Source organism: Lutra lutra, chromosome 5, assembly GCF_902655055.1.
Source record: "Lutra lutra chromosome 5, mLutLut1.2, whole genome shotgun sequence".
NCBI classification, from domain to species: domain Eukaryota; kingdom Metazoa; phylum Chordata; class Mammalia; order Carnivora; family Mustelidae; genus Lutra; species Lutra lutra.
In genome coordinates this window covers 293,693-362,035 of record NC_062282.1, presented here as the reverse complement: position 1 = coordinate 362,035, position 68,343 = coordinate 293,693, and the positions used below count along the sequence as shown (strand labels likewise).

Here is a 68,343-nt window from a genome sequence, read left to right as displayed (position 1 = left end):
ACTTGGGTATTAATTTCTCCCTCCAGGCTTCTTTGGTTAGGGTTGGCATTCTTTGACTTTCCATACTTTAATTTTTAGCGTATTGTTTTTATATTTAAAATGGGTTTCCTGGGGCCCCAGCGTGGCTCAGTCGCTGAAGCGTCTGCCTTTGGCTCAGGTCATGATCTCAAGGTCCTGGGATCGAGCCCCGCATCGGGCTCTCTGCTCAGCAGTGAGCCTGCTTCCTCCTCTCTCTGCCTGCCTCTCTGCCTACTTGTGATCTCTCTCTCTCTCTCTCTGTCAAATAAAAAAAGAAAAGAAAAGAAAAGAAAAGTGTACTTGTGCGTGTGTGCCCGTGTGCGCGTGTGCACACATGTGCGTCCGTGTGCACATGTATGTGTGCGTGTGTCCACATGTGCATGCACGCGTGTGTGCGTCTGTGTGTGTGTGCGTGTGTGTGCAACCCCACATCACACATTCAGGGTGCAGGAGCCCCAAGTTGTCTCCCAAACACAGTGCACGGACCACCTCTAGACAAAGTGACAGGTCCCCAGAGCTGCTCAAAGCGACATCAGTGATTCAGGGCTGCTGGCCGGGTCCGGGGAGCCAGATCTGAGCTCACTAGAACTGTTAGAGGAAGTCCTAACTGTAACACCGTGTTCTCGTAGAAACTGTGCCCCAAGACAAGATTTTCCTGTAGCAGAACTAATGTTGGTGTAAATGGATATTTACTCTTTGGGGAGGTAGAAAACGCTTCCTCGTGCACTTGCTGCTAAGGCCTCTGGGAGAAGGCGCAGAAACAGGGGAGGCCATCGTGCACAGCGGTTCCAGTGAGATAAGGCCTGTTTGGGCAGAGAGCTGGGCTCATGTGACTGCGCTGGCAGACCCGGCCCAGACCCGCACGGCACAGCCCCGAAGGTATCCCCGTCTCAGCACAGTGCCCGAGGGGCCAGGGCCCAGCTCTCCCAGAGCAGGTATGCGGGAGCTAGGGGCCTCCTCCGCCAGGTGGCCGAGCCCCAGGTGAGCCAAGAAAGGAGGGTTTCTCCTGAGCCAGCAGCGGTGTGCAGCGGGTGGGCCTGAGGGCAGAGGCAGGCCTGTGGGGAAGCACCCACCTGACTGCCCCCTGAGCCCAGCTGCCCTGGGCCAGGCTGCCTGTGGGCGGAGAGCTGCGGGGACGCTGCCGGACCCACCTCGTAGCCCAGGGACAGCACTGCCGGCCTCCCCCGACCCAGGCATCCTGGGACAACTGCCCGCCTCCACGGGTTCCCAAGAAGGTCCGGGATCAGCATCGGCCCAGGGCTGCCCTTGCCTGCCTCGCAGCCCTTCTCCCAGTCAGGCCCCTTCCATAAGCTGCTGACCACCGGTGTTTCTGGGTTCAGACCCCTGTGGGCTGTACCTGGCCTTGGGGCTACGCCTGCTGCTTCGAGGTCGGTCTGACACTCAGGACCACCCGGCTGGACGCCCAGCAGGCAGACTTGCTGCCCTTGCTGAGAAGCCAGGTTGGAGCAACCTTGGCCCTGAACGCCCAACTGCACCGGAGGAAGAGCCTGACCCCTTTCCAGACGAACAGCCATGCGAGCGGCTGGACCGGGCAGTCTGGCCAGCACCCCGTGGCCCCCCACGGCCACAAAGGGTGCTGATGAGAAAGAGGGGCTTCTGCTCCTGCTGTTCTCCACACGGAAGTCCCCTCTCTGGGGGCTCTAACGTCCGACCCGTGACACATGCAAAACTCCGTTTGAAGGTAGAGCTTCCCCCCCCCCCAGCTTGGCAGGTCCTGGGGGCCTGCGATAGGGGAGGCACACGGAGTGGAGGGCCGTGGCACTGACCCCAGTCCATCTCAAGGCTGCTTAGTCTTCTTCCGGGGCCTGAGTCGGCAGGAGGGAGAGCCCTCGTCTGCTGAAGTCCTCCTGGCCCTGGAGGCTCCGCCCTCATTCTCCCTCTGCCTGGGGATCTCAGGCCCTCCAGGGCCCCTCGGCCCCCAGGATGGGCTGGTGAGTGTTCAGCCTGAGCGGGCAGGAGGCAGCCGTGGGTGAGAGCTGCGTTCCTGACCCCTGGGAGCCTCCAAGGCCAGGCTGAGCTATGGAGACGCCTCTCTTGCCTTGGCGATGAGGAAGCAGGAAGCCTGCGCAGCAGGTCTGAGTGGCAGGAGTAATCAGATGTCACAAAGTCCAAGCCTGTAACTCGGTGAACTTTATTGGCAGGAGGAGCCATCCCTGTCCCGCTCACCCCTATTCTAAAAGCAGTTTTGGCACCAAGTAAGTGGTGTCTCAGCCCAGAGTAAGGCAGTTTGGGGCCCGATACATCCCAGCTCAGCCTCCGGTGAGGACAGTGGGGGACGGCCAGGCCCCGATGAGCAGGGGCTGCTGGTGCCGGGGCCACGGCCTGGGAAGGCCAGCCCATCGCTGGGGAGCCCCATGGCCTCCCAGAGGCCTAGCGTTGGCATTTTGAGGTCACACAATGACAGGGCTCAACTGGGAGGTGCAATTTCCTCCTGATAAGCTCTGGCAGCTGCTCCGGGTCTTGGCCAGGACAAAGTCACTTTCCTCCACCTCCTTCCGGGTACCTTCCCGAAGCTGCCAAAGGCCGCGGTGGCCGGGCCTGCTGGGAACCAGAGGAATGAGCAGCAGGCATGAGCGGCAGGGCGGCGGAGACGTCCTGACCTTGCCTTCCTCCGGGTCCAGGCCTGACCCTGCTGGACGCGGGTCCTCGCTGCCTCGAGAGGCATGGGGAGGCAGCAGCCCCCGAGGGCCCCCTGTCCCCGTGGTGCCTTCAGCTCTTCAGGCCCGAGACACGGTGAAGGGTGGACAGGCATGCACTCGACGAAGCTGGCAGGCCAGCGCCAGGCGGGGAAGAGGGAACGCAAGCGGCAGGCCCGAGCGCCTTGGAAGGGCTTCGCCAGCACGTCCGGAACAGGGTCTGCTGTGGACAACGGGATCTTTTTTTCTTTTAAAATCTGTAGTTATTTATTTGACAGAGAGTGAGCGAGTGCAGGCGCATGAGCAGGGGGGCAGCAGAGGCAGGGGAGGAGCAGGCTCCCCGCTGGGCAGGGAACCCAATGTGGGGCTCAAACCCAGGGCCCCGGGGGTCAGGATCTGAGCCGAAGGCAGACGCTTCACGGACTGAGCCCCCAGGCGCCCCAGACAGCAGGATCTTGAGAAGCTGCCCGTGCAGCTCATCGCACACACGTCCAGAAGCCCGGTTGCTGGGAGCCCCTCCCCACTCCGGAAGGCAAGGAGGACGCCCTTGGGTAGAGCTGTCTCAGCAGAAACCCAACCTCTGCCCCATCTGGTCACTGTGCACAGAGCTGGGTCTGCGGCCCACGATAGCCACCCACACACAGTGTGGCCAGTGGTCACACGCCAGGGGCAGGGGGACTGTCTTGGCCACGGGCTGTCACCAGTAGGCCCGGGGAGCCACTCCACCCTGAGGTGACCCACAGCCTGCAGTGCAGGTCCTCCGGGCTCTGTCCACTCACGTGTCCAGCCACACGTGGGTACAGCAGCACCCGGTGAGCAGGGGTTTCTTTTTTTTTTTTAGATTTTATTTATTTATTTATTTGACAGACAGAGATCACAAGCAGGCAGAGAGGGAGGGAAGCAGGCTCCCCGCTGAGCAGAGAGCCTGATGTGGGACTCGATCCCAGGACCCCGGGATCATGACCTGAGCGGAAGGCAGAGGCTTAACCCACTGAGCCACCCAGGCGCCCCAGGCAGGGGTTTCTAACAATGAGGTCTGAGTGGGTCCGTCCCAGCCCCAGTCAGCTTCCCCGCTCGTCCTCAGCAGATCGCCCGCTCACACTCGGACTTGTGCTCCTGCTGTGGCTGTGACTGACTCTAAGGCTGGCCACCCCATGGGAGGCTGCTCTCCCAAGACCCGCCCGTCCTGTGTGTTTCTCGCTAACGGGTTTGGAGACTTCGGACCAGCAGAGATGCTCAGGGAAGCGTGCGGGCGCTCTCTGCTCAGGAGCAGGGCCAAGAGAAGGGGGCCAGGAGGCAAGTGCAGTGAACAGTAGCACGGCTGTCCGCATGCGGCTCGGCCGCCCAGCTGCAGCCCCCAAGGGACGCCCCTGCCCCCCGCAGGTCAGGCCTGCTGGGTTAAGCCAGGCTGGACAGGCCCCGTGAGCACCGGGGCGGGTGCCCTTGGGTGGTCACAGCTAGCCCGAGTCTTCCTGAGGAGCACCACACACCAGCCCTTCATCAGGGGTGCCACAGAAGCAGGCCCACGTGCCGCCACAGCTCCCGTCCCAGGGAAAAGGGCCACGGTGCCCGGCCACTGTTTGTTTACTTCCCAGGGGGTGGGTGTGCCAGGCTCTGCCTTCTGGAACCCCAGTATCTGATCACGGCCGAGCTGGCGCCACCTGCCCCTTCCGCCCCCCTCACACACTTAGGGAGCACAGAGAACGAAGCCGGATAGGGACGCAGAAGTCCCGGAGGCCCGGGCCCAGCTCTGCCCTCCGTGCTTGCCCTCCATACCAGCCCTTTGCCTTCCTGCGAGCCCGGCTGGCAGAAGGCGATGTGATCAGAAAGTGATGTTGGGTCCTGGGGTCTGCAGCAGCAGCCCTGATGGTGAGACGGTCCTGCTCCTTGCTGAGGTCCTGCCACTGCTGATTTTTCTGTGTTCGAATGTCACAACACCTGGTTTCATTAATTGTTCTCGACCCACATCCTTTCCTTTGCTGGTTAGGATGGGGTAAGTCACAGGGGACCAAGGTCTGCTCCCCAGGTTTTGTGCCTCTCTCTCTCTGGGCGCGCACCGGGCCCTCGCCACCATCGGAGGGCAGGCTGAGTGTGGTCAGCGGCCCGGGTGGGCCGTGGACTGGAGCAGGGCCCTGCAAGTGGTGATTATGGGCCCCTGGAGCACGGGATGGGGGCTCTGGGTCGCAGAAGAGCAGCCCCAAGAAGGTTTCTGAGCTCCATGTGCGGCCCAGATGGCCTCGAGGAGCCCTGGGGTCTCTCTGCTCGCGGAAGTGCCCCCCTGGCTTCTTTGCCCATCCCCCCGCCCCCCCCAGGGGCCCCGCCTCCACCCTGCATCCAGCATGCCGCTGAGAGTGAACCTGCAGAAACCACAAAGACATCCACACCCCCGGGCTATCTGAGCAGCTCCCTGTGTGTCTCCCTAATAAACAGGTGGCAGTGCAACCCTAAGTGTTACAGGGACAACTCCAGGCACTAGGGTATCAGCACCGAGCCGCAGACCCTGTCCTGCGGAGCCCCAAGTGAGCGGGGAGACAGGGGTATACGGAGGGGAGAACAGGTGCCAGGCCCATGAGGTGGGGGGGTTGGGGGGCACTGTCTCCATGGGTGGAGGCCGTCGAGACGGGCTTGGAGGAAGGGTGGCCCCCACGGAAGCCGGAGCGGGGTCCGAGGTGGCAGTGTGGGGCTGGGTCTCCAGGGGTCAGCAACAGGTGGCTGGGGCCCACCCCCCTTTTAAAAGGACCAGTCAGCCTCCCAAGAGCCCCGAGAGCCTGGATGGGGACAGAGAGGTGGCCCGGAAGCAGGGGCAACTGAGTATCATGTCCCTGCCTGTCCTCCTCCGACGGCCACGCTCTCAGAACACCCATGGCCTAGTTCTGCTCCTCTGGGAACTGACTAAACCCTATTATCCCAGCCAGACACACTTTTTCTTGTCTTTTCCTATTTTTCCAAGGCTGAATTTTTCTAGAGCAGTTTTAGGTTCACCCAAACATGTCGAGGAAGGGGTAAGGATTTCCCATCTACCTCCGGTGCCACTAAATGCACAGCCATCTCCACTATCAGCAGTGACGCCCTTGCCATCCCTGATGAGCCCGCGTCACGGTCACCGCCCAGCATCTGTGGTCACATCAGGCTCACTCCTGCCTGTGGGCACTCTGTGGGTCTGGACAAACATGTGGTGACAAGCATCTGCCATTAGCGTCCTCCCGCCTCCCTGAAGGCCCTCCTGCTCTCCCTGCTCACCTGCCTGGTGGCCTGGTGGCCACTGGTCTTCCGGCCATCTCCATAGTTTTGCCTTTTCGAGAATGTCATAGCGTTGAGCGCTCCGTAGGCAGCCCGGTCAGATGGGCTTTGGTCGGTAACACGTGTCGAAGTCCCCCATGCCCTCACGGTGTGCTAGCTCACTTCCTTTTAGTACTGGGCAGCGCCGAATCACCCACAAGGACCCTGGTGGCATCGAATCACCTGCAAGGACCCCGGTTCTCTTGAACTCGCACCTACTGAAGGGCATCTTTGTTGCCTCCACGTTTGGGCAACTCCAGACAGAGCCGCCGCAAGGCTCCGTAGGCCGTGTTCGTGTGGACTCCGCTGGGGAGTGCAAGCGACACGTGCCGCGTCTTCTCACGCCGTCCCTCTGCACATCTTCTTGGTGAAGCGTCTGTTAAGGGCTTTGGTCCATTTTTTGATAGCGTCGCTCATGTCCTTACTGTTGAGTCCTCAGAGTTCTTCACGGACTGTGATCATTCTCCGTCAGACGTGTCTTCGGCAGGTGTCTTCTCCCAGCCCGCGCCGGTCTCCTCGTTCTCTCGTCTCTGTCTTCCAGGGACCAGGCGGTCTGACGGCCCGCGAGTGTGCCTTGGGGGGTCTGCAGACACCTGGCCTTAAGCCTGAGACCACCAGGTCTCTAACTTCCTCACCGAAAGCCCGTTACTCTCTTCAGGGAAGGCAATCCAGGTGTCAGGCCCCCCAGCCACAGCCAAGCTCAGGGGATCATGGCTGGAGCCCACACCGCCGGCCCCACAGCAACGGAGGACCTGCGGCAGGAAGGAGGGCCGCTGAGGCAGGAGGGCAGGCTGCTGGGGGGAGCTGGTGCTCCCAGGAGTGGACCCAAGAGGCCCGTCGGTGATGAGACTCAGCGACATTTCGAGGACAGCATCTGCTTAGTTGTTGTGGGAAGCCAGGGCCGGATGGGCACCGACCTAGCCTGCGCTGCGCCTGGTGGGACCTGTGTTTGGGGACCTGGCCTGGGACATCCAGCCTGGCACGGAGGGATGGGCTCCCGGGAGGGACGTGCGTGCACTAGCAACCCTCCTTCTCCTGGAATCTTGGAGTCGGTGGGCAGACCGCCCCTCCCATACCCCGAGTGATAACAGGGCTGGTGTCCCAGACACGTGCTCGAAGCCCCCCGCAGTCCCTTCCACTGGGAACCCCGAACAAAACGCAGCTGCAGCTGCAGGGACTCCGCCAATGCAGTGAGACAGAACAATGCATCATGACCTCGGGCAGATTACCCCAGTGGCCCTGACCCTGCGCCTCACAGGCTTGGCCTCAGGGGAGACACCAGGTCCTTGGCGCAGACCCCGCCCCCAAACCACATCACCCTTGGTCCCACCCCCAAGACCTGGTCTTCCTTAGCCTCCTCCCCAAGGCCCTCACAGGCCCCACCCACTCTGGCCCTCACAGGCCCCACCCTTACAGGCCCTGCCCTCCTCCCCCCTCCCCCACCATGGGCTTTAATGGGGAGGAGTTGGAGGGGAGTGGGGAGCGGAGAACTGGAGAGGCCGGCTGGACAGAAGGATGAAGGACAAAGCGCCCAGAGGCAGTGAGACATCCTGCTGGGGTCAAATGCTGCAGTTTAAGGCGTCTGTGCACCCCCGCCCTCCCGCCCTGAAAGCCACCCTGGACGTCCTGCTTGAGATAGGGGTGCCTCAGATGCTGGAGCAAGGCCTCTGTCCCGTGTCAGACTAGGGGTGACCTCAGTCAGGGACACCCTCCAACCACACCCTCCCCCAGCCCCCACCTTTCCTCCCCACTTCCTCTCCTCCCTTCCCCCAAGTCCCAAACCCCCACTTGCCCCCTACAGCCCCCTCACTGCCCCCCCAACCCCCTATCCCTCCCCTCTGTGGCCCTGTGGCCCCCGCAGGCCTCCTCACCTGACCTCCTCCCACAGCCCCACAGGCCCCAGCACACAGGATTTCTGCTGACACAGGAGGCAGGCCAGGTTCTGGGTCACTGCTGGGTGCCTTTGCCCCGCTGTCCTTCCTCACAACGTCCCTCACTCCTCAGCTCCTCCCAGGCTCCCAGCACAGCCTCCTGAGCCCTCTGCTCCCCAGTGGGCAAGCTCCCCAAGCTCGGCGTGCCCCTGGCCTCAGCACAGCTTGGGAACAGAGCGCTCCTCTGACCAGACCCTCCCCACGAGGCTGGCGCCCCTGCAGAGGACGAGGGTCAACTCTTTCCAGGAGGAGATGCTCTCAGGACGCCTCGGCCCACTGCTCACCACCCTGTCTGGTTGCCGCTGCTGTTAGGGTCATTGGTATTGCCTTGGGTGACCGTGCGATGGCTTCAGAACCCTGGGGAGGGGCGGGGGAGGGGGGTAGCTGGGAGGGAAGGAGGGAGGAGAGGAGGGACTCAGAGGGAGGACCCAGAGCCCAGACGTGGGCTGGGGGGGAGATGGACCTTTGGGGCAGCCAACAAAACAGCCCAGAGAGGCCCCCACATTGCTCCTGCTGCTTTCAGAAGGGAGACCCAAGAATTGTCTGGAATGGGGGACAGGGGCTCAGACAGGCAGGGAAGGGGAGGCTCAGGGTTTTAGCCGCCCTGGGGCCCGAGTCTGGCGTGGCCTGCGGCTGCCTTTGCACAAAGGCTATGAGAGGTGGTCCAAGGCACCCTCTGCCTGAAACAGCCGCATAAACATTAATTAGCAGAGGTTAATATATAATTCTGAACCGCATGGGGATCTCACCAGCGCCAGAGCTATTGTTTGATAAGGGTTTAATGAGAAGAAGGAGGGAAACACCGATAAGAGCGGGCTCTCATTGTGAGCGGCATCAAGGTCAGGGTGGGAGGAGTCGGCGGCCCTCAGGGAGCCCCCCCAGTGCTGCCCCCGCCCTGGGGCTCCACTCATGGCGGCACTCAGCCTTGTCCCCGTCTCTGGGGCACTGTCTCGGCACAGGGCGCTACTGACTGTTTCTGGGGTGATTTTATTCTTCCTATTTTGTATTTACATCCCCTGTCAAGGGCTGCAGCCTTGACAATGGGCCTGTCTGCATAGGTCCACCACCACCCCCGCCACCGCAGCCCCCGGAGCCCAGGCCTTCCCATCTCTGTGCTTCTCCCTCTTGGCTGACAGACAGCCATCCTGGGAGGCAAGGTCAGGGAGTGAGTGGGGGGGCACAGAAGATTCCTTTCCTGCAAACAGGTGAACGTGGCCCAAGCACCTGGGGTTTGAGGTGAGGATAGGCTGTGCCACAGACAGGGCTCACCTCCCGGCCTGTCCCAAGTTCGGGGGATGTGGCACACCACCCGTTTATGGGCCTGGCTGTCCGCGGGGAGCAGGGGAGCTGACTCAGTGCTGACACCTGCTCTTCCCCAGAATAATCCTCCAGGGTGGGGTAGGGCATGGCGGGTGGGGCCCCAGCCTTCCAAGTAAGTGGGAGAGGAACAATTCAGGGGCCCCTCTCCCCAGCCCCACCCTCCACCTCTGGTCGCTCCATCCACACAGGGACTGTGCCAAAGCCAGGAGTGCTCTCCTGTGTCAAGGCCACGGCTCTCCCCTCACCCTTGCGGGAGGCGGGCAGAGCTCCCCCGAGCCTCTGGGCCCAGCTGCCCTCAGATGAGCTGATACAGGAAGGAACAGTGGAAGGTGATCCGAGAGCGTGTCTGTCGCCGCAGGTGACCCCCAGCCTAGGGCCCTGCTCCAAGACCTGCAGAGCTCCTCGTGCCTAGTTTTGGGGCACACAGATGTACCGGCTTTGTTTCCGACATCCGGTCGCAGTCGCGAGGACGGCTCTCCAGGAAGACGTGTTTAGTGAGCTGGGTACCCCCCTGCCTGCCTTTGTCTCCTGGGCGGTGGCAGGTGGACAGTGCCAACTCCGGAGGCATGTTTGGGGCCTAGCATGGGGGCGGTGTGGGGGCGATGGGAGCTGGGTGTGAGGAAAACCCCAGAGCAAGGCCCCAGGAGAAGACCTGTGAGTGTGTGAAGTTTCTAGCCAAGCAGGGCTGTCACACGCATCAGATCTCACCCTGAGCATCACGGTGTCAAGAAAGCAGCTCTGGGGGCGCCTGGGTGGCTCAGTGGGTTAAGCCTGGGCCTTCGGCTCAGGTCATGGTCCCAGGGTCCTGCGATCAAGCCCCGCATTGGGCTCTCTGCTCAGCGGGGAGCCTGCTCCCCCCCGTCGCCCGCCTGCCTCTCTGCCTACCTATGATCTCTGTCTGTCAAATAAATAAACAAAATCTTTAAAAAAAAAAAAAAAGCAGCTCTGGATGTGTCAGACATTTCATAATCAGCGGCCAGCCCCCTGCTGCAAGTCAGGAAGCTCTCTCGCCCGAGGAGCCCACCCCTGCCCATGCACCTGTAGGCGGGGCAAGGGGGCGTTAGCTGGGGGCGCTCTGTGCTGTGGGGGTCCTGGGCATCCGGGGGTAACTCGGTCCATAGACAGGGAGATGGGGAAGGCTGAACGTCGTCCTGGCTCTCACTGTCTGTCTTTGGAAACCTGCCGTGTGATGGGAAGTAAGTTCCTGGGTTGCTGGGCCTCCCCACTGCTGCTGCCCCAAGCCAGCCCTCTTAGGCCTTTGCTTCTCCCAGCAGAGGCCCCTGGAGCTGTAGCGCTGTCCAGTGGGGCCTGCAGGCACGGTGTGCCGGGAAGAGGTGGCAGTTGTGGTTGGGGGCTTGCTGTCTGCTAGCAGAACACCCAGTAGCAAGGGCCGTCTGGGCACACTGGCCAGCCGGTGTACTGCATTCTGGCTAAGCTCTGCTCTCACCTCACACCCGGGCAGGGGCTTTGCTGGGACCGTCACAAGCGGCCTTCTGTCTGGACAGACAGCCACCTGCACCTGCGTTCATGGCTTCTGACACTGGACAGTCACAGAGCCAGAAGGCTGAGTGCTGTTGTCATCACTCTGTCTGACGGATGAGGCCCAGAGAGGTTCAGTAAGTCCCCAAAGGACACACAGCCGGCCTGTGGCAGGGGCAGGACTCCCCCAGGCCCTCTCTCCACACAAGCTGCCCCAGAGGGAGAACGTCCGTGTGCAGGGCCATGGCAGGGCGGGGCCCTGCTTCTGCAAGTGTGTGATTTGTAGGGAATAGTGGAAGCCTTCAGCTTCCTCGCTTTAAAATGGGATTAGGAGGTGTAGCCGGTGGAGGCCAGGCCAAGCTGCGCCTGGGTTCCCATGGGTATCGGGTGAAGGCAGGGTGGGGCGTGGCAGAGGTGGGCAGGGGTGGGCAGCAGCCAGACCTATTGTTATTTTTCTGTGTATTTAATACCGATCTCCAAACAGGGAAGTGGGGGCAGAACAATGGGCATATTCACTCCCGGACGGAGCCGGCCAAGTGCTCGGTCCGCAGCCTGACGGCCCCCCACGCGGCCGCCAGATGCTCAGCCCGTGTCTCTGTCGGCCATGGGGTCCCGCGCGCCCCAGAGCAGAGCGTGGTGTTTCTTGGCGGGTCTGTGCGAATGCCACAGGCGGTAAGGGCCACCTTGGTCCCAAACAGAAAACTTGGCAGACGCTCAAGAACCCCGGCCGACGGTTCACGCCGAGGAGCTGAGCCGGCCGCGAGCAGAGCACCGCACGTTCGAGATGGCGTCGGAGTCCAGAATTACTGAAACCCAGTCCCTGGGCGGCTGCATGCCCGGAGGTGACAAGCGAGCCTCCTCTCCTCTCATCTGTCGGAGCTCGGGGGTCTGCGGGCGGGCCTCTGCCTGGCTGAGGCTGTGGGGTCCCGGGGGCCCAGCTCTTACGCAGGGCTGCCCCGTGCACATATCCAAGGAAAACAGCCTTGTTTTCACAAGCACACAGCAAATGCAGGAGAGATTGAGTTTTGAAAATATTGTTCCTGAAACCCGCACTCGCGGCTGGGGTGTGCTGGTGGCTTGGCTGGGCTGACATCTTGGGTTTGGGACAGCAGCACCCACCCTGGGGTTTGGCTGAAGCCTGTCAGGGAAGCACATGAGAACCGTGAGGAAAAACCCAACTTTATCTGTTCCCTCCCACCCCAGATCTCCAGGGCCAGCTGCAGGGGCCTTCCTGCCGGTGCTGGCCTGCCTGGGGGGCTGCTGGGGGCAGGGGCGTGGCTCCTGTGCCCCTCACTCCCTCCACACCCTCTCCCGGGCCAGCACTCAGCTGCTGCTGGGTCCCCGGTTCTTCCACAGGATCACATTCCATAAACCCAGCAACTATTTCTGGAAAGAAGTCCCAGGTTGTACTCGACACGGCTGTGTCTCCTTTACGGTACAGGTGACCCCAGCCCAGCCAGGGTGGCCCAGGACAGCCCGTGGCCACAGGCGCCCTTGCTGCACACCCCCGGCTGGGTGCTCGAGGCCGGGCTGTGGGTTCTGCCCCACGAGGTCTTGGGAGTGGTGACATGGGCCCCAGGGGCAGATCCAGGATGGAGCAGGTCATCTCTGGCAGGGGAGGCAGTGGAGGCCACAAGGGACACAGCTGGACTCCAAAGAGGCCCTTAGGCTCCAGTCTGAGCCTCTGGAACCTGTGGGGATGAGGAACCCCCAAATCCAATGCCCCAAATGGTCCTCGGGGTAAGGGACTCGGCATGCCTCCCTCTCACCTCCTCAAGCTGGGCATGTGAGAGTCCCAACCCAGCTGGTGCTGGCTCCTAGAACCCGGGGACACCGAGGTTCCCCATGCACAGGGCAGGGCAAGAGAGAGCAGTGAGGGCCAGCAGTCACCTGCTATCTCTCTGTGCCTCTGTTTCCTCACCTGTGAAAAGGTAAGTACACCCCTGGTTTCAGCATCCCCCAGCCCTGTTTTCACCCACATTTTACTGAAGTTGAGAAACTGAGAAACTGAGGCAGAGAAAACCCCCATGCCCAGCTGCGCTCCACGAGCCCCCAGGAAAGCCTGTGTCGCAGCCAGCCAGTGAAGCGAGCACCCAGCAAGTCTCCGGGCCAGGGCCGCGGCCGCTGTGTTCCAGAGCTGTGCCGATGGCCCTGCAGAGGGTGGAGACTCACACTCACTCCTCTGGGACAAGCTGGGGACAAGCCCAGGGCTGCTGCCCTGTGGTGTGGGGCCGGCAAGGCCTGCACACAGCTCATCCCGGGGGGAGGCGTCTGTGGGGAGACCCTGATAAGGACCCCATGACAGATTGTGTGCTGAAGTCGTCTGTGAGGTGTCCCAAGGGACAGGCAGGGGCAAAGCATCGGTGCCCGCAGAGCCTGGCGGGGGGCCCCAGCTATGGCCATCTCTGCACCCTTGCCACCTGGAGGCTCTGGTTGGGGACAGTCCTATGGGACATGCACTCGGAGCTGCCATCCCCAGCTTCCACGTCCTCTGGAGTCCAACACGGATCCCGAGAGCGTAGGGTCCCCATCAGGGCCAAGGCTGGGGAGTCTGGGGGCCTGGAAATGACCATGTGGACCAATGCCCTCCCTCTGGCTCTGTCCTGACCGCTGACCCTTCCCCAAGGAGGTCAGAGGGCCAGTGCATGCTCCCTGACCTCTCCTGGCCTTTGGTCAAATGCCTGGGTCTTTAGGGACCAGACAGCCTCTCTCGGGTCCCCTCCTTCCAGCAGGCTGGGCTTCTCCACGGGGCTTATTTCTGTTCTGGGGTGTTTCTCGCAAGAGTCTAACAAGCAGGTATGCTCGGGCAAGTCTGGACCAACACGGGATGGCCCCCTGGGTGGGGGTGCCTCCATGTCAGCGGGACTGGGTGACAGGGTCCAGGCCCCAAAGGGAGTTCCCCCGACCATCCCCAGGACAGAGAGAGAAGCTTATCCCTGCAGTGTTCAGACCTTCCCTCCCATGGCTGGCTCAGGCCTGCCCAGGGCCAGGAGGCTCGAAAGGCTCCCAGGGCCCGGGAGGTCCCAGTGAGTCGTGGGGTGCGGGGGACAGACTAGGTGGGACAGAGGCACTCCCAGGGCTGGGGGCCCCTCCTGCCTGGGCATCAGCGAGTCCCCCAGGCAGGGTCAGCCCCCTCCTGGGGGCCGGGTTGAGCCCTGTCCCAGAGACATGGCAGTGGGCACAGGCTCACACACTTGCCACTGAGCCCAGGGGAGCTGAGCAGGACAGCGAGTCCCTTTCCCCTGGCAGCCCCAGCAGGAGCACCGGGAGCACAGACTGGCGGGGTGGGAGCGAGCTCCTCCTCCTCTGTCCTCCCGAGGGAGGCAAAAGCCAGCTCTCCGGGGGCAGGAGGGGGCCAGTGCGTGTGCTGGGACCTTGACGCTGTGCCCCAGGACACGGAGTCCCCCCAGAAGCGGTTCCGCGCCAGCCAGGTCTTGCATGAGCAGCATTCCCATCTGAAAGGCTAATTTGTGTAAATGCTCTCGTAGGAATGCGCCTTCCCCACCACACATTCCTCTCTGTGAAAACTTTCCACTGTCAGGTGAATGCTGCTGGGCCCCGGACGAAGAAGGCTCCTGGTTGTTCTCTGGGGGAGCCCCGCTCCCACACTTCTGCTGACTTTGGGTTGAGATAACACCTGAGGTCGTTGGAGCCCTTGGTGGGGCGGTCAGGGACAGAGCTGGCCTGACCACAGGGCCGGGGTCACACAGCCAGAGGGCTCTCGGCCAGCGCTCTGCGGCCTGGCAAAGCAGCAGTTGTGCGGGGGGCAGCTGCGGGCTCACAGTCAGCACTTCTGGGCTTAGACGATGGTCAGCGAGCCTCGGTACCCGCTCGAGTCCCCGTGGGGTCCTGACTTGGGTTTACTGCAAACCCCCACGGACAGGGCCCCACGGCAGGAGGAACAGAACACTGGTGCCATGCTTCCCACGTGAGGGTCCCACTGGGGCTGGTGACAGGCCTCCAGGGGCGGCAGCGACACACCAGCCACCCTACCCACGTACTTGCTGAGGACAGCTCTCTGGGCTGTGCTCCTGGTGGACCAGACCCGCCTCTGCCATCCCTGTTCTGGGACGTCCACTCAGGAGGCACAACGTGTGGAAATGAGACATGAGTGGGGCCACGGGACGCAATGACGCCCCAGCCCCAGCTTGCGCCGTAGGCAGAGGCAGCCCGGGCTCCAGTCCCGCTGCCCAAGGCCCGCCTCCCCGCAGGTGCCCAGCCCTCCCGGCTTTCCCAGCACCTTCTCCAGCAGCAGGAGGGGGCAGGCTCACGGCCCCTACCCCCCGCAAGGACAAGTCTCCAGGCTCCCTGGGTCTCCCCGGCACCCTCTGGGGTGTTTGAACCCAGGGCTCACTCTGAGACCTCCAGTTCTTTCTAAATCCGGACCTTGCCAACCAGACTTGAAGCTTGGGTGCAAGTCAGAGGACAAGCGCATGAAAACGGCCCGTTTTCCGCGTGCGCTCACAGGAGTCCTGCAGATGGCCCCAGCAACAGAACCGCCCTTCTTTGCAGAAATCTCCCTGGATTCCTCTTAGAAGAAGCGCTATCAGGAGTGAGCGCGTTAACAAAACTCTGTCCAGCCCCGTGAATGGGGCTCGTTTGGGAGCCCCCAAAGCCCTGGGCCCGGCTGCACACGGCAGCCTCTGCAGGAACACAATGTGCATTGTGCTTTCCCTGGGCGGCCAGCATGGGGCTCGGGGCCCGCGAGCCTCCTAAACCCTCGGCACACACCGTATCGGCCCCAGACAAAGCCCAGGGGCCCCACGCAGCCCCGTCCGGCTATTGTCTCCAGCCTCTCAGGCTGTGTGTTTGCTCTGGGCCTGGCCTGATGCTATCGATCGCCAGGTGAGGTGGGGCTCTGGGCTGGGCAGGGAGGGCAGTGGCCGTCGGGCCCCCGGGGACCTGGCCCAGCTCCAGCAGCCTCAGGGGAGCCCTGTGGACTCCTCCTGCTGACACATTGGCCGTGTGCTGCCCTGTCCCGAGGAGTGGGGAGCAGGTTGGCCTACCTGCCCCTGGTTAGCCCGTCTCAGGGACAGGGACCCACAGCGGTGCATAGCACGGGGTGCAGATGGGCCCAGCTACGTAGGGGAAACTGAGGCTTGTCTGCAAAATAAGACCTCGCCCGAGGCAGCTGGGAGTCTGGGCCAGGGGAGGGCCGGAGCATGCGCATCCCACATCAGCCTTCTGAGCAGAGATGGCTGGTCCCGTGTGGCAAGCAGAGTGTGGGAGCATCTGAGCTGGGGTGGGGGCACACCCGCCTGGCTAAGCCGCTCCTTCCTTCTTCAGCAATGTCCCCAGAGCCCGGGTGCAGAGGTCTCAGAGGGCGGCCCCCTAGGTGACAGGGCCCAGGTCCTGCTTTCCACGGCGAAGGGAGAGAATTCACAGGCGCAATTGGCCCCAAGAATAAGATCTGCGGTCTCTAGGCCGCTCTGAGCACAGGCCAGCCTTCAGAGCCCGGGTTCCCTCCCAGCCTGCACCGTCCACAGCCCTGGGTGCGTTTTCCATACCCTAGCAGAGGGCCTCCATGTACAGAGAGGGTGGGCTGCTCCCTCAGCCAGCCGCCTGCTCCCGGGTCTGCTCCCAGGTCTGCTCCCAGCTGCTCTCCCCGGGCAGGCTCCCAGGTCACCAGCAGCTCTCCACCCTGGGCTCTAGCTGGAAGGACGGCTGCATTGCCTTTAGGGGTGAGGTCTCCCTCCCAGAGGGTGGGCTTGTGGAGGAAGGGGAGCCATGAGCAAGTATCCTAGAAGACGGGCAAACCCGCACATGAGGCAGATCCAAAGGCTCTGAGTCCTGCGGGGACAGAGCCCCAGGGGGCCACAGGGCCTCGGGGGGAGCCCAAGGAGTAGAGTGGCGAGATCACTCGAGTGTGAGAACCTCCAGGGAGCGTCGGCTGAATTCTGGATGAACAATGACTTGGAGCGAAGCAATGCCGGGAGGTGGGCAGGCCCAGAGCGCGGGAAGGAGGGCGAGAGACATAGGGTGACGGTGCTCCCCTCGTCTGCGTCTGCAGGTGCACGGCTCGTCTCTGACACTTGCGGACGGGGGTCCCTCCGCACGTGCAGACTGAGCAGGTGGAGGGCAAGCCCCTTCAGTCCCAGGAAGTCGTGAAGTGAGTCCAAAAGGAACATGAAGTAACGACCAGCACACAAACCGGCACCTTACCCGGAAAGACGGATCGATTGAGGGTGAGAAGGGGAGAGGCCGCACCTTGTCCGTGTGAACCACAGGAAAACCGGGGTGGCCGGGTGAACGTGAGAGCGGATGCTGGGCAAGAGTCTTCGGGCAGAAGGGCCTTCCACGTGACAATGAGCCCGTCCACCCTGAAGACAGACCAACCCTGTTTAAGTCACAGAGAGCGAAAGCTGGCAAGCCTAGAATGACCAAGCCACCAGCTGAGATGACAACGTTACCGCGTCCCTTTACTACTGAAATGAGCACAGACATAGAAGATCTGAGAACAAGACGAACCAGTGTGACCGAATGACAAACGTGGGACCCCAGTTCTGACAAAGCCAGAACACACCTTCTCACCCAGAGCACGTGGGGTATTTTCCACAAAAGCCCAGATGCTAAATCACGAAGCAGGTTTTAACAGATCTAGGAGGAATGACGTCATCCGTGTGGAATTCCATGATCTCGGCGACAGGGGACAGGAGCGACACACAAGTGTCTGGAAATGAAGCAGCTCCCGAGTGACTCACGTCAAAGAAGAAATCACAGCAGAAATCAGAGAGTATTTGGACATGAAGAAGGAAAACCAGTAGAGGCACCGCTGTAGTTGTAGAAGGGACTTTACAGCTTCTTGGGAAAATCATGAAATTTAAAAAAAGAAACACTGAAAATCAATGACCAGAGCTTCCAGTTCAAGAAGCCAGAAAAAGAACATCAACATACGAACAAGGAAGGAAAGAAAGAATAAAGAAATGTGTGAATCAGAGACAGAAAGTCAACAAAACCAGAGTCTGGTTTTGTGAAAAAACGAAGGCAACTGGTAGACCTCCAGAAACACGGATCGCTAGTGAGACAAAACAAGAGTGAGCCGACCTGAGAACAGAAAGAGAAACACGGGGGCGCCTGGGTGGCTGAGTTAAGCGTCTGCCTTCGGCCCGGGTCCTGAGGTCGAGTCCCGCCTGCTTCTCCCTCTCCTCTACACTCGTGCTCTCTCTCACTATCTCGCTCTCAAATAAATAAATAATAAAATCTTAAGAGAGAGAGAGAGAGACATCACAGCACAGTCTTACAGACATGAGAAGGGCATAGTGAGCTTTACATTGATAAACATGAAATTTTAGGTGAAATGGGCCAATCCCTTGAAAATAAAATTTACCAAAACGGATACAAAAAGAAACAGAAAGTTGGAATGGTCATGTATCTACTAGAAAAGTTAAATTCATAATTTAGTATTTCCAGTGTTCACTGGAGAATTCTTCTGTGACTTGCATATCTTTTGTTAGATTTTTTTTCCCTATGTTTTCGGTTTTTGATGCTACATGAACAGTGTGTCTAAATGCACTTTCGTGTCCGGACGAGTCTGTGGCAGTGCGGAGAACTAGAACGGATCACAGAAGGCTGGTTTTGAAGCCAGCGGCCCTGCTCACCCAACGCTCCCTAGTTCCAACCATCTGTCGGCAGGTCCCCTCGAAGGCCACAATCCCACATGCCCAGAAGGGAGGCTCTGCCGCCCCTCCCCCGTGCAGGCCCCTGTCCTTACCTGCGTCCCCATTGACGTCTATAGACGCCACGGAGTGGCTGCGGGACACACACGTCCTTCCAGTCCGCGCTCTCCGACTTGCTGGCTTTGCCTTGAGCGGATTCTTGATCTCACCAGAGGCCTCCTGCCTCTGCGGGCACATCACCGAGGGCTCTGCAGTCTGGTCACCGAGGGGCCACAGGCGTGGCTTTTCCAATATTTACTCCACCTTTCTCCCCGGATATCCCCAGCTTGCTGGGCCCCCGTTACCCTCCCTATGTAGTTCTGGGTTCAACTGTGAAGCCTCGTGTTTGGGGTGTTCCTGAACAGGGTGGGTTTCTCGGTGCAGCTGGAGGCACTTGGGAGAAGGGCTCTGGGAGGTCTGAGCCTGTGACCCATTGGATGGTTTTTTGCAGGAGCTTGGGGTCAGTGGTCTGCCCTGGGCCTCCGCTGCAGATGGCATGGGGTTCCAGGGCTGTTTGTGGGGACGCGCTAAGTCACAACTGATGGACAGTGTGAGGATATTGGGGAGGTGTGGTCCACAGTAGGGCTCCCTCTTCCAGAAAGAAGCAGAAGCCTGAGATCCTGCAGAGGAAGAGGCAGGGCCTGGAGATGGGGCTCCCACGAAGGGGGTCACCTGTGTCCAAGACCACCAGGATGTGCCTGGGTCTGTGTGAGGTCAGTGGACAGAGGGCTGGGTGGGAGGCCAGGGAATGGTCAGGTGTGGTTGCGGGGAGGGATCCTGCAGGAGCACAGTAGTCCCAGGAACCACAGTCACGGAAGATCCCTGGTGTCCCTAAGAGCCAGGGAGGACAGGTCTAGACCTCCGACCCGGCCAAGCAGAGTGGTGTGGTGCAGGTTGTGGAGCAGGGGTGCCGGGCTCAGAGGGGGTCCCTGGCAGGGTGTTAGCATCCCAGGGGAGACAGGAATCTGGGAATCCGCCATTGTGGTGGCTGTGACCGGCTCCCAGAGGGGCTCTGTCTGTGCAAACAGCACCGGGCACGCAGTATGTGCTCAGCAAACACAGGGAGAAGGGTCCGTGCAGAATTACTGGCTTGGAGGGTAATAGCACAGGTTTCCTTCCCTCTTCACAAAGAGCTGGTGTGACTCCTTGGGTATAAGGGTAAGTTCGTGGGGCGACGGCGTGTGGGCAGATTTAAAGCCACAGGAAACACTTAGCAGACTTCCTGTGCTGCTACCTAAAGCCCAAACAGGCTCAAAACTTTTGTCTGTTTGAGCAGAAGAGGTTTTCCTAAACCACAGGGGTAGAATTCATAACCAGAAGTCACTGTGACAGAGGAGAGGTGACATTTTTCTGATTTAATACTTTTGAAGTTCAGTTGCTCACAGAAGCTTAGGAGAGCAGGGGGTCGGGACTGGTTACTTGCATTATTTTACCTGTTTTCAGTATGTCCCATGGTCACGGCCCCTTTCTGGGTGCTAGGCACTGAATTGTGTCCCCCCCCCCCCGATTCATAAGTCAGTCTTAACCCAGGCTGGGACAGTATCTGGGAAGGATCTCTCGGAGGTGATTAAGGTTCGTGAGGTCGTAAGGGTGAGGCCCTATAAGAAGAGGCTGAGGGAGCTCTCCCTCCATCTCCCCACGTCCCTGCTCAGAGGACAGACCCCCGAGAACACAGCGGCCCCCCACAAGCCACCAGAACTGGATTCCGTCAGAACCCTGCTCCTGGACTTCCAGCCCCAACTGTGAGGAGACAGGCTTCTGCGGTGTAAGCCCCCACTGGTGGCACCGGCTCTGGCGGCCCAGGCAGACTGAGACACTGCTCCTACCGGAAAACCTGCAGGTGACCCAGCCCCCTGGGGAGGGGTGGAGAGGGGAGGGGCAGGCAGCACCTGATGGCAGGGCTGGGGAAGGTATTATCAGACCGTCCTACACCCGCGGGGTCCTGAGGACAGGTCCCCAGACACCCGGCACCACGCACGCTCCCAGGCCCCCAGGTACACATGGCTGCGCGGTGGCGTGAGCGGCGCCCAGCACACCTCTGAGAGGTGTCGAGCAGAGTTCTGCCAGATGTGGCTGTGGATGTGGATGGCAGGCCTGGGACAGGGCTGCGGCAGCCCCATCTGAAGCCAGGACTCAGTCAGGGAGGCGTGGGGCTGCCCACCCAGCCTGCGGCCCCTGCCCACGTGGGGGCGCTTTGGAGAAGGAGGTCAGCCAGGTGTGGGTGTTGGGGGATGCAGTGCCCCACACCCCTGAGCCGACTTCTGCGGGTAAGCGCGGCCCCGGCAGAGGCACCGTCGGGCCCCAAGCTTCTCAGGAGCCCAGGTGCGCTCATCCATCACACGCCCACGAACCCTGCCAGGTAGCCCCACAAGCTGGCACCATTTCAGAGCCTCGCTCCTGACTCTGCAGTGGGCATCCCTGGGACCTTCCTGCGGCCTCTGCTGCACACCGCCTGGGGCCGATCGTCAGGCCCAGCCTCTAGACCCAACTCCTGCGCGCGGCAATGCTCAGCTCTCCCGCCCCTTGAACGACTTCCTGGGCCTCGGAAGCAGCCCCTGCAGGGAGAAAGGGCACGAGCTCTTGAGCCAAGCTCTTGGTGAAGGTCCAAGAGGGCAGAGTGACCGGAGGGTCTTCGGGCGTCATGGCACACGCCGCTCCGGTGGGAACCGGGCCTTCCCATGCAATGCAAGGCCACCGTCACACAAGAGGACACTCTTCCTAAAGGCGTCACTCAACAACAGTGAGGGAAGAATGGAGACATGTGTCTGGGCTGGGGGAGCCCAGTCTTGTCCAGCTGACAGCACGTCCAGGACAGGAGGCTGAGAACAGTGCTGGGAGAGAAACGGAGACACAGCGGAGTGGGAAGCCAGTCCCCAGCCCTTCATGGTCCACACAAAGCCACCCCAGCAGCCAGTCCCAACCCCTACTGTCGGACGCTGCTTTCGGCTCACGCCAGCCCTCCTATTGAGCCTTCCTCCCTCAACCAAGGATCCCGGGACCCCGCAGAGCCCCTTCCACCAAGGACACCCAGAGAGGACTGAAGCCCTCTAGAACACCCTCCTGAAAGGTCACCCGGACATTCAGTGCCAGCCACCCAGCCAGCTCACCCTGCTGGGCAGGATCTCAACGGACTCCCGACTCCATTACCGAGGAGCACCTCCACCACCAAGAAACTGGGGAGAGAACGCAAGCAAGGAAGCCGTCCAGCTCAGCTCCGCGCTGCTCAGCTCCTGGCACCCTGATGTGCTTTCTGATACCTGGGGATGCCTCCATCTGTCCAGCCACCCACCTGCCCCCCCACCTGCCCGCCTGGCCTCTGTCCATCCACCCGACCAACTTCCCCTGAATGTCCCTGTGTGCCAGGTGCCATTTCAGGAAGGGGGATGAAGCCATGAGCCCCTCACTCATGGAACAGATGTTCCCACGGACAGCACAATCGTCGAACTGAGTGGGGGGCAGGTCAGAAGTTATGGAGGGGAAGAGCCGGGAGGGAGGGAGGGGGGCTCCGCATCACACCTGCGAGCCACGAGATCAGCTGTGGGACAAGGACCTTGGGAAGGACAGGGGGTGCAGCTGCACAGGTCTCCAGGAGGGCAGCTTAGAGGTCGGAGAGGGACCTGAATCCTGGGGGAACTGGGCCTTCCTGAGAGCCGAGCTGGGCAGGGCAAGTGGAGGGGACGAAGGTGAAGGCAAAGGCGAGAGAGCTTTGTGGCAGCCCCACGGTCACTGGACCTGCTGAGCGGGAGAGGGAGCTGCCTGGGCTGGGGAAGGGAACAACGGGGGCACTTGCCTCCTGACGTCTGTGGTGCCCAGGTGAGCCATCGTGGGGTACGGTGGGGGCAGGAAGGGTTACAGCGGACATCCTGCTCGGACTTCGCTGGCGGCCAAGCCCTGGGGTGGAAGGAGTAACCCACTCCCTCGCTCACAGCCGGCTCCAAGGGCAGGGTGGCGGGTCCCTTGCGGGAGGAACAGGGGCCACCATGCATGGGGAAGGGAAGAACGCCTTGGATCCGCACCACCCCTGGTCTGGACGGAAAGAACCTGCTTTCAGACAAGTTGTTTCATCCTGTCAGGAAATGCAGGTGTGTGTTGAAGACGTGGCTGCAGGCTTCGGGGCTGGCCCCCTCCTGGACCCTCGGGCACCAGCAGGGTCGGCCAGCCCCATCCAGTGTCTACCGCTAAGCCTCAGCTTGGGGCAAGCTGTCCCAGGCAACTCGGGAGCTGAGCGAAGGCCACTGAGGGGCGCCCGAGGCCCCGGGAGCCCACCCTCCGCCAGCCAAGCCGGCGGGGCCCTGGGCGCTGCCGTCCGCCCCTAGCGAGGCGGTTGCGCATCGTCGCTTCGCCGCGCGGCTTCGCAGACCTCCGGGCCTGCGCCCTCCAGCCCCGGCCTCCAGCACCCGGCGGGCGGTGGGGGAGGGAGGTGGACGGCACCGAGCGCGGACGCCGGGAGGCGAGGTCAGGGCGACCGGCGGCCCGGGGTGGGCGTGCCGAGGGCGTGCGGCGGAGTCCGCGCTCGGGTGCGCGCAGCGGGGGCGGGAAGGCCCCGCCCCGGGGCGGGAGGGGGCTGCCGGATTAAAGGCCACCGGGCGGGCGGGGACCGGGACAGCAGCCCGCACCCGGAGCGCGCCCGGCCGCGCGCCGCCCGACGCCAGCGCCCACGGCCCCGCACGTCGGACAGCTCGGGCGCAGCGCGTCCCGCCGAGCGCAGCAGGACCCACACGCCATGCGCGTCCCAACAGGCTGCTGAGCGCGGGCGGCGATGTCGGGGCGCGGGGCTGCGGGCTCCGGTCGGGGGCTGCTGCTAGCGCTGCTGCCGGCGCTCGGCGCGCTGCCGCGGGTGCGGGGCGTCGAGGAGGGGCCTGGCAGCGCGCACGGACACAGCCAGGGTTTCCAGGTGGTCACCTTCGAGTGGCTCCATGTCCAGGACCCGTACATCATTGCGCTGTGGATCCTCGTGGCCAGCTTGGCCAAGATCGGTAAGACGCCCGGGGCTCGATGGGTCTCGAGGTCGTTGCCCCGCCACGACTTCCCCTGCGGCTAGCGCCCGCCCGGCTCGCGGGGACTGCGGACCCGCCTGCCTCCTGGTACAGAGCGCGACGCCGGCGTTCGCCCAGGTCGGGGTCTCCGCCGGGTCTGCCGTCTTCCCCGCCCCGCGGCCAGTCCTGGGGAGCCAGGCCTTCGGGTCAGGCAGGGCGAGGCGCGGACTGCGAGCCTGGCCGGGCCCGGAGCAGCTGTGGCGGTCGCCGAGGGTGACACGGTCCCCGCCGGCCGGGCGCAGCCTCCGGAGCCCCGCGCCCGCCAGGCTCCTGGGTTTCGTGTTGGGACTCCCTTCTGCGGCTTCCAGGCCTGCAGACCTCAGAGCTGCTCCTGCCCCGGGCGCCCCCAGCCCCCCATGTGCTGTCGCGGCTTGTGGGGCTGTTTGATGTGGGGAGAAGGGCGGTTCTTCCCGTCCAGGACTGCAGTGAGAGTCGGCTCCCAGGGCAGAAAGAAAGCCTTTGGGCTCAAGATTAAACCCAGTAAAACCCCACATATAGGAGCAATTTTTCCGTTGACAGTGTTTCTCTTTTAAAAATCCTGGTCTGTGGGATTTCTCTTAACCTGCTCCAGTGAGCCGGCAAGTGGGAACCACAGGTGACTCCGGGGCAAGGTGGTGGGAAGGTCAGCCTTCTTGAGAGCTTAGGAGGACCGGAGTTGTGACATGTCCCCCCACCAGGGAGGGTCTTCCTGGAGACTGTGAAACGATGCTGGCCTGTGGGACTTACTAGGTGGAGCTTGGGGGGAAGGGCGGGGAGGGGTGTGAGGACCCCGCTCCCCCCCACCCAGGGAAGGGCAGGAGGCAGGGAGTCGGGAACGGGGAGGCGGGAGCACCTTGTGTTCAGCAGGACAGGAGGGTCAGGCTCTTGGGGGGGGGAACCTACCAGAGATTTGGGGGCCTGGGGTTTCGGGTGCCTGGTTAGCTTGTGTCCCGTTCAGCACCGCCTACTCCGTGTCCCCCCTCCCTGGAGGTCCCTCTCATTTCTGCTTTCTGGTTCTTGAAGGCACTCGCCATCCCTCTGCCCCTTCCTCTTTCCCGCCCCGGCTGCCTGGTTTCCGCACTCTGTCCTCACTGGGCTTTCTGGGATCTTGCGATAAGAGTAAAACTCCAGCACCCACGTGAGGTCTCGTGTTGTGTCTCTTCCAAACACATCTGCCGTGGGAGGTGACTGACACTGGCCACTTTCTGCTGGTCACCTACGGGACAGGTCCAGCCCCACCATGGGGGCTCTGAGAGCTCTGTCCGCACACTCACACTGGAGTGACCTGTTTTTGGAACTGACCCGTTTCTGGGGCGGGGGGCGGGGCTTTTGTCCTCCTCTGCCTTCTTTCTCCTGTAAAACTGCTACGAGGAGGACATTTGCAGGGTAGACCTGGGTTGCTCTGGGGGTCCACACCTGGGACGTGGAGTACCCTGGCTTTGTAAAGCAGACGTGTGCTTTCTTTGCGAGCTGGGGCTTCTCCTATTCCTGCCCCGGCATCCAGACATGGAGACTGGCACCTGAAATTCCAGTGACAGTCACCAGCACTCCCCCCAGCCAGCAGGCCCTGAGGGGAGAGTCTGCGGGAAGGCAGGCGCACTGACCCAAGTTCTTGCCTGTCCCCGAGTTTGTTACTCACCCAGAGGAGCCACCTCCTTGCAAATCTCCGGTGCCTGGACCTGTCCTGAGGGTCCCTTCTCCGGGGTGGGGTGGCCATGTGCTCCAGCCAGCTTTGTGTCCTGCTCAGGGGCAAGCCCAGAACCATTTTCTCACCCGGACACATTGAAGAAGGCTTGCAGCATGAGCACCATGTCCTCGTTCTCCTGCTGTCGTCTGGGATTGCTGACCCCCCTGGAAGGGACAAGAGTCAAGCCTTGGTGGAGACTCTGGGGGGTTTCTCAGGACAACATGAAGAAGACCCTGAGGGCAGACCCCCAGAGCTGACCCAGCTCCCCCTGCAGAGCCCCCCTGCCCTGAGCTGAGCTCTGCCCTCACTGTCCTATATGTGGAGGTTCCTGCTGTGGTGGCATTGTGGTCTCATGTGGGGACAGGCAGCACCTCAGATAGACTCAGTCTCCCCATCTGAAAAAGTAAGCCAGGACTCATCCCAGGCCCAGCCCACTCCCAGCCTCCCCCTCAGGCTTGCCCCCTGCCTGCCATTCCCCGGAACCCAGAATCCGCTGTGCCCACCCTGCACAGGTCCTCCTGGTGGCTCTGTGCATGGGCCTCAGGCCACACGCCTCTGCCCTTTCCTTTGCAGCTCCCCACCCCCTTCTGGTCTGGCCCCTTCCCCACTGCCCCTCGGCTGTCCTGAGGGGACGCGCTGCCATCTCTCAGCCTTCTGGAGCCCCAAAACCACACCAAACCTTACCCGACCAGCCAGACCCCCTGCTCCTGCTCAGCCCCACAGACCAAGATCTCCAACAACTAAGCACTCACCTCACCTCCGCGGCTGCCCGCAGTCCTGCCCAGATCCTGGAGGCTGGAGCTCCGCCCCCTCCCCACCCCCAGGACCCTCTGTTCCCTAAAGTGACCAGTGGAGATCTAACCTGGTCAGTGGTTATCCCTGGGGCTTCCCCACTGCCTGGGCTCCTCCCCCTTCCCTGCCCTGCCGACCTGGTCCCCAGCCCCCTCCCTGTGCAGCCAAGCCTAGCGCCCCTTCTCCTGAGCCCATAGAGCACTCTCCCACCTTCTCCTGCATCTGGGGGAGCCCGGAGGCCCCAGGACCCTGCGGTCTGTGCAGGCATGACGGAGGGCATGGACCCTGGCGCACTCCCTTCTGGACCCGTGTCCAGGGTTCGTGCTCCTGAAGCTCTTCGGTCCCTTTCAGGCTGTTTTGTTCTCAAGGCGCAGGAGCAGAGCGACAGTGGGGTTCTGCCCATTTCCGAGCACTTGCCAAATGTCTGAGCAGCAGCGTCAAGGGTTCCTTTTAGCCCCCATCCCAGCTCGCGCTGCAGACGTCAGGTTTCTTCCAGCCACGCGTAGCCTGCCGGGGACCCTGGGACAAAGCCCTGAGTCCCACTGATGTGATGAGGCAGTTTCTTGCCGCAAGCAGTCAGGACGGAGAAAGGCCAGAGGGCCGGGTCATGGCCACCAGCAGGTTGGCCCAGGAGTCGGGCTCACCGCTGCTAGCTGCACCTTTGCACGGGCGAGAGAGAGGTGTGGCTGCTGAACCCGTGGGCCCCCAGCCCCTAAGACCCCCTGGGGCTCAGCAAAGGACGAATCATGAGCATCTGGCCCTCCAGAGGCCCGCTGCCTGCTACTGAATCTTTAGGAAATTCCGAAGGCCAGGGAGCCCTCCTCCTGGGCCAGAGAGGTGGGGGGGGGCTTCTGCAGTGGGATAGCACCTGCCCCTGAGGGGGGTGTACTTCCTTCCTCCAGACCCTGGGGGCCCCTGAGCCCGCAGCTGCCTGCCCCAGGGCCCCTAGGGCCCTTGGGCCAGGCTGGGCTATCTCCTCTTCATTGTGTTCTCTCTCTGTGGACCTTCCTCGGGGACCAAGGGCTGGGCCAGCAGCAGGCTCAGCGGCCCACACTGGCCGTGCAGAGGTCGTGAGGCTGTGGAGCACTGGGTGGAGGCCCCTCTGGGGCTGGGGCCTGAAGCTGGGGCAGCTTCTGGAGACAGAGCTCAGCAGTGGCAGGATTACCCGGACGGCGCTTCTGGGGGAAGAGGGAGGTTAGACTGTTGGAGGCCTGAGGAGGCCAAACCAGGCCTTTGGTCTCTCCCCAGGGATCACGAAGGGGAGCGGCTTGAACGGGCGTGGGCTCTTGGACCGTTGTCTTGGTGGCAGGGCAGAGAAGGGGCAGGAGGGGTCGTTCTAGGTGGGCGGCTCCCTTTACTCCCAGGCGCTACGCAGGGGACTTTGGGGCACAGGTGTCCAGCTGACACCCCAGTGGGTCCAGGGTGAGAGGTGGACACTGGGTCGGATCGGGAGGAGACTTCTGAGAGGGGAGCGGTGAGAGGGTCGAGGTCCTGCCAGGGAGGAAGCCTGAGCCATAGGGAGAAGCCTAGACAGGACGGGCTGCAGCTATGAAGGCCAGGGTGTGGGGCCGTGTCAGTGTGGGCAGGCCGGCAAGACCCCCGGTCTAGGGACGTGCCTCGGAAGTGGAGCTCGCAGTGCTGACGGGCTGGAGGCAAGGGCACCCCCGACGTGGGCCCGCTGGCTGGCGGCAGCTTCACTCTCTGAGCCTCAGAGTCTCTGCTACGTCCACCATGGTCTCTCTTGGGAAAGGGGGCAGCCCAGGCTCACCCCCCAGCCACTCAAACCGGGAGGAAACACCCCGGGAGGAAACACCCCGGGAGGACCCCAGTGCCTGGTGGGCCGGTCTGGCTTGGAAGGCCGGAAGCTCAGGGATGGTGGCCGGTGGTCTCTCTTGGCCCCTCCCACGGTGCCCTTGCGGCTTTGCAGGCCGCCGTCACCCCTGGTCTTGGGGGAAGAGTGCCCGGTGGGAGGAGCAGGTGGACCCCTCTGGCCCCCGCTGTGCCTCCAAGGGAAGGGCCTCCCCCTGTCACTCTCCAGGCGGAGTGCAGCCCTGGGAGCCTGCCTTTGGCATGCCGGCTGCTGGCTTTTCAGTCCAGGCCCTTGAGCCTGCCGGCCCTGGGATCCTGGGCCCCAGGTCTTATTGCTTCCCAAACCCTCCCCATCACTGCGATTTTGCTGGTGATGGGGGGTGCATGGACCGGTGGCCTGGGACACGCCTGAGCACCCCACCCATACCCTCCATGTTCCCCAGGGTTCCCTCACTTAATCTGTGTATTTCTCTGAGGTTCAGCCGTGGGGACTGGGCATCTGCCCTGGGGTGTTCCCAGGCTGTGGGGGAAGCCATGGGGGTGGTATTTACCTCCTGGGTTAAAACTGGAAGCTTCTGGTTTTGACTTTGTGGGCTCTGGTCCTAGGACCAGGCACTTAGCCTCACCCTGTCTGCTCTTTCCGGTGGCTTCCTGGGCGCCATCCGTCACGCTCCCCTGCGTTCTTGCCCTGAATTTCCCTCACTCCCCTCGAAGGAAGGCAGCAGGGGATCTGGAAGAAGATGATCTAGAAGGACAGCATGAGCAGCGGGAGTCCCCAGTGGGCCCCACACTCCCAGGGGTGGATGAGTCAGTGGACCCTCGTGGACCCCAGTCCTGGCAGGACAGAGGCAGTCAGTGGGCCTGGAGTTAGGACCCAACATCCAGAGCCTAGAACCAAGGGTCCTTCCCAGAGCCTCCACCGTGCTGAAAGTGTACGGGAAAGCCTGCGGGGGAATGAGCCACAGGCCGAGCAACGCTCCGTAGGCATTTGGAGCTAACCTGTCACACTGAGATACCCCCAGGAAAGAGGGGCAAAGGTTGGGAGTGCCGATGGCCTCCAGTCCAGCCTGCTCGGGGAAGGGACTCCCGGAAGGCTTTGCCTGGGCTAACTTCCTGTAAACCGAGAGAGCCCTGGCGTTACTCCCAAGGCTCCAAGCCACCGCGCGGGGTCTGGACCCAGGTCAGCCTCTGGGGGGTACACACGGAGCTCTGGGACCGCAGTCACCTGAGGCCTGTCTCAGTGCCTTCCTGGCCTGGCCTGCATTCAGCCCCACATTTTGTCTCCTGGTAGACGTGTCAGGACACCCCCCACCCCTGCCAGTACTTGCCCCTCGAGGAAGGGGCTGTGGGTTCCTCTGTGTCCCTGTGGGTTGGAGGGAAATGTCCCTGCCACACCCACCAGGCCCCAGCTGGGGTCAAAGCTAGGGGTGCTTGCAGTTAGGGCTCCTGTCCACGCACTTCCCTGGCATCTGGAGTCTGTCCGGCAGCAGGTTTACCCCAGAGCTGTCCACAGGAGGGAGGCACTCGCTAACGAGGGACGGCACTGACCAAGGTCTCTCCACCACCCGCCCTGCCTCAGCATGTACCCCCTCTTCCCTCCGGGAGGGCTCCTTGGCTCCCGGCTGTGGGCCACTCTCAGGCGCTGGGTCTGAGCTCCTGGTCTTGGGTCCTCTTGCCCAACCTTCCTGCACCCCAGAGCCCCCCTGCCTGACCCTACTTGCCTCCCACCCCCTTCCCTATCTCTCCTCCATGCCTTTGTCTTGTGTCTCCTCTCTCTGCTCAGGCCAGCAGAGCAGGTGTGCTGCGTGAGCCCAGGAGCTGCAGCAGCCCCTCCCCACCCCAGCCCTGCCTGCAGAGCCTGTTGGGACTAGGAGATGCTGAGCTCCACGGGCCTCTGGGCTGGGGGGCAGGAGACCAAAAGTGAAGGGGGAGATGGCAGAGGGGATTGTGGGGACAGCAGAGTCCCAAGGGCAGTCGGGACAGGGGAGCAGGACAGCCCTGGGGGTACATGGTGGCCTCCCACCCGCACTGGCATGGCCCCACCCTGTGTGGCCCCCTAGACTCCACCCGTCAGGTAAGCCCCCGCCCCCTGCTCCCGAAGACCTGAGGTCAGCCCCGTGAAGGTAGGGGCCATGTCTGGTTCATGCCGTGCCCTCCCTACCTGGCCCCCAGCCTGCCCTGTGCCAAGCGGCATGGACGGATGGGTTGGAGATGAGTGCGGCCCTGAAGGCCTGCTTCTCCTAAGCTTCATCCACACCTTCCAAGCTCTGGGTCTGGGAAGACGCTCGTCACCTGAATTCTTCCCCCAAGCTGCCGCAGAGCCTCCTGGGAGTGCCGCACCCAGATACCACACGCAGGGGGCGGCCCGTGGCCAAGCAAGGCCCCCGCCCGCCTAGAGCACCCAGGGTACGTCGTCGGGGCTAAGGGTGGGGAGCAGCTCACCCCACACGGTGCTCACCCGGGCGGGCTGTGTCCCCAGGAGAAGCTGCTCTCATCCCCGCCAGCCCTGGCCTCAAGCACGCCCCACCGCTGGTGAAACCTGCTACCGATTCATTCCCCCCAGTCATGCCTCCTGGAACAGCGCACCACAAATCCTCCAAGTCACAGCACGCCAGCTCTGGGGACCCGGGCACCTCTCCGCGTGGCTGCCAGCTCCCATGCTCCTGTGCCGAGCCTGGAACTTGGGTCCCAGGAAGGTCAATGCCATCAGCGCAGGGACCATGGCTGGGGCGTGACTGGTCTGCTGTACTGATTAACACAATCTGTAGCAGCTGCCTCTCTGGTTGCTGGGGAGTGCTCCCCAGTTCAGTGCTCACTTCACAATTGTCACTGCCAGTGCTGCTCTGGGCCACGGGATGCAGGTGCTAAGGGGCAAATGGGGTGACAGGGGATGCAGGTGCCACAGGACGCAGGTGCCACGGAACAAGCACAGGTGCCACAGGACAAATGCAGACGGCATGGGACACAGGTGCCACGGGACACGTACGGGTGCCACGGGGCAAGTGCAGGTGCCACTGGACAAGTGCAGGTGCCACGGGACAAGTGCAGATGCCACAGGACAAGCGCAGGTGCCACGGGACAAATGCAGATGCCGTGGGACACAGGTGCCACCGGACACGTACGGATGCCATGGGGCAAGTACAGGTGCCACGGGACAAGTGCAGGTGCCATGGGACACAGGTGCCACAAGACGTGTGCAGGTTCCTGGGTGGGGCAGGCCGGCGAGGTTACACTACAGGATCCGTGGTGCTCTGTGCTACAGGGAACAACAAATGAGGGATGGAGGATAGTGCGGGCAGAGAGGCAGGCAGAGGGGAGTGAGCCCGGTGGGTGAAGGCAAAGCATTTCAGGAGTGGAACAGCCAGTGGAAAGGCTCTGAGGTGGGCATGTGTGCGTTTGTCTTAGGAGCAGCCTGGGGGATGTCAGCCAGCGGGGGTGGGGAAGGTGCGGTCACAGGGGCCAGCAAGGCAACCAGTCACGTGCCTCACAGGGAAGAGGGGCCACGGAGGCTTCTGGGCGGAGGTGTGCATGGCTGCCCTGAGAGGGACCAGATTCCAGGGAGGATGAGGGCAGCTCAGCCCTGTGACCCCACGAGCTGAGCCTTCCCCGGGGGCATCGTAATGCCGGCACAGTCCCTCTCATTGTATAAGGGTCTTCCCTTAAACCCGTTCGGAAGAAACGAGTCAGACACCAGTCTGTGTGTGCTCTAGGGCTCTAGGGGCTGATCGGAGGTGAAGATCACCTCAAGGATTAAGGGCCTTCCCCTCCGAGTGTCCGTGAGACGAGACAGCTGTGCATTGAAGGGTCTTGCCAGGCCGCTCTGGTCTGGCTCCCGTGCCCCCGGCGTCCCAGGGGGCACGGGACCGTTAGGCAGGTGAGGGGCAAAGAGACAGAGTGCGCTCGGCCACTTGCCGGGCCCGCCCTGCCTGCCATGCGCCACCCACTGGGGTGATGACGGCTGTCCGTGCTGGGCTCGCTCCAGGTCAGCCAAGAGGCCCCAGGCGGGTCAGGGGTCTGGCTGCGGCCTCGGCCTCACCCCAGCCTCTCCGTGGAGCTGGCTGTGTCTTAAGTCCACATCTACAACCCAAGTGTTCATTCATCAGTTCTAGAAGGAATTGAGAGCCCCACGGTTTGCTGGACACAGGGGTCAGAGTCCAGGCCGAGGAGTCAGACCAGCCTGGGTGTAGGCTCCCCATCTGGGGCACAGTTGAGATGAGCCACATGGGAAGGGAGGGGGCCAGCCCAAGCAAGACGGGTTGGGGGGAGGTGGTCCAGGTGGGGGCTCCAGCCCAAGGGGGCCTTCATCGGGGGTTGGGCCACCGGTCTACGATGGCAGATGGCGGTGGGGGCTGGGGGCCTGCTGGCAGCTGTGGACTTTCCGGGTAGGGGGTTGAACCACGTCCCCTCACCCAGTAGATGCCTCTGTTTTGGCGCCGGGGTGGGATCCTGGCTCTGGGAAGCATTCTGGGAGGTCGCCTCTGGGACTGCCAGCCTCGGGGCAGCGACAGCCCTGTGCTCAGGAAGAAGGGTGCAGGGCTGCGTGGGGGAGGGCTGGTCCCGTTCCTCCCTTTCCTGGGTGAATCAGGAAGCCTCCGTGAACTCACCACCTGCCGAGCGCTGATGCTAAAGTCCACACTGGCCCTGAGGTCTCGGCAGGGCAGGCTTCCTCTGCGCGGGCAGAACGGGGAGTTAGAAACGCCTGTTGCTGATAGCCTGCGGAACAACGCGGGGGGACACCACCAGCTCCCAGGGTTTCTGTCCCTTCTGTCCCTTCTGGGACTTAACAAGCCCGGCTGCTGGGGAGCAGGGCACCTGGGTCCCCCTCAGAAGGCAGCCCTCATGCACTGGGGGCTCGGTGCAGGTCACCTCCAGCCCACTGGCCTGACATGGGCCGGAACAGGGCCGTCCGCCGGAGGAGGACCCCACATGAGCAATGTGCCCTGTGCCCACGAGCGGTGGCGTGTGTGTGCGCCGCCCCAGCTCCTCTGAGCTGTGAGGCTGTGCAGCCTGTGGCTGAAGGTCTGAAATCTCTTCCCCACGCGGCTGCGGGCTACAAGGCCTGCAGCTTCCTGGGGTCCCGAGGTACCCCCAGAGCGCTGGAAGTGTGCGTGGGGGACCGCCACCCTGCTCCATGTCCCGTGGCCACAGAACCGTCCTTCTGCTCCTTCAGCTGAGGATGAGGATGGAGACCGGCCCCCCGTGTCCCTGGGAGTGGGGAGCGGGCGAGTCCCTGGCCTCAGCCTCTCTCGGGCAGCTGAGGGGCCAGGTGAAACCAGCGCAGCTCAGTGCATCTCAGCCCCCCTGGGCCGGCGCCACACCCCCGACTCAGAGCTTCCGGGGGTGAGGCTGGGGCTGGGAGCCACACACGAGGCCACCGGGGTGGGAGGCTGAAGGGAAGCGATGCTGAGCTGCCGTGGCCAGGCTTCTGGAGGCCGGCCGCGCCTCACATGCACAAGCCATTTCAGGCCTCCTGCCCTGGGGCACCTGTCTGGTCTGGTGCCGCCTCCAAGGGACCCGAGGCGACCTTGCGGCGGGCCGGCCACTCTCCCTGCAGTGCCCCGGTCCCCTCAGCAGGCACGTGGCCTGCGACCTCAGCTCCGAGGGAGGGATGAGGGTGGATGTAAGCAGGTGCACGGATGCACGCGGGTTGCTTTAAAGGTGCCGGGGGACGTCCTGTGGACACGGCTCTCACCCTGCTTGGTGCCCGGTCGCAACAGAGAGTCAGGTAACAACAGCTGGGGGAAAACCACTGAGACCAGACAGCCTGACAGCAGCTCCAGGCCCGTGGGTCAAAGGCTGAGGGTGGGGAGTGAGGACCCCCACGTGGCTCTGGGGGCCCGTGTCCCTCTGTGGCCAGAGACAGTGGCCCTCGGCACACACGGTGGCTCCCTGCAGCCCCGCTCCTTGATGGAGCGGTCTTGCAGCCTTGTCCTGGTGGGGGCTGGCTTTTACCCACTGGGTCTTCAGCTGGAGGGGCGTCCTGTGGACTCGGCCAGGCCTGGGGGAACCAGCCTGTGACTGGCTGTTGGCCCCGCACAGGTGTGCCTCAAACCTTGGCCCCTGGTTTCCCTTTCCTTCCTGATACCTTGTTCCTTCCTGCCTTAGGGCTGGTGTTTCTGGCACCTCTGGCACAGTGTTACTAGGGTTCAGTGGGGGTCGTCCAACCACCACTTAAGAAATATGGTCAGCGAGCAGAGGGGAGCTCAGGCAGGCGCTTGGGGGCGCAGGTGTGGCCCAGGCACTGTCACCCTCTGCTGGCATGCGGTGGGTCTGAGCTCAGCCCTTCCCCAAGCACCTCCCCCACCCAGAGCTTACCTTGCTGGGGATAAACTGGAGAAGGAAGACAGTTTTAAGTTTCCGAGAAGGCCCCTGGTGTGGAGAATAAGCCTCTGTTGTCAAAACCCTTTCCTCATTAACTCAACAATGCCGAGAACGAGAACGTTCTGATGGCTTGAGGTGCCCTCAGTCCTGGGCCACCACGAGCCTTGCCCGGCACCCTGTATCTTGGGTCCCTGAGGCCTGAGAGAATGTTGAGGCCCAGCCTGCTCACTGGAGGGGCCCCTGCAGTGCGTCAGCAGAGGCAGGACGGTCACACGTGGCTGGCGCCCAGGGACGAGGACAGGTTCTCCTGCCGACCAGAGTCGCTGCTCTGAGCCTTGAGCACAGGTCAGGGTGGGGAATGCTGATCCCCAGGCCCAGTGCCCTGGGACCCTCTTCCTACCCCCACACCCAGCCCGGACACCCTCCAGGGGCACACAGGGTGGGGACCAAGGGGCTGTGTCTCTGCACTTGCCTCTCCCCTGAGGCCCCCACCTTTCCCTCAGGGGCAGCTGACCCCACGGAACCTCCTGCTGGCTTTCTGCTTAGAATCCTGGTTTTCTGAATCCCTGAAGGCTCATTTGCAGCATCAGTGAGCTGAGTGTGTCTGGGAATCTCCCCGCAGAGCAGATGGCCTTCCCGAGCCGGGCGCTGGCTCGCTGGTGAGCCCACCCTGCACCTTCCAACCCTCCCGGCCTGGGGCCGACCCAGAGCCAAGCACAACGACTGGCATGGTCGTGTCTGCTCCCAGGAGAGGGGCAGGAGGGAAGCCGGCTGACCCTGGGCGGCTGCCAGCGGAGGGAGAGGCACCCGAGAGCCGCCTGTCCCTGCCTGGAGCTGGGGCCGTCGTCCTCCGGCCTGCCACCGCACCAGCCCATGGGGCCACGTTTAGCTATATTCTGCCTAAATCCACGGAGCCACCGAGGCCTAACTGTGGGGAGTTCAGATGAATTGTCTGCTTTTCCAGAAACAAGGCCGTCCTTCCTTGTAAGTGCCCTGTGCCTGCATCAAAGGGAGCAGGGCAGGGTCTGCGCACCTCAGCAGCCTGAGCTGGGGCGGGCGCTCAGCCGCTCAGAGCCATGGGCACCGGCCAGGCCAAGGCCCATGGAGGATGCGTGGGGCTGCCATGCGGGAGGCATGCTGTGCCCTGGTGAGGACTTGCGGGTCATGGCCTCCACGGAGGCCTTGTCACCTCCCACAGAGCTCCTGTCCTGGGAGGGACACATGTCAGGCTGTTTGGGGGGGGTGCTGGGCCTCCATCCTGGCGGGGGGTGGGGGGGTACAGGTGGCATGTCCAGGGGACTCTACGTGCACGGCGTCCAACATGCACATTGGGTCAGGGGCTCATGGCTGCGGCGCAGGGGGCCGACTTCTCCTGCAGAGAAGGACTCACTGGACCCCTCACGAGGGAGCAGCAGCTCTCCACCGAGGCGGGCACCTCTGACTCCCACACAAGGGGCGGGGGGGGGTGGCTGGGGCCCCGCCCCCCATGCCGCTGGTCCCCGAGGTGGGGCTTCCTGGCCCAGCTGCGCTCACGTCCACGCACGCACCTGCCCACGTCACTCGCGGTCACACACGCTCATGACACCTTGCAGTGTGTGAGTACAGAAGAACCAGGACAGACGGCAGAGCAGCTGGCAGAAAACCGCGGCGGTTCCCACCTGGTTCCTGTTTCCTGGCCTCCCCACCTCCCACTCCTCATCCTTAACATGCTGTCACCGCCGTCCGGGGCCTGGCCTCCTAAGGCCACATCACCGCGTCGGCCACCCCCCCAGGAGCACCCACCACAGCGTCAGCAATGCTGACTTTCAAGTATTACGAGACTCGATGTTTTCAGTGAAGGTGTGAACTTACACAGTCAGTGACCAGATGGCGCAGGGGGTTCCCGAGCCCGCCCTCGGCCCCCCGGGAGTCTGTCTCTTGTTCGTGTTGCCGCGACGCGTGTGTCGCAGCTGAGGAACCAGTATCCATCCTTGCTCGCTTCCTGTACTTTGCCTGTGGGTCTGCTCTCGGCGTGGTTGTGTAGCCTTCGGGGCCGGACGAGGGCAGACCACGGACGTTTGACGAGACAGTATCTTACTGAGTGTTTTCCGTGCCTAGAAGTCCCCTAGGCTCTACCCGTCGCTCCCTCCCCCATCCCCCGGCACCCGCTGGTCTTTCTGCTGCCTCTGTAGTGCTGCCTTTTCCAGAACGCCACAGACCTGGGATCCTGCTGTATGGGCGTCCAGAACGCAGACTGACTTCTTTGACATAGTAACGTGCGTTGAACATTCATCCGTGGATTTTCCTGTCCCGATAGCTCACTCCTTCGGGCCCGAATGATACTGTGTGTGGGTCGCGGACTTGTTCGTCCTTCAGGAACTGAACGAGGTCTTGATTGCTCCCGAATTCTGGCCCTTGTGAACAGAGCTGCTCAGATGTCTGTTTGCAGGTTCTTGTGTGGACATAAGGTTTCAGTGCCTTTGTGTGAATACCAAGGAGCGTGGTTGTTGGGTCACACGGTAAGGGTAGGTTTAGTTTTGTAGCAAGCCCCTGAGCTGTCCTCCAAAGTGCCGCCCGATCTGCGTTCCCGCCCGCCCCCGCAGCTGCACGTCCTGGCCGGCATCCGGCACTGGCAGTGTTCGGGGCTTTAATCACGTCGGGAGACGTGGAGTAGTGCCTTGTTGTTTTGACCTGCAAGTCCCGAATGACGGACGACCCGGAGCGTCGTCTCAGATGCCCACGTTCCAGCTGCGCACCTTCTTGGCTGACGTGTCTGCCGATCTGTCGCCCACTTTTCAGTCGGGCGTCTCTGTTCTCACTGAGGTTCGAGCTCTTCGTGTGTTCGGGACGCAGACCCTTCGTCAGACGTGTCTTCGGCAGGTGTCTTCTCCCAGCCCGCGCCGGTCTCCTCGTTCTCTCGTCTCTGTCTTCCAGGGACCAGGCGGTCTGACGGCCCGCGAGCCGCACTTTCTCTGCTCCTCCTCTCACGGGTCGCGCCGCTGGTGGTGCGTCTAAAACGTCACCCCCAAACCGGGGCCAGCCGCGTCTCCCCTTGCTCCATCTTCTAGGAGGTTTACGACCCCGCACTTGCCACCGAGGCCCGCGCCGCATGTGGAGGCCGCGCCGCGAGGGCTGTAAGGTCTGTGTCCCCGGCTCCTGCCGCGCGCGCCGCTGTTCCCGCACAGCTCGCCGCGGAGACGGTCTTCGCTCCTCGGTCGGAGGTCGGGACCGTGCTCCTGCGGGTCTGTCCCGGCAGCTCTGTCCTTCCGCCAGCACCGTGCCGACGCCATGACTGCGGTGTACGCGAGTCTCAAAGTCCGCGAGTGTCGTCCTGGACTTTGTTCTCCCCCGGTGCTGTGCTGGCCGTTCTGGGTCTCTCGCGTGTCCGTGTGATGTAATCTCCCGCTGGAGCTCTTCACTGTGTTCATGGGCCCTGCGGGAGGAGCTCACAGCTTGTCCCTGTCGAGTCTTCTATCTGTGCGCGTGGACTGGACTCTGTTCGGTGCACATAAATGCAGGCTTTACTGGAAGTCTTCATCCAAGTCTAGAAATTTTCCTCTTGTGGGTCTTGGACATACTCTGTTAAATTCATAGCTAAGGTGTTTCTTAAAAATTTTTTGTTTGTTTTTGGGTGCTGATATAAATGGCATTGTGTTTTAAATTTCAAATTCTGTGCCTTCATTGCTGGTTTATAGGAAACGGATCAATTTCGCACATCCCGCAGCCTTGCTACGCTCGCTCACTGGATTCTCTGCGCAGAGGCCCAGCGAGGCCAGCATGCGTGCCCTGTGCCCCTGGCTTTGCTGGCCCAGGTTGAGCTACCTTGTCTGGGACCATGCGCATGGATACCCAAGGTGGGAAGGAGTTGCGACGTGCACTTGCCAGCTGGGGGTCTCTGGCCAGAGGAGATGACACAGAAAGCCTGCCCTACCCCCGCATGCACGCTGTCTATGTCCTCGCATTTTCCACTCAAATTTCGTGCCCGGGCCCATGTGCATGGGAGCAGGATGCCTGAGGTATGCAGACCCCAGGGCACCCATGTCCACTACCCTCATATCCCTCCTTCCTGTTGGCCTGACCAGAAAACTGAAATACAGAACGTAAGTGATATCTCCGCCTTTTGTTCTCATCGGGCTTGGGGCAGAGGCTCGTGATCCACGTCCCTTGCGAGATCCTGACTTTCATTTTACAACATCCCAGAAAGGACTTGATGATCCTCTTATCACAGGGAAGCCAAGTCCGGAGGCATAAAATGATGATAGCTTGCTGGTCCCTGGGAGCAGAAGCCAGGAAGGAGCCACTCCCAGGGGGGCCCCCAGCTCTCGGGTGGGCCTGAGGGCGAGGCCTCGGGGGCAGCTCCCAGCCAGCCCACCCTGCAGGCTGTGCCCTCGCAGCTGACGCTCCTGCATCTGGTGCGGATGGCGGGAGGCGGGGGACACAAGAGCCATGGCCGTGAGGAGTGTCCCAGCGGCGCTGTCTGCCCACATCCGTCAGCCCAGCTTCTCTCAGGACGTGGCACTGTGCCGGGCTCCGGGGCTGGCGGCTGGCCTGTGGTCTTCCCAGCTCAGGGAGTCCTTTGTCCTCCTGCAAGGCCGCATCCATACCGAGTCAACAGTCCCCAGCATTTCCTGCTGCTCTGCGCCGGGGCAGCAGCCTATGACAAAGTCTCGGCTTCGGGGGCGGGTGCTAGGAACACCCTGACAGCGGAGACCGCAGGGCCACGGCAGCCCGCACGAGTGCCCACGGGCTCCCTTCACGGCACCCTGGGACCTTACCCACCCAGTATCTGCGCAGGTGTCCTCGGAGAAAACGGCCTTACTAGAATTCTCACCGGAAGGTGCAAAGGTTGCTAAGACCTGAACTTGCCCCCCCCACCCATGGAGAATCTGTTCACAAGAGCCCTGTCGCCTGTCTGCGGCCCCGCCCCAGAGTTAAGCGGCTTCGGATCCTAGAGTCCTCGGCTTTCCTGGAGGACCCGCCCGCTCGGTGTCCCGAGCCCCAGCCAACCGCCAGGCCAAGATTAGCTTAAACCCCGGAGAAGAACGCCGTTTCTGGTCCGTCCAGCCTCCGGGGCACGGGGCCCTCCTCCTGGGAAGCAGAGTCACAGGGTCCCCGTGGTTCTGCGGCCTTCCCCACATCCCGAGTGGAGGACGGGACGTGTGACTCCGGCGGGGACAACTTTCCTGCCACCTTCTCCCCGCTGGCTCCCGTGCCTGTCGCGGCTGGAGTCCAGGGAATGGTTTTGTCCCATGGGGTCCCCACGAGCCGAGCCCCGGCTTTGCTCAGCAGCCCTGCCCAGTGGGCACTGCCCTCAGTACAGTCAGCTTGACCCGAGGGGCTTGGTCCTCTGCCGGCCGTCCCCCGCGGTCCCGGCCCAGCCCAGCCCCTGCCCCAACCCCACTTCTTGCCCTGGACCCTCAGTTCTGCTCAGACCTGCTCCAGGTTCCCCGGAAGACCGATCCGTAGGAACTGATCCAACAGAAATCCAGCCTGAAGGATTTCTCAAATCTATGAGTTCATGTCTTTCTCAAACTGGGGACATTTGGGACCATGACTTTCTCAGATTTCCACCCCGTCCCCCCTTGCCTCACCTCTGGGACTCCATTGACACACACATTGGACCTTTCAACACTGTCCCACTGGGCCCTGAGGCTCTCCTCACTCTGTACCTTCTTTGTCCTTGTTCCTGAGGTGGGACCACCTCCAGCCGTCTGACTCGGAGAGCCCGATCTCTGCTCCCATCTCGGCTGTTCAGCTTCTCTGTTGGATCTCTTATTTCAGAGATCAAACTCTTCAACACTAGAATTTTCACTTGCTTCTTTTAAATTTCTTCTGTTTTGGGGCGCAGCACACTGCAGCACGTGGGCCGGCCACGTGTTTCTGTAGAGGAAGTTTCTGGGGCAGAGCTGTGCCCACCGCTCCCTGTATCGTGACGGTTTTCGCGACGGCTGAGCCACCGCAGGCACACGGGGAAGCCTGAAGCCTATGCAATTTGCTGGCTGGCTCTTAGGGAAGAAATCTGCCAACTCCTGTTCTGTTTTGCTACCGAGCTTTACCATTTTTTAATTCCGTAGAAGTATATTTTCCTTTACATCCTTGAGCATGGTTACAGTAGCTCCTTTGAAACCCGTGTCTGCTAAATCCAACGTTTTGATCGTCTCGAGATCTCCGTGGATGTGTGGGTCCCATTTTCCTGCTTCTTCAGATCATGTGGTAATTTGGGGGTGTTCCCAGGACACCACGGCTCAGACATTGTGGTGACTCTGTGTTTGGCTATGTTCCTCTGGAGAGTTCTAATTTGTGCAGAGCTGTTTGTCGCAATGCCATTTGATGAGGTATGGACCAAAACTGTAGTGACGGGAGGCGGGGGCTTGTCCCTCTCGTGTGCAATTCAGGGCTCAGCCAGAGTTCCTGCAGAGAATGTGGGATTTGGCCTCACGCTGCCCAGCTGCCGCAGCCGTGCCTGTCCCTGTCCTCACTCTGTTGATCCAATGAGACTACAGGATTCTGTTTGAGTTTTAACTGCTCCGCAAGACCCTGGCTGGGGTTTCCTTGGGAAAAAGCCCTAGAGAACAGGGAAGTTAGAAAAACAAACACAAAAAGAAAACAGGCCGCCCCTTCCTTCGAGGTCTGGAGCCCTCCGGTGTCTCTTTCCATCTCTCCACTGTGTTTAGCTGGCTGTTCTCCAGGGATGGATGGTATAGTGGGTCCACCCTACCGGTGTCTGGCCCCAAACTTATAATTGTCAGAGATCCTGCTTTCAAATCTTTATTTAAGTTAGAGCCACCATGAAATCATAAGAAAGCAAAGCCTAAAGCACGTGATCCTTTATACTCGGAACGCTCTAGAAGCAGCCTGACCCAGAAGGGTTGAGAAGAAGGGGAGGGCGGTCACGGAGAATGACACCAGGGTGGACGGCCTGACAAGCTGTCGGCCTGGACGTTCGTGGCCCACTTGATGGCACTTACTGTTCGTTGCTGTGCGCGTCTGCAGTTACATGTGAGGTTATCGATAACTTCTGCTGTGTGGCCTGTCTTGCCCACCCTACGAGGGATGGCCTGTGGGGTGGACACCTCTGAACACAGGAGGAGGCTTTTCTGTAAATCAAAGCGCTGCTCTGGGTCTCTCCTTAGTGCTTGAAGCTGGCTGGGGCCCAGCCTTCCTCCTGTCTTCACTTCTGTTGTTCACGGTAGCTCAGAACGGAAGAAACTGCTTCTTCCCAGAGAGCTATTAACAATTTCCATTTGTTTTTAAGATTTTATTTATTTATTTGACAGAGAGAGAGATCACAAGTAGGCAGAGAGGTAGACAGAGAGAGAGAGAAGCAGGCTCCCCGCTGAGCAGGGAGCCCGATGCGGGGCTCAATCCCAGGACCCTTGGGATCATGACCTGAGCTGAAGGCAGAGGCTTTAACCCACTGAGCCACCCAGGCGCCCCCAATTTCCATTTTTTAATTAAAAAAATGGACAAAGTCTGCTTGAGTTTTGTGAGTCTGCAACATTTAAAGTGTTTTTTGGTTTGTGAGCAGCAGGGCCAGTCCTGAAAGGACCCCATTGCTCTCAGAGCTCGGCTCAGGGTCCCGGAAGCAGGCCCCTCCCGGGGAGTGGCCGGGCTGGCTCGTCGGACGACAACTTGGAGCACTCGTCTGCGACACCCTTGCGGCCACGGCCTGTGGGTCAGCGAGGTAGTACTTAAGGACACTGTCAATGTCTTCACCTCCTGCCCAGGCTAGGCAGCCGACACACTTACTGTAACCCCCTCCTGCTGCCTCGTGAGGGGCATGGGGGTCAGAGCGAGGGGGGTCTGCGCCTCTCCTCGTGGAGCGGGGAGGGGGCCTAGAGGCAGCCCCATCCTGGGAAAGTGCTGGAGGAACCCCACACTGGTCTGTAGAGCGGGTCCTGGGACCCACCTGCGGGGGTGCGTGTCTGTGTCTGTGTCTGTCTCTGCGTGTGTCTCTATGTCTCTGTGCATGTGTCTGTGCGTGCGTCTGTGTGCGTGTGTCTCCGTGTGTGCGCGTGTGTCTGTGGACCTTGGTGTGTGACATTTCAGGTCCAGCCCTGACCTGCTTGTATTACTGAGTGAAGGGGTCCCCTGGGTGTGCCTAAGCGCTCTGCACTCCTCTCGGGAAGGTCTGCCCTGCTCGGTCTGGTCACCCCGTCAGGCTGCGTTCATCCGGCTCGGCTCGGACCCGTTACAGTAAAGCCAGAGGGTCTGCTGTGCTGTCGAACTTGCGCGGACTCAGCTGAAGTTTGTTAAGATCCCTGGAGGCGGTGGCCATGGTAGGGCTTGACCCTGGGGGCCCAGCTGCGTCCCGAGGGGGTAGGATGCCGTCGGCAATGACCTTGTGGAGCCCCTAGCACCCACTTGGTCCGGGCGTGCTCCAGCAGCGGCCGGCTGGCCGGTGGGCACCTCTTGACCTTCCACACCCGTCCCGGGCTCCGTAATTACAGCTAAATCTGAGTGTTCCCGCGTCGCTGCCTTCCTCAGCCGGGCATCTGTGCTTAATTAGGTGTAACTCTCCCGGCCTCAGCCATCAGTTAGCTGCGGGTTAATGTGCCCTTGCTGGAAGGCACCGGCCACGGTGGTGGGGCGGGGGGGGACCCCACCTCACTCCCTGTCCCTGCCGTGGTCTGCGCTCCCTTGGCCCACTTTGGCGTTGTCCTCTCCTGTCCTTGTCACTCTGCCATGTCCGTCCTGGGACTGTGCACACGTGCTTTCCTGCATTAGCACCTCAAATATTTGCTGAGCGGGCGTGGACACCGGTCAGCTGCTGCCCCTCGAGCGTGTGGGGAGCCGCCACTGTTCTGCGGTCTCCGTCCTCGTTCTAGCCCTGCCGCCGCCGGGCCCAGCGCACCTCACAGCACAGCGGGTGCGTGTGCGGGACCACTGGCTCCCCTCCCCCTTGGTGAGACACACGGAGGGAGAGGTCAGCGGCTCCTCGAGGTCGTGGCTCCTCGAAGCCTCGCGCGCCCTCTGCCCTTCCAGCCGCCAGGGTTGGCTTCTCCCCAGCAAAGGGATCTTGACTTGGAAGGCTGCACCACTTGATAGCTTCCCAAGGTCATGGCCGCCCTGAGGGCGCGTGGCCTCTCTCTGCGTGTGCAGCTTAGGTTCTGGGGCAGGCCAGATGCGGAGGCCCCAGAGCTCCAAGTTTCCTCTCAGGGTTGCCTTTGCTGGGTCCTTCTGTCTTTGGAGGTGGAGCCAACAAGGTTTGGGAGGGAATTGGGATCTTTCCAGCCACTGTTGTAGTCTTGATGGCCAAGCGCACCGGAGCCCGTGGCTCCTGCAACGTGGACCGAGGTACTGGTGTTCTGCTGACAGGGACCGTGGTGAGGTGCCTGGCACCCCATTCCTGCTCTCCGAACCCTTGCCCTCCCCGCTCCCCAGAGGCCCAGACCAGCCAGCAGGGCTGCAGAGTCAGGGGGCCGGGCTGTAGACAGAGATCCACAGCCCCCACCCTGCGTCAGGGATTTCCGTGGTGACCCAGTGATGTACAGCATTGTGGGAAGGATTCGCCCCAGCTGGGAGCCGCGTCCCTGCTGGGTCCATCCAGGTTCCCAGCCCGCAACAGGAGCCACAGGGCACCTCCAGCAGAACTCGGCTTACCAGCTCCTAAAATGCCCGTTATGTGCTTAATGGCTGAACCACCAGCAAATTGCCACTTGGAATCAATCAAGTCTTCCATTTAATTAGCTCATTACAATGCAGCTGCCATCAGAAGGGGTCACAGGTGACGGGGAGAGCCGCCCACAGGCCCGGCCAGTCTCTGGCCAGCCAGACTCGCTCTTGAAGAATCCCAACCAGAGACCCCAGCCACTCGACACTGTCCCCCTCCCTCCTGACAGGGCTGGGTGGCAGCCGTGTGCCAAGCCTGGAAGGAACAGCTTCCACGGGGGGCCAAGCTGCACACCTGCCAGCTGGGATCCCCGAACAAGGGTCCCGGGGCTCCCCCCACTGCCCCCTGCCACGCTCTCGGCCCACAGGACAAGGACAGCATCATCCCACCCCGATCAGTAGCTCTTGTGGGCCCATCCGAGGCAGAAGGCTGACTCCGCATCAGCGAATGCAGGGCAAGTGAGGCCGGGTCCCAATAGGACAGAGAAGCGCCTGGCGGCTGTGCCGATGGTGCAGGAAGGGGAAGGGACCCCACCGGGCCGAAAATGTGACCATGAAACAGAAGGAAAGTCCCCACAGAGCTTACATCCTGGGAAAGTGTCAGCGCAAACGCAGACATTCCAGGGGGGATGGAACAGGGAAATGGTTCAGGAGTGTTTTCATGGGGAAACACGTGGTGTGAGATCAGAGGCGTGACTGCGCAAGCGCGGGAGCAGGAGCACTTAGTGTGAGCAGCTGCCCACGGGAAGGTCTGAGAGATTGCCACGGGTGTGGGGGCCACAGGGGCCAGACGACAGGTGGGGCCGGGGTGGGCAGTCTGGAGAATGAGCGGTACGGTCTGGGGGCCACCGACCCCAGAGGGGAGCTTCCCTTGTCGGCCAGGCGCGTGCCGCCTTCTGCCCCGGGGTCAAGGACTGCACTGGGTGTGGGCTGTGGACGCACACCTGAGACGGGCCGCCACGGCGGGCGGTGGGGAACCCACAGGAAGTTGCCCCACATGGAGGGACCAAAGAGACACCCCAGCACTAAGGGAGACGGGGGTCAGCGTGAAGACCTGTCCTTGCTGCGGGGAGGTCCTCCCGGGTGGAAAGGTTCTCCCGACAGACGGACCAGACAAGCCGACTGGTGCCCGTCGGGGTGAGCTACAGAAAAACCGGGCCACCCCGTTCCCTGCTCTGTGCTCGCTCAGAGCCCCAGCGTGTGCGACCCAGGACCCCACCTGGCGGGCTGGTCCTGACACGGGCCGCCTCAGGAAGACGCGAGCCGGCGGGGGCAGAGAAGGAGCTGGAAGGGCGGTGTGATCGCAGAGAAGCGAGGGAATTCGGAAGCTGACGTCGGTGCGGGAGACTCTGCGGTTAGGCGAGTCCTTCCGTTTCACAACGATTTTTAAAGATTTTCTTTGCTAACGCCAAGTGGAACGTTACAAGTGGGTTAGGAAACCCGGACGTACGAATGGCTTATTCTAGAGCACTGAACTCAGAAGCCATGAAAGCAAGGCCGGCAGGTTTCCCTACACGGACGTCTGCGCCACCGAAACCGCGCAGGAAGGGAGGACGTGAGCAACAGCACCTCGACCTCGACAGTGAGGGGACTAGCCCCAGGCACGACAGGCCTCGCCCCCGGGCGAAGGAGCAGCGCGTGCTGGGAACAAGCAGCTCGAAGAGAAGGGACGGACTGTCCCCCAGGTGTGGGGAGATGCTCACAGCTCCCTCAGAACAGGACAGTTACACCAAAGCCGCCAGCAGACGCCACTGCTCGCCTGCCCGGCACACGGGCAGCTGTGTCCCCCACGTGGGCAGCTGTCACAGGTGCATGTCTCGGTCTCGGACATGCTCTGGACTGAATCGCGCAGGCCTGCCAGCCACCCAGCAGCCCACGCTCATGCGGTGTGTCCAGCATCGGGCGGGGCGCCGGAGGTTGGACCTCCACGCCTGTCTGCCGTACCGTGTGCGTGCTTAGGGTTCTCGGTGAGTACAAAGCTCCGGCTCTCTCTCCATCCACTTCCAGGGCTGACTTTGGAGCGGGAGCGCCGGGTCTGAAGTCAGCTTGTCTCTCATCCGCCCGTTTCCCAAGTTAACGAGATTGTCAGGTGACAGCTGCCACATAAGGACGCGCCTAAGGGCTGGGCCCTGCTGTCCACGCCGTGTCCTCCTGTTAGACAAGCCGGGTCCCGGGCACCAGCAGCGAACTGACCAAATCAGGATCCCATGTGAATCTCTACCTTGGGGAGAGACTGTGACTAAAGCCCAAATCCTCAGCAGCGTGACCCGAGCTGGCTCTGGGGCTTTCCAGCAGTCCGAGTGCATTTGGTGCCCCCAGCCTGATGCCACCCATGGTGCTCTGAGCTCGTGAGGACACGCTGTGGACCCCATCCTCAGAGAGGCCCACACACCAGTGCTGCTCGGTAGCCAGCCCGGAGAGGCAACGTCCTGACCCTGGAGAGGCGAGAGGGGCATTCAGGAGCTTGTCACAAGTGTGACCCCTTGCGCAGCCCGGCCAGGGGGCACACCTTCTAGAAAGCAGAAGCGTGGCAGGCAGTACAAGGAGCCCCCGTGGCCTTGGGTTTGCTGACAGTCATGGGGGCAGGAGAGGGCATGGCGTCCACCCCAGAGAAGGGCACCCCTGCCAGCCGCCCTGCCGAGGACAGAGATGCAGGCCAAAGCTGAGCGTGACCCCAAGAGGGCCCCGCCTGCAGGACCACCGGCTCTGGACAGGGACCAGGGGCTTCGTTAACACAGCTTCTGGACACCAAGCCCACTGGGACGGGGGAGTTATGAACCCGGCTGTCTCTGGACATGATCAAATGAACAGAGGTTCCCAACAGAGGGGACCCGTACCCCAGACCTTGCTGTGACAGCCCCGTGCTGGGGTCTGTTAGAAAGCAGAGCCCTTGCAGCCTGGGGTCTGCAGCAGGGCCCAGACTGGCAAGGGCTTCTGGTGCTGCTCCCTCTCCTCCCAAAGCATCGAAGAGTCCCCCCCAACAGGCTTGCTGGCTGTCAGCCCCTTGAGCCCACCCCTGGGGCGCCATGTGCCGTCAAGGACTGGGGTCTTTGCCGGCTGTGTGTGAGGAGAGCCAGGCCCGGGGAGCCCAGTGCTGGAGACCTGTCCTCCCCAGCCCACCCCGTGCCCCTTCCCGGCTCAGAGCCCACTCTGCCTTCAGGCAGGCAGAGCCAGGACGCCCCAGTGAGGCCAAAGCCTCAGGATGTTTTCCTGCGACCAGCTGGCGGCCCTGAGGGCTTCTAAGGAACCTGCCATCCGTCACTCTGGGCAGCCACTGCCTCATGCCATTTGTCACACTTGCCCCGGTGTGGTTTGGTCATCGTCAGTCACGTGGCAGTGTCAAGGTGCTGGCTTCCTGGGGCCTCCCCCGCTGGCCTCCTGGGAGGCTCTGTCTTGGGGACGCTGTCTTCACCTGAGCAGTGTGAAAACTTTCAGAAGGAAGAACAGAAGTTGACGGGAATACAGGGAGTGCGGCCATGGCGGGGATCCAGGAGAGCCAAGAGCCTTCAGGACATGGGGGGGGCGGAATGCCCAGCAGATTCTCAGATCCCAGAAGCATTAACCCCTTCTGCCTCCACACGCAGAGGCCCGGTCCTTCCCAGAGCACAATGACCAAGCGTGTCGGTTACACTGGGGCACACTGAGAAGGGTCTGTGTGGGCCGCTGGCACTCTGCTTCAGCAGATGTGGGGGACCATGCAGGAGGGACAGAACAAGCCCTCAGGGAGTCTCCTCCAGAGCCAGCATCCGACCCCCATGATGACCCCATCGTTCAACAGGTCAGGGAGGGAGAGCAGCGCTCAGGCAGGCAGCCTGGGGGAAGGGCGGGTGAGACCAGAATCCCCCGGGCCCAGTGGGCCAGCCCCCCAAGATAGGCCGGGTCAGCAGCTGGGACCCCTCAGAGGACAGCCCTCCTTTGACTTTCCAAGAAGGCTTCTCCATGCACAGAACCTTGGCGAATGGGAAGGGAATTACCCTAAGTGTCCCAGAGGCCGCTGGAGCCAGGCTTTCTGGTCCACATCCCGGTCGTGGTGATGTCAGGGTCAACATCAGGGTTCTTCTCACTGCTCCCCTGAGTCTCCAAACAGAAGAAATGGCCCCCCGTAGGCCTCTGGGGCTGGCTTGCTCAACCCTGGGGCCCCGCTGTCTCCTCCACCCCTGCAAGCTCACACAGCAGCCATGGAGCTAGTGTCTGTGGGGGTCCCGCGAGACCCTGACCCCGAAGCTCTGTTCCCAGGGGCCTGTGTCCTCCGGAGAGCCAGGAAGGGGCTGGTCCCCCCAAGGCAGGGAAATGCCACCAGGCCTCAAGCCAGGCACGGGCTCCAGCACCTCTAGACGAGCTGGATGAGGTCGGAGGGACGATGGTTGCAGCGGGCAGCCCTGTTCAGAGGGCCAGAAGGGGTCATGTGGGGCCTGGGGGCTGTGGGTGCCCTGGGCTCTGACCCCCACCTCAGGCCTCCTGTTCTCAGGACCTGGAGCTGCCCCTCTGGACTGACTGTGTCACAGGAGGCCGTCCCTTCCCCCTGAGCCCACCTCCTCACCAGTCTCCTGGGCTGCCCAGGGGAGTGGTGAGACCCCAGGGCAGGTGTCCCTGGGCCCTGGCCCCGAGGGCACTGCTGACTGGGGCCAGGGGGAAGCATCCACAGACCCAGATGTCTGTGCTGTGAGCTGGCAGAGCTCCTGCCAGGCTGCTGGCCTGTGCGTCCACAGATCCCCCCAGCAGACCCCGGAGAGGTGGCTGGCTCGACCCCTCCCAGGTGTGAGCAGGGAGGCCCAGGAGGTGGGTCCGTCCCCAGCAGAGCCTTCCAGCCCTGAGGGCCTGTAGCTACTGCGTTTCCAGAAGGAAACCCGCCTGTGGGGGAGGGGCCTGCAGGGGCCCTGGACCGGCCCAGTGCCACGTGGAGGGGTCCCCGTGCCCTGACCGCCCCCTCCCCCACAGGTTTCCATCTGTCGCACAAGGTCACCAGCGTCGTCCCCGAGAGCGCGCTGCTCATCGTCTTGGGCCTGGTGCTGGGCGGCATCGTCTGGGCCGCTGACCACATCGCCTCCTTCACGCTGACGCCCACCGTCTTCTTCTTCTACCTGCTGCCCCCCATCGTGCTGGACGCCGGCTACTTCATGCCCAATCGGCTCTTCTTTGGGAACCTGGGCACCATCCTGCTGTATGCCGTCGTCGGCACCGTGTGGAACGCGGCGACCACCGGACTGTCCCTCTACGGCGTCTTCCTCAGCGGCCTGATGGGTGAGCGGCCACGGTGTCCACGGGGGTGTTCTGGGGTGGTGGATGCTTGGGACAGGGTCATCCTCGGGGTGGGGTCCTCGGGGCGGGGTCCTGGGGGGTGTTCTTGGGGTGGGCTCTGCAGGAGCAGGGTGTGGCCAGCCCTGCTGAAGGAAACTCAGATACACACAGTCCAGACCAGGAGAGGGTGAGTGTTTGGGGTGACGAACCTCACTGGTGGGTTCACTTACTGCCTTGGTATGTTAAAAAGAAGGTTTAATTAGTAAACAACAAGGTGTCTGGGCATCTCTGGGCCGAGGCTCGTGTCCTGCTTGGGAATGAAATCCTGTCCAACCAGGTTAGCAGGTGGGCAGGGTGGGTGGGACGGCTGAGCAGCTGCCCCTCCCCGCAGGTGGGGTTGGGGCTCACTTCCCTGCACCAGCACCCGGGGTGGGGATGGCCCTCTGGCAGAGGCCAGGTTGAGGGTCTCTGGTAGACACACACCTGAGCACAAAGATTGGGTCGTTCCCCCCAAGCCTGCAGGAGAAGCCTCGCCGGTGGCCGCTGGGTCACGGGGTCTGTGCGTCCACGGCAGCTTCCCCAGCCCGTGTCTCCTGCCATCCATGTTCTTAGCCCTGGCCAAGAGCCGAGCAGCACCCCACCCACCAGGGCGTGAGCCATTATCCACCTGGGAAACTAGAGCAGTTGAGGCCGGGGCTCCCCCCAGGCCTGCACGGGAGAGCACGGCCCACGCTGGGGCTGCTGCCCATCGGTGACGTGGGTCTGCAGCACGAGCTCCTGGCGTTGGTGGCGACCATGGAGAAGTGGGTGTCGGCATCTGGACGCCCGTCTGTGCGCTCAGCCTTGGCCCCAAACATCCTACCTGCGTGGACCAGACTCCTAGGGGTGGGCCCGGACAGTGGTTTCCATGTGACTGAAGGAAGTCTGTACATCGATCCCCGTGGGGGTCAGGGCCTTGGGGCCTTGGTGACAAAGGACATGCGCAGAGAAAAAGAGGCCAAAGGACCCGGGTGGGAATTGTCGCCTCGCCTGGCCCACATGCCATCGCAGGACTTTGTCCTCAGCCCGTGGGAACTTGCACGCCCCTTTGAGTCTCCGAGGCTGTTTGGCACCTTCCCTAGGCCTGACCCGGAGAACTCCCCAGGGTGACACGGGGCTGAACGCGCCCGGCCAGACCTCGTGGGCGAGGAAGCCTCCGGTGCTTTCGGTTGCGTCTATCGGCGACGCCTTTAGATAGCTGGGCCGTAGCTAAGACGACAGGACCCCTCCGGCCCCTGGGCCCAGGGGAAAGTCCCAGGGTTTGGACCAGGAGGCCCCGAGGGGGCCTGTGCTCAGCTCTCGGGACGCAGCTGGCCGAGGGAGGGCATCCGGCAACGTCTTGGAGCAGAACAGCACCCAGGGGCCAGCAAGTCTGTCCTGCCGCCAGACTCCCGGAGCCGGAGCCTGCTGGGGCTGGGGAGCTTGGGCTGTTTCTATAGACCAGCAGGCGGGCTCTGAGGTGCGGCTCAAGGCCAGGGAGCACCCGCCGAGGAAAGGTCAGCCTAGCCCAGGCTACGGGTGGACCCGGCAGTGGGGATCTTGGGTGGACCTCTGGACGGGCCCGCAGGGGGTTGGTCCTGCAGAGGCTCCAGGCCGTCAGTCAGAGAGGCCCCATCAGAGGGGTGTGAGCTGAGGTCTTCTTGGCTGGGGTAGAGACAGGGTCCTGGAGCCCACAGCTGGTTGTCGGGAGCCCACAGTCCAGTCCGGCCCCGGAAGAGTCTGTGGGTGATGGACTCCCACCCGGGAGGAGAGCAGGCTGCTCCTAGAGCTGGGGCACTTGTTGCCTGGACGGCTGGCTTCTAGAATGGACCACCGGTCTGTCAGGGCCTGTGGACGCTGAGAGGCCATCAAGCCGGGAGGCGTTTAAGGAAGGAACACCTCAAAGGGGGATGTGCCTCTGGGAGCCCCTGGCATCTGAAGGCAGAAAGGACTGTTCCCGCCTCCGCCTCACCCACAGCATCTGGTGGTGGGAGAGTGAAACCTGAGAGTCCCATTCCAAAACGGACATTTTAAAGTCACTGGAAGCTGGTTCTAACCTCTGTCACCACTTCAACACCCAGACTGTGGCACTAGGCTGTGGGGTTTTCAGAGCTCACAGGAACCCCCGCTCCAGGGTCCTCCCTCTCCATAGACTCAGCCTTCTCTCAGGGGCCCTGCTGGCCCTGAGGTGGAGCCAGGTTCCTGCGGAAGCCCGCCGTCCTGGACCTGGAGGCAGCCCTTGGCCCTGAAAGGCAGGCGTCCCGCCCGCACGGTTTCCACCTTCCCCAACCCGGAGGGCCTCTGCCACGGCCTAGGCCTGACTGCCCCCTGGGGTCTGTTTAAGCCCACTCAGCCCGGAGAGGAGGTCTTCCTCCAACCAGCCCCCTGAGCGCAGGTGTGTGTCTCGAACAGAGCTGGTACAGGCAACCATAGGCAGTTCCCTGAACTTTTGTCCAGGGAGGACAGCTGCTGGGGTGTGCCTGTCACCCAGAGCGGCTGTGGAGACTGAGTTGGACCTGGAAGGACAGAGAAGTTGGAAAGTGCCTCTCGGCATGACCCTGGGACCACTGTGAGAAGCGAGTCAGGCTGAGCTCTGAGGACCTGCCCTCCCCGGTCCCTTCCTCTCCCTCCCTCCTCTCCCTTCTTCTTCCTCAGACACACCTGGAAACCCCTCCTGTTGGAGGCCCCAGGGTTTCCCCAGACCCTGTGAGGCCTGACCCTCCCTGGCCTCCATCCTTCTCCTCCCCTCAGGCGTGTCCTGGTGGCTCTGATCCGGTCTGAGAAGCCACTTCACAGGGAGGCCGTCCCCCCGCCCCCCGTCAAGCCCCAACTGCCTCCCCAGCACTTACACCCCTGTGGCCCCGGACGGCAGACGGCCCAGGGGAGGGGAGGGAAGAAGAGGGGCGGCCAGTCCCCACTGGGGTGAGACCCACTGTTCCGGAAGGCTGTGGGAGCCCATGGGAGGGCAGCAGGCAGCGTGACCCAGGTTATCAGAGCCGGCCGACCCCAGAGCTAAGAGAATCCAAGTCCCCGTCCTGAGACGCCTCCAACCGAGCCGTCAGCAGGGCAGCGGTCCGAGGCAGGCCCCAAGGCCGAGGGGAGGAAGTGTCCATGGCTCCGAGGTCCTCATTCTTTCCAGGCCCCGAAGGGCTCTCGCTGACGGCGCCGCTGTCTCGCAGGGGACCTGAACGTCGGACTGCTGGACTTCCTCCTGTTCGGCAGCCTGATCGCCGCCGTGGACCCGGTGGCTGTCCTGGCCGTGTTCGAGGAGGTGCACGTCAACGAGGTCCTGTTCATCATCGTCTTCGGGGAGTCGCTGCTGAACGACGCCGTCACTGTGGTGAGCGGGTGCCGGGCGGGCTCTGGGGCTTGGCACTCTGTGACCACAGTGGCCCTTGGTGGAGAGGGCTGAGGAAGCGGCCTGGAGGACACACAGAGGCCGGGCCTGTGTGAGGGCCTGGATCTGCTCGCAGCTCCCACCACAGGTTCTCCCATGCCAGGCCCTGGCCCACGACCTCCCTTGCCTCACAGAGAGGGACTCGTCCCTCTCCCGCCTCATCCATTCTCCCACCTTCGCGGCAGCCATCTGTCAGCCCCACCGCCCGGGTCCCAGAGCAGGACGCCTCTCTGGGTCCAGACTCGATGCCGCCCATTCCCGAGTCCCCGGAGGGAGCCGACGAAGAGGCGAACGGCAAGATCTCCTCAGAACGAAGGAAGGAAGATGGGCGAGCATGGGTCGTGTGCGCGCGAAGGCCGCTCTCTCTTCAGGAGGGAGTGTGGCGGGTCCCCTGCGGGTGGGCAGGGACTGGAGGACCCTCGCTTGGCTTGGGTGCGAGGCTGCAGGCACCGCAGTCGGAGCAGAAGCGTCACAGAACGTGGGGGTGCATCTCAGCAGCCCAAGGCTCGGAATTCTCGAAATCCAGCCCTGATCTGGGCCACGCGCTCCTCCGTGCGAGTGAGCTCTGGGTGACGGAGTGCCCTCCCCACGCAGGCCAGCCGCGCTGCGCTGTGTCTCCCGCAGCTGCTCTGGGCCCGGGGGCGTGGCCCCACCAGCCCCTCGCCCCGTGCCGGGGCTTTGCACGCACAGCAGGCTACGAAGATCTGTCTGTAGCAGTGGCGTCTCCAAGGAACCCCCTCTCCGGTCCCATCAGGGTTCAGGAGACTGGGAAGTCCTAAGGCTGTGCTGCACCTGATTTCTAATGCAGCAGAGAAGAGGTTCTCAGGGGGATGGGGGATTAATTTGGAACTTAATCAGAAATGTAACCCACAGCCCCTCAGACCTTGTGCTGTTCTGTGCCCTGGCCTCGCTTCTCTGTGGAAGCACGAACGCTGGCCGAGCCCTGGAGCTCCCCACACAGCCTACTGGAGGCTCCCTCTCCCCCCGCTGCATTTCCGTGGAGACACCAGAGCCGGGGTCCAGCCCTCAAGGGCCCTGGAGGCCCAGGCCCTGCCCCCCCACCAGTACATCCTCAAGCCCGCCATCCCTCCTGCTGCACACCCTGCCTTTTGGGGTCCTTGGCCCCCTGAAGCAGACCTGGCAAGGCGGGCTTGTGGCCCACAGCAGCCCCTCGGCCTGGCGTGTGGAGTGGCACGTCGTCAGGAGGCCCGGGCAACACAGCAGTGCCAGGCTGAGCCTGGCATATGGTTGTTGAGCTTTTCATCTCGAATATCTTGATGGGTTACAGTTTAAAGATTTTTTTTTTTTTTTTTTGACAGATCATGAATAGGCAGAGAGGCAGGCAGAGAGAGAGAGGAGGAGGAAGCAGGCTCCCCGCTGAGCAGATGCAGGACTCCATCCCAGGACCCTGAGATCATGACCTGAGCTGAAGGCAGAGGCTTTAACCACTGAGCCACCCAGGTGCCCCTTGATGGGTTACAGTTTAAATGAGGACATGCACGTCCTGTCCCACAACCAGGAGTCAGAGCAGTCGTGAAGTCACGAAAAACGAAATTCTGGCTTCATCTAGGAAAACAAAACAGAGTTTTTGGTGGGGGGCTTTGTGCTTTGCTGAGTGCCAGAAAAGGCCAGGTTTGCTTCTGAAGGTTCTGGTTCCTTCTGGAAGGTTCTTCTGCCTCTCCCATCCCACCTGTTGGCTCATCTCTGGCCTTCGTCTTATTGACCATGTTGCCCCATGACGGTTTCCTCTCACTGAATTTTGGTGGCTGCCCCAGGCTGCTCCATCCAGCCCAAGTCCTCAAGGCCTGGGGCCCGAGTCAGGGAGGGCTGACCCGATGTCATGCTTGTCTCTCTGTCACCCCCAGGTCCTCTACAACGTGTTTGAATCTTTCGTGACGCTGGGTGGTGACAAGGTGACTGGCGTGGATTGCGTGAAAGGCATAGGTGTGTGGCTGGTGGGTCCATGCATCTGGGGACTGTGGGGGCCATGTCTCCTCTCCAACATGGGGACGACCTCCAGGCTTTGGCACCAGGCCTGCCTCTGGGACCCACAGCCTGTGTAGGAAAAGGCATTTCCACTTGGAAGCTTCAGTGAGAGTTCCCTCCTGTCCCCAGTGTGATTCAGGCACACAATTTCATTGGGTCCTGGGGAGGCAAGGGCTGCTGTCCCATGAGACCAGAATGTCTGGTTGGAGGATGCGGACCTGGTGTCCTCCGTGGCCCTGAGTGAACATTTCTCTGGGCAGGGACAATGGCAGTCTGGCTGTCCAGGGACAAGCCCGCCCACGGCTGCCTTCTCGGGCTTTCTCCAAGATGGGTGAGGGGGCCCGGCCTCCCTGCTCTCCACGTGCCTGCCGGCCTCTCAGGGGAGGACTGGCCTCTTGTTTGCCGAGTTGTTGGCGCCTCTGTGGGGTTACCAGGCAACCCACGGTGAGGAATGGTCTGGAAGGACAGCCGGCCGGCCGCGCCCACGCGGGCCAGCCGCACCCGGCCACAAAGGGCCTTTCAGGCGGTTCAGCCGGCGCCCTCGCCCGCAGTGTCCTTCTTCGTGGTGAGCCTGGGCGGCACGCTGGTGGGGGTTGTCTTCGCCTTCCTGCTCTCGCTGGTGACGCGCTTCACCAAGCACGTGCGCATCATCGAGCCGGGCTTCGTGTTTGTCATCTCCTACCTGTCCTACCTCACATCCGAGATGCTGTCGCTGTCCGCCATCCTGGCGTGAGTTCTCCACACGCCCACGGCCCAGGCCACCACAGCTGCACGGTGTCCGGCGCCGCAGGGCTGGCGTGCGGGGGCGGGGGGGGGAGGGAGGAGGGAGGGGGAGGGGTAAAGGGGGGAGGGAGGGGCTGTCCCTGTCCACCCTGCCACTTGCTGGTATGGGGGGTGAGCGAGGGGAGGGAGGAGGGGGACGGCCCCTCCCTTCCCAGGGCACTGCCCTCCCGGTCCTCTCAGGCCCCGTCCGCCCGGCCCACTTCCCTGTGAGGGGCGAGCACTCACTCTGGGGGTGAAGAATCTGGTCTATTCAGGTTTTAAACCAGGAGTTGGCGTTTTCACAGAGCTGTCCTTGAGTTCTGCCTACACACAGCCTCTTCTGGGTGCCCCAGGCAGGAGGCTGGCCAACACCCTGTGACCCAAATCTGCCCCAGCAGCCCCTCCCACTCAAGAGCCAGCGGCCAGGGGAGTGTGGAAGACACTGGGGCAGCCCACTGGGTGGCTCAGGGCTCAGGTCTTGGGGTGTGGGGAGGCCCAGCTCCGAGCCAAGGGTCGGTCAGTGCGGGGGGGTGCATGCCCAAGACCCAGGCCACGGCCCCATGCAGACGGAGTCTCGGCCCCCAGGATCACAGCGCGCTCATCCCATCCCCAGCATCACCTTCTGCGGCATCTGCTGCCAGAAGTACGTGAAGGCCAACATCTCAGAGCAGTCGGCCACCACCGTGCGCTACACCATGAAGATGCTGGCCAGCGGGGCCGAGACCATCATCTTCATGTTCCTGGGCATCTCGGCCGTGAACCCCCTCATCTGGAAGTGGAACACGGCCTTTGTGCTCCTGACCCTGGTCTTCATCTCTGTGTACCGGGCTGTTGGTGAGGGTGCTGGGGGATGGTGGGGACGAGGGGGCGTGGGGGACGATGACAGGGATGCCGGGGAGATGGGGAGTAGAGGGGAGTGGGGAGGACGGGGAGGAGGGGACACAATGGGGGATGGGGAGGAGGGGGAGGAGGCACCATGACAGGGATGCTAGGGGGATCCGTGTGTTGGAGGGTGAGGGTCGATGGAGGGGCAGTGGGGATGGAGAGGACAGTGGAAGGTGGACAGTGGGGACCGGCTGTGGGGAGGCTGTGGAGGGTTTGGGGGTCCCTGGGGAGCCGCAGCATGGCCAGGTCATGGGTATCTGCAGTGAAGTTTCAGGCTTGCTTCCTGGTCTTGTCACCTTGAGATGGTGATAGCATAGGTGGAGGGCAGGGTGGAAGGTTCTAGAACCTAGGGGAACCCGTTTGGTTTCCCCTTGACTCACTCTGGATGTCATCGTTGAGGAAGCCGATGGAGGCTCCCGTGAGTTAGGGGGCCTGCTGCCAGCTGTGACCCTTGTGGCCCACTATTGGGGTACGGGCTGGGGTGGGACCACAACCTGCTCTCAGCCTGTCCTCAGTGGGGGCCACCAGAGTGAGACAGGGTCAGTGGTCCTAGGACACGAGGCCTCCTTTGCCACCTGGGTCACAGGGCAGGTCGGACCCGCGGCCGGGAGAGAGCAGGTATGCAGGGAGGGGGTTGTGTGGAGAGCAGGGCCGTGGGGCGCGTTCTCCTGACATGCTCAGCAGGAGCCGGCACCCTCACTGCCACTGCCCGAGCAGGGGATTCGAGGAGGGGGTGAGGCAGCTCCCGGAGAGTGGGGGCGTGGGGGGGGGGGCGCTCAGTGCATCCCTGCCGGCAGGTGTCGTCCTGCAGACCTGGGTCCTGAACCGGTACCGGATGGTGCAGCTGGAGATCATAGACCAGGTGGTCATGTCCTACGGCGGCCTGCGTGGGGCCGTGGCCTTCGCTCTGGTCGTCCTCCTGGATGAGAAGAAGGTGAAGGAGAGGGACCTGTTTGTCAGCACGACCCTCATTGTGGTCTTCTTCACGGTTATCTTCCAGGTACCTGGGTTCCCGCCCCGCCCATCCCCCCGACCAGGCCAGGCCGGCCCTATGCAGGGACCAGCCTCTCCAGCCTCCAGGCCCTAATTGCTTTTTACTATTTTAGTAACTAGGAGCCGTTTTGTAGGTTTTCATGTGGCCCCACAGGGGATGCAGCACGATTTGGTCTAAAAATGTCCTTCCTGTGCTGCCCCGGCTGACGAAGCCCCAGTTAATATTTCGTGGACCAGACGCACACAGGGGCATGTCCCACTTCCCCCCTTGCTCTTGGACAATCTAAGGGAGCTGACTGGGGGCCCTCTGAGCAGGGTCAGGTCCGTGAGCACCGGCGGGTGGCTGTGGACTCACGCTCTGGGGGCTCTGTGGGCTGGGTGGGCCCCCGGGTTGGAGCCTGCCTGCCTACAGGGCGGACCCCCATCTTCCAGGGCCTGACCATCAAGCCCCTGGTGCAGTGGCTGAAGGTGAAGAGGAGCGAACATCGGGAGCCCAAACTCAACGAGAAGCTGCACGGCCGGGTAGTGGGCCAGGGGTGGGTGGGGGTGGGGCACCTGTGTCCCTCCCAGGGATGCTCACCCACTTCTCTCTCCTGCGGAAGGCTTTCGACCACATCCTCTCAGCCATCGAGGACATATCGGGGCAAATTGGACACAACTACCTCCGCGATAAGTACGTGGCCGCAGGTGCCCCTGGCTGGGCTGAAATGGGGACATTTGGAGGCGTGTCTCGCCACTGTCAGCTTCCCTCCCTCTGCCTTTCATGGGAGGACCACAGGGTAGAAAGAGCCGCTGATCTTCCCCGCAAAGCAGCCTCGCAGAGCACTCGCTAACTGAAGAACTCTGCCTTCAGCAGGAGCCAGAAAGTTGCTTGCCTAACTGTCCGAGACTCCCAGCCCTCAGGATTCCTGTTCCCCTACACTCCCTCCTCTCCCTGGGACTGCCCCTCCCCTGGTCCCCCTACTGCCCCTGGAATCTCTCTTCCTGGACACTCTCCTCTAGGAGACCCCCTCCCTCTGGACCCCGTCCTTCCTCTGGGACCCCTCCTCTCCCAGGACCCCCCTGGGGACCCTCTGCCTCTGGGACCCCTCTCCCTCAAGAGCCCGTCATCCTGGATCCCCTCCTTTCCCTGGGGCGCCCCTCCCCTCAGGACTCCCCCAGGCTCCTCCTCCCAGTGGATCCCTCTCTTTCCCCTTCCCCACCCCCTCTTCTGACCCACAGGACCGGCCGTATCCTAACTGGGTTGGATGTAAAGCCTCCTTCCCACCAGCCTGGGTCTCTCCTAGTGTGGGGGCTCAGGGCTTCCTCCTCCCCCAGCCCATGCCTCTGCAGGCAAAATGTGTGCCCCCTTCTCTGTAGCCAGGCCCCCAGGGCCCTGCCCTCACCCAGCCTCGGCCTTTCCAGAAGGCCAGGTAATCAGTTGGAAAGCTTAGCCATGTTGTATTAAATGAGAAAACAGAATCCAGAATTGGACGTACATTCTCGTGGCACACGCCTTCAGATAGGAAGGGAGAACCAGAGCACAGATGAAGAAATAACACCCCTGAGGGTTATTCCTTTTATTTTAAAAGTCACCTTTGTGAGTTTACTTGTTACAGTAAGTGAAAATCAGGGTTGGGGGGGGGGTTGTCTCCTGTGTCTCAGTCCCTGGGAGACCATGTCCCTGCGAGTCTGGACAGTGGGAGGGGCACGCCCCCCACATGCCGCCAGGGTCCTCGTCCTTCCTGGGGCCTTGCCCACAGCCAGTCCACGTGCTGACATCGTGTTGGTTTGCCCCCACAGGTGGTCCAACTTTGATAGGAAATTCCTCAGCAAAATCCTCATGAGACGGTCGGCACAGAAGTCTCGAGATCGGATCCTGAATGTTTTCCACGAGCTCAACTTGAAAGACGCTATCAGCTATGTGGCTGAGGTACCGGAACATTCCGTCTGCTCTCCTGTCAGAGTCTCTGGCTGAGGCAACACCCCGCCATGGGTGCGGACAGCCGCTGGGGTCTGGGGCAGCGGGCCAGGGAGGGAAGGCCCTGCACCCCGAGGCCCAGGCAGGAGCGCGCTGGGACTGCCAAAGTTCACCACGTGAAGCTCCTGGGTCCTCCAGCACCGGAGGACGGCCATGGGAGCTGAGGCACAGAGGCCTCCCTGTGGCCCTCGGGACGCTTGTGGTCTGGTGGGTCTGAGACGGAGAGCAAGCAGGGCGTACGGAGTCGAGCCCCTCGACATGTAGGCGCACACACGTTCACACATGTCCACGCACGCACTGCCACGGACACGGAGAAAGCAGGAAGGAGGTCGTGCATCCTGTGGGGTCACAGGGGACACACCTGCGAACAGGCTGTGGTTCTAAGGCCCCTGCAGGTGAGCACAGACAGAACACCTGCCTTCTGTAGGTAAACGAATCCACCTCACGTGTTCGGGGCTGAGGGGCCAGAGGGGTCTCCCCACTAAGCAGCAGCGTGGGGTCAGTGAGGGGCTCGGGGAGCCTACGGCCGATGAGGATGAGGGACCAGCCTGCCCCACAGGCTGCACGGTGACACTCCGGACCTCACTGTCTCAGAGGCTGCACCAGCCCACAGCCACTCAGTCAGGACTCGGGAGGCGTCCTAGCAGGTGTCAGGACTCCTCCTGTGACACACAGTCCAGCTGGCCCCTCCCCAGGGGCCACACGCCTCCAGGCAGTGCACACGTGTGACAGTGACCTGCCCTTTGCCTTGATCAGCCGGCTGCCTTTGCCCCATATGTATGCCGTGGGCCCCGAGGTCACCTGGCGCCTCACCAGCCTGGGCCTACTCAGCCTGGGGAGCTAGGGACTTGCACGTCCATCCCAGCAAACCTCACGGACCTCATCCAGGGGGCACAGCCAGGGCCCTGGAAGCATCTGTTCCTTCAAAGGGGAGCGTGAGTCCTGTCTCCAGTGGGCTTGTCCACACCAAACGTACAGCCTGATGCCCCAACACAACCAGGGGTCCCTCCAAGACAGACGGACGCAGGGGAAGGGGCCTCTATACCATCGGCCAAGCTAATGTCCGTGTGCTCCCCCTGGAGCCCCAGCCCACAAGCCCCAGGCACTGGGAGGGACGAGGTCCTCTGCTGTCTGCACCTCTGGCCCTGGGCTGGGCGGTGCTGTGCTCAGATCTCTGCTCTTTGGCTCTGCAGAGGCTTCTGTGTCCTCTGAGCCTGGATGGACGGGCAGGAGGGCTGTCCTGCCAGTGTGCACAGTGACGTCCCCTTCTGCTGGCGAGCCCTGTCTCTTGTGGGCGCCCAGATGCCCCTCCCCCACGTGAGAGATGCAGGCTGCGGGCAGTGTCCCCATCGAGCAGCACACTGACTGCCCCCCTCCAACGACACGGGCTCCTCCCTGCTCAGGACTGGCTCTGCCTACAGCCAGGATGGCATGTGCTCCTGGGCTGGACCTCTGGGCCTCCTGCCCTGCCACATCGGGCCCTGACCCTGGTGCCCTCCCAGCCCCATGCCCACCCTGAGGAGTCCCTGCTCTCTTCCAGTGGCCCCTTTGGCCCCATACTCCCACCCAAGGAGAGTGGCTGTTTTCAACTTTTGTTCACGTTGGGCTTGGCTCTATGTAACCTTAGTCTCATTCAGTTCTGGACAGAGGCCTGGGGGTTCCCCTCTCAGGGCAGCCGGGTGGGAGTCCCCATTGGGGACAGGGGACACCTCCCCAGTCTGGGGGGAGTGGCAATGTTTCCCGATACCCTATGCCTACTGAGGGTCTGGGATGAATGATCCATGGTCCTGTCTTCATTTTCCCCTTCCACCCACCAGCTGCCAACTCAGCATGGCCTTACCAGCTCTCTCCAAGGGCCAGCGGTCGCCCAGCATCAAGGCACTCCACGGTGCGGGCTGATCAGCTCTGTCCTCCCCACAGGGAGAGCGCCGTGGGTCCCTGGCCTTCATCCGTTCCCCCAGCACCGACAACATGGTCAACGTGGACTTCAGCACACCACGGCCCTCAACCGTGGAGGCCTCTGTCTCCTACCTCCTGTACGTGCTCCCGTTCCCCTGGGGTTCCGCCAGAAGAGGCCCCCCCCACCGGCCTGGCCCCTTCCGCCATGACCCGGGAGGCTGCTCTGGGCAGGGGTCTCACCTGACCCACACATCCCAGGCCCTCCCGGTCACAGGCAGCAGGGCCCCTGTGGACAGTCAGTAGCCTGTGGGCCTCTGGGGGCCCCTGAGAGTCATAAGCAGGTGGAGTCGAGGCCCTGGACTGGACCCCAGGATCTAGGTGTTTCCTGCTACAAACGCACCTGTAGGAAATGTCAGCATCTGTCTGATGGGAGACAGAGAGGAGAGGGTGCTGGCAGGACCAGACAGAGATCTGGGGCCGAGGCCTCACCCTAGCCACCCCTCCCTCCGTGGGGCCCAGGCCATGGGCCTCCTGCTCTGTCATGCTGCACAGCGGGGGCTGGGCCAGCTGGGGGAGGCATGCGGAGGGCAGGGGGCACTGGGTATGTGTGGGGCTCCCGCGGGGTCAGTCCCAGGACCAGCCTCCTAGGGTTGGTGGCGCCCAGGCTCAGGGGTCAAGGGCAGGGCAGGTGGGCGATCACAGCGGCCCCCATGCAGGAGGGAGAACGTGAGTGCGGTGTGCCTGGACATGCAGTCGCTGGAACAGAGGAGGAGGAGCATCCGTGACACGGAGGACACGGTCGCGCACCACACCCTGCAGCAGTACCTGTACAAGCCTCGGCAGGAGGTGGGCGCATGGGGTGGGTGGGGGGGTACAGAGCCCGGGCCCTCCTCCGCCGGGACGGCCTCAAGGGCTGGCAGGAGGAGGGGGCTCAGCCTCGCCACTGGGTGCCTGGGTGCTCTCGCCCCTGCGTCCATCTGGCTGGGGACACTAGTGGGGCCATGAGGCTGGGAGCGGCCCGTGCGAGGTGCCCCTACTGTGACCGTCCGGCGGCCTCTCCCCCAGTACAAGCATCTCTACAGTCGGCACGAGCTGACCCCAAATGAAGACGAGAAGCAGGACAAGGAGATCTTCCACAGGACCATGCGGAAGCGCCTGGAGTCCTTCAAGTCCGCCAAGCTGGGCATCAACCCGAACAAGAAGGCGGCAAAGCTCTACAAGAGGGAGCGCGCCCAGAAACGGGTGAGGGCAGGGGGCACGCGGCTGTTGGCAGAGGGACTTGGGGTGCCCTGGGGCTTGGGGTCACCCCAGGGCACCCGAGGGACAGGCCCGGTGGGCGCTCTGCACTGGAACCACTCACAGGGCAGGACGGGCCCCGGAGGGCTCCGGGCAGCGCAGCAGGGGCTCGTCTGGGACCGGCTGGGGCGGTCGGGGTCTGGGTGTCGCTGTGCCCCTTTAATAGTTTCCTTTTGTTTCTCAGAGAAACAGCAGCATTCCCAATGGGAAACTGCCCCTGGAGAGCCCCATGAACAATTTCACCATTAAGGAGAAAGGTACTGGGGGAAGCACAGTGGAGTGCTCACCAGCAGGGCCCAGAGACACAGGCGATGGGGCAGGAGGGGCCCAGAGTGCTGTCCTGCCAGAGACCCTTCCCCCTGGCAGCCAGGACCCTCCATGGGGTCCCCCGGTCCCACCCTGGGCAGAGGGCTGCTGCAGGAGGAGCGGGGACTGCAGGGCTGGACACGCACCCTGGCTCCCATGTCGGGGGGAAGACCAGCCGCGGCAGCTTCACTCTGCCCGCCCTGTGCTGACATGGCCATCCGGGCACTGCCAGCCAGCAAGCGGCCCAGAAGAGTGTAGGGAGCACTGTGTGTGTGATGACATTGTGGCCTGGTGACAGCCCTCGGGGTGCTCTGCAAGGGAGTCAGGGGCACGACACTGGTGGCTGTGTGCCCAGTCCCCTTCCCTCATGCTGCCCTCCCTTGCCACCAGATTTGGAACTTTCAGACCCCGAGGAGGCCCCGGACTATGGTGCTGAAATGGGTGGGGGGATCGAGTTCCTGGCAAACATCACACAAGACACCACGGCCACAGACTCCCCGTCAGGTGAGAGGTGGGGTCAGCCCTCCCTGGGCCGCAGATGTGAGCATGGTCATTGGTCGCTGATGGGCACCGCGGGACCTGGGAGGCCTAGTGCTGGGTCCATGTGGGTGTGAGTTCTGGGGGGGCGGGGCACAGGGTCTCTGCTCCAGAGAAGGAAGCGGTTGAGTGTCCTGCCTGCTGCGCAGAGAGAGACAGAATGGGGTGCAAGGCCTGGAACCCCAGAGACCTTCCAGGTGACCTTCTGGGTGTCGGGGGCAGGACCAGCTGACGTCAGACACCGAGGGCAGCGCCCTCCCTCCCTGCCGTCCCAGGTTCAGCTGGGAATCTGATCAGCCGCTGCCCTTTCTCCTAGGAATTGACAACCCCGTGTTCTCCCCGGATGAGGACCTGAGCATCCTCTCCAGGGTGCCACCCTGGCTGTCCCCTGGGGAGACGGTGGTGCCCTCCCAGAGGGCGCGTGTGCAGATCCCCTGCTCTCCAGGCAACTTCCGCCGCCTGGGGCCCTTCCGCCTCAGCAACAAGTCCGTGGACTCCTTTCTGCAGGCTGATGGCCCCGAGGAGCAGCCCCACACGACCCTCCCTGAGTCCACGCACATGTAACTCCTGACCCCGCCCACCCACCTGACACGCGCTCTCTCCTCAGCTCCTCCCCTAGCCAGCTGCCTCTCTGGCTCTGGACCTGAACTTCTGCAGACTCTCTCCAGCAACTCTTACTCCTTCTCAGCCTCTTTTCCAGCTGCGCATTCCCTAGGACGTCGGTCTGAGTCGCAGCCTGTCCCCGAGATGTCGGGACCCAGAGCTGTTTGAGGATCTCTTTAGCCCCTGTGCTAAGCCCGTGAATCTAAGTCTTGAGCTCAGAGGGAACTGAGCGCAGGGCTGGGTGGGGGCTGCATGGGAAGGGGAACAACTGTTTCTGTCCCTAAAAGCCCTGGGGCTTTGTGAAAAGTCCATGTGACAGAAGTGAATCCAGAAGAGCAACAGGTCCCTTTCAACCTCATACAGAGAGGAGCTCAGAGCAAGGGTACAGGGAAGTGGAGGGCAGGCCAGTAGCCAGCCAAGCAGGCCAGCATCTCTCTCAGGAGAGAAGTCAGGGGGTGGGGGTGGGGGTGAGGGGGTAAGGCAGGGGTAGAGGCAGGGGGTAGTGAGGGGCAAGGCAGGGTTGGGAGGTAGTGGGGAGGCACCTGTTCAGCAGGGGCTTCCAGGCCTTCTTGCTGGGTCCCTAGAAGCTGCTGTCCCCACTTTACCTTCCGTAGGGAAGAGGGTTCACACCTTTGTGCAAAGTTTTGGGTTCATTTCACGTTTCCTTTGGGTGTTTGGGTGCACTTGGGAGGAAACAGGAAGCAGACCTTACCCCCCAGCCCAGGAGGGGCTCTCACAAAGGCACTTTCCCATGCATTTCAACCGAAGCAGGACCTCCTTGTTCTTCTCTCCTGTGGTTGCTTGGAGAGGGTGTCCACCAGTCCGGCTGAGGAGAGGCGGTCCAGGCCTGCAGGGTGGGCTGCCTGGGGCGGCATTCTCTTTATGCTTGAAGCCGACTTTCTCGACTTTCTCGGGATGTTCCAGGGACTGAGAGTTTGCGGGAAACACCTGTGGGCGGGGCGTCTGTCTGGTGCTTCCGCTGCTCCTCTGCCTCTTCCTGGCTTCTGCCTCTGAACCCCCTAACCTACTCTTCCTTGAACCTCCTTGAACCTCGAACCACTCTCTTCTTTGAACCCTGCTTGTCCTAGAGCGGGGCACTGTGAGTCTGGAGAGGCCCTGTGGCCATGACCATTCCTGCGCAGGGGGGCTGTATCCCGCGGGCCTGACACGGAGCAGCAGCCTGTGGTAGGGGAGCCCGTCGCGGGGGGGGGGGGGGGGGGGGGGGGGGGGGGGCTGCAGAGGCAGGTCTTCAGCCGACCCTGTCACTGTGGACCTTGCTGGCCACATGGCCAGGGCATGGCCTTTGAGTGTCCCGCAGCATTCCAGGTAGTGGGGGCGGGGCGCAGGCTGGGTGTGTTGGGCCCCTCCAGGCTGCGCAGCCGCCCTGGAAGATTAGCGGGAAGGTTCCAGGGCCTGGACTGTCCCTGTGAGTCCTGTACCTGCGCAGGGGCGGTGGTGGTCTCCAGAGGCGGGGCCGCCAGCAGTCACCTGGGAAGGCCGGTGATGCCCCCGGCCCGCAGGCCTGCTCCGGCTTTTGGCCAACCCAGGAAGTCATGACCTCCGTGCGATTTGTGCGGAAGGCCTGACAGTCCGGCTCGGCCCGGGAGCCTCACCAGCGCCGCCGCCTGGGTCTCCCCTGCACCCCGGGCCCCCCGCCAGGTGCCCTCTGCGCTCACGCCGTCCTCTCCCGCAGGTGACACGGGCTCCGACGTGCCGCTGACCGGACGCTCGTCCCCTCCCGCCGCCGAGAAGCCCCCGCTCCCCGCGCGGTCCCCGCGCCCGCGCGCCCTGAGCCCGGCCGCGCCCGCCGACGGCCCGCCCGCCGAGGCCCCGCCCACCGGCGCCCCGCCCACCGCCCCGCCCGACCGCGAGCCCGGCGCCGGGCCGGAGCGCCGCGGGCTCCCGGGCGCGCATGCGCGGTCGGCGGCGGCGCGCCGCGTGCACAGCCGTCGCTCTTTCCAGCGGCCCCGCGCGCGCCGCCGCCCCGCGCTACTGAAGCTCGCGTCCCTGCAGCCCTCGTGCCACGCGCCACCGCACGCGCTGGAGCAGGAGGAGACGCCGCTGTGACGCCCTGGCCCCGGGGTCTCCCGCGGCCGGGGTCTAGGTGAGGGTTTAGAATCCGTCCCGGGGGACCGCGTGTGCCACCGGGCCTGACCCTCGGAATTCCCGGGAGCCACCTGCAGAGAGGCCCCTGTGGGCGACGGAGGGGACCGTGGCAGAGCCTCTTCCTGCTGCCGCGCGGTCTGGGCCCGTGCCTTTGCCCGGACACTCGGCCGTGGGTCCTACTGGGCGCCTGCCCCGGTTTTGAACCCAGCCGGCCCTTGTGTGTTACTGTCAGCCCTGACTTAGCCTCAGGAAGGGCCCTGGGTCCCCAGAAGTGGGCTCCGTGTTCGAGGTCTTGCCGTTTTGTGTCCACGCTCTCATCTGCACTGCCAGGGACACGGAGACTGGGTGCCCGCCCAGGATTCCTGGCTCTCACCCCCAGGGAGGCAGGAGCCCAGGTTCCAGGAGCAATCTGCGGCCGAGGGGCCGGCCCTGTGTGCTGTCCTAGCGTACACTTTCTGGTTCTCTGAACTACCTGTCACCTTAGGGACACCTTAGGTACAACTGCAGACACGTTTGTCCTTTTTGTGTTGTAACTTCCAGAGCTCAGCACGGGCCTGACTCTGGCCCAGGCATCAGTGTGGCAGCCCCTGGGTTCCAGGTGTTACCCCATGCCCAAACACCTGGTCTCTGGCCTTAGTTGTCCCACCTGCTGCAAGGAGATGGCCGGGCCGTCCGAAGGTTGCACTGGCCATGTGGGCAGGTCTACACAGCTCCAGCTGAATGCAGGGAGCCTTCACATAGCAAGCAGCTTACTGGGGCCAGGGCCAGGTGGGGCGGGGACCTGCTGTTTCATGGAGAGCCAAGGGACTTGGAGCAGGGCTCAGACCTTCATAGGACCTCTGGGCCTACCCTGAGAATGCTGTAGCACAGACCCCTTCTCAACCCCTCCAGGGTCTCAGGGACATGGCCTTGGGCAGAGCTGCACCCTCCCCCGCCCCCCGATCCTCTGGAGGGAGACCACTGTCTGGCTGTCCTGTGGGGGGAGCAGATGAGAGGGTGCGGTGAGGTGGCTGCCACAGTGATCCAGGAGAGGCCCTCATCCGTCCTTGCCTGTTGCTCAGACAGGGTTTTGTGGGAGGAAGAGGTAATAAAGATCAGAGGGATGAGGGCCTTCAGACGGACACTCCTAGAAGCTCTTCTAAAGAAGCCCAGCTCAGCCCTGCTCAGGAGAGAGAGTGCTGCACTGTGACTGAGTTCTGTTGATGCAAATTGTCACAGCCATCACGGGCGAGGCCTGATAGCTCTCCAGTGTTTTCATAGTGCACACTGAGACCCTGGCGAGAAAGTGTGCGATCTGCTGTTCATACCTTTGCTGTTGAGAAATACAAGGGACAGTCACTGGGGCATCTGCTCAGCAGCACAAAGCTCTTGACCCTGAGAGCAGATCTGCCCATCGCCTAAGTCACACACACAGGTGGGGAGGGGGGCGGGTTTCGTAGTTCTTCCCCACACTGTGCAACCATTCTGACCCACTCCGTGAGCACAGAATCCAGCCATTATCGGGGCCACAAAACCTGCCGGTTAGTGACCCGACAGACTGCCCCCAGGCCAGCCTGGTCACCAAGCCACAGCATCCAAGCACACCTCCAGGAAGGCGTCCACTGCAGCCAGGTCAGACTAGGGCCCGCCGCCTAGGGCGCCCCAGGAAGAGTCCGCAGCCCAGCTGGTCCGGCATCTCGCTGCCTTAACCACTCACCTGGATCACTGGACCTGGACCCCATGCCCCACTGCAGAGCTAGAGGCTGAGCCAGGGAGAGCGGCTCACAGGCATGTCCTTCAACCCCAGAAAGAGTAAACCCAGGGTCTTGAGGCTCAGCTCTCAGCTGGTGTTTTCTGTCCTGGATGGGCCCAGGGCCGAGTGCAGCCCTAGAGGAGCTGCAGTTCCAGGTGGGAAAGCTCCCAGCAGAGCCCCACATGCCAGTGCTCCTGAGAGCTGTGGTGTTTCCTCCGTGGACAGCCTTACACAGGCTTGTGATGTGGACACACTTCATAAATGAGAACCCTAGCTACTCTTGTCATTGTAAAACAGAATGTAAACAAAGTCTCATGAATGTATTTCCTTAGGAAAACTGTTGTAAAACTTTTTATTATAAAAGAATTCCTATTTATTTAACGCTGAACTTTGGCCTACTTTCTGGTAGACTGTAAAGAACACAAAGATAGGAGTTGCTCTTTCACTTGTGTTTTCTTGAGAATGATTTTGTCACAGTGCTTATATACTGTGTGCCAGTGAGTCGTCATCTGTCGTGAAAGGAGATTTAAAGAATTTCATTGGAACTTGATATGTTAAGTTAGGAGTGGTGTAAATTGCATATGTTAATTTTATGAATGTAATCTTCGTCAAATTTTGTGAATGTAATCTTTGTCAAATTTTGTGTAATTGTGATCACAGAACAATGTGCCTTACAGCGTTGGGCATGCTGGGCAGGGGCCCCGCCCAGACCCTGTCACACCCACATGATCTGGTCTATTAAAGATGTTTTAAGGCGGAGCGCCTGGGTGGGTCAGTGGGTTAAAGCCTCTGCCTTCAGCTTGGGTCATGGTTTCAGGGTCCTGGGATTGAGCCCACAACAGGCTCTCTGCTCAGCAAGGAGCCTGCCTCCCCCCTCTCTCTGCCTGCCTCTCTGCCTACTTGTGATCTCTGTCTGTCAAATAAACAAATAAAAAAATCTTAAAAAAAAAAGATGTTTCAGGGCACTTTGGGTGGTAACTGTGAGCAATCACATCAGGAGAATGTAAGACGCGGTCTGCTGTAGGCGAACCGTGCTCTGGCTCTAAAGTTAACATTGACGTCTGTGTGTGC

At 62.2% G+C, this 68,343-nt stretch overlaps 1 protein-coding gene across 2 annotated transcripts; it reads left to right on the top strand.

Annotated features, from left to right (window-relative positions):
- The first annotated feature begins 22,955 nt into the window (after positions 1-22,955).
- On the top strand, positions 22,956-68,143 carry SLC9A3 (solute carrier family 9 member A3). 2 transcript variants are annotated; one of them, XM_047730171.1, is made up of 17 exons: positions 22,957-23,315; positions 48,493-48,795; positions 51,990-52,150; positions 54,073-54,151; positions 54,745-54,922; positions 55,569-55,789; positions 56,638-56,840; positions 57,266-57,355; positions 57,436-57,506; positions 58,616-58,745; positions 60,714-60,829; positions 61,409-61,538; positions 61,758-61,934; positions 62,173-62,245; positions 62,685-62,798; positions 63,148-63,391; positions 65,128-68,143. In XM_047730171.1, the coding sequence occupies exons 1-17, from the start codon at positions 23,099-23,101 to the stop codon at positions 65,129-65,131; spliced, it is 2,511 nt and encodes an 836-aa protein (XP_047586127.1). In that variant the 5' UTR covers positions 22,957-23,098; the 3' UTR covers positions 65,132-68,143. The 2 variants fall into 2 exon arrangements, with proteins under 2 accessions (XP_047586128.1, XP_047586127.1); XM_047730172.1 differs by lacking the exon at positions 65,128-68,143 and having other exon boundaries at positions 22,956-23,315; positions 63,148-63,395.
- Positions 68,144-68,343: the final 200 nt, after the last annotated feature.

Bases quoted from the DNA above. Each gene is read 5' to 3' on its own strand.
- SLC9A3 (XM_047730171.1), top strand. From the start codon at position 23,099: ATGTCGGGGCGCGGGGCTGCGGGCTCCGGTCGGGGGCTGCTGCTAGCG. The intron at 57,507-58,615 runs GTACGTGGCCGC...TTGCCCCCACAG, and splicing joins CACAACTACCTCCGCGATAA to GTGGTCCAACTTTGATAGGA. The intron at 61,935-62,172 runs GTGAGGGCAGGG...TTTGTTTCTCAG, and splicing joins GGGAGCGCGCCCAGAAACGG to AGAAACAGCAGCATTCCCAA.